The 72089-nt window shown below is 38.7% G+C and overlaps 1 pseudogene; it reads left to right on the top strand.

Moving 5' to 3' along the window:
* Positions 1-55001: 55001 nt before the first annotated feature.
* On the top strand, positions 55002-55110 carry LOC121281709 (annotated as a pseudogene).
* The last annotated feature ends 16979 nt before the right edge of the window (positions 55111-72089 follow it).

Genomic DNA, 72089 nt, shown 5'->3' with positions numbered 1-72089 from the left:
AGAGTTCAAATCTCACAATGGCAAACTATGAAGCAATGTAACTTCATCTGAAACAGATGGAAACGGGTTTGTACTCGAAAGAGTAACAATACATGAAGGCTTGGCCTAAATAGCCAAGTGGTTATGGTACTGGGTTTGTAACCCTAAGATCAAGAGTGCAAATCTCACAATGGCAAAACTATGAAACAATGTAACTTCATCTGAAACAGATGGAAGTGGATTTTGCTTGGCCTAAGTAGCCAAGTGGTTATGGTACTGGGTTTGTAACCCCAAGATCAAGAGTTCAAATCTCACAATGGCAAACTATGAAACAATGTAACTTCATCTGAAACAGATGGAAACGGGTTTGTACTCGAAAGAGCTACAATACATGAAGGCTTGGCCTAAACAGCCAAGTGGTTATGGTACTGGGTTTGTAACCCCAAGATCAAGAGTTCAAATCTCACAATGGCAAACTATGAAGCAATGTAACTTCATCTGAAACAGATGGAAACGGGTTTGTACTCGAAAGAGTTACAATACATGAAGGCTTGGCCTAAGTAGCCAAGTGGTTATGGTACTGGCTTTATAACCCCAAGATCAAGAGTTCAAATCTCACACTGGTAAACTATGAAACAATGTAACTTCATGTGAAACAGATGGAAACAGCTTTGTACTCGAAAGAGTTACAATACATGAAGCAGGCTTGGCCTAAGTAGCCAAGTGGTTATGGTACTGGGTTTATAACCCCAAGATCAAGAGTTCAAATCTCACAATGGCAAACTATGAAACAATGTAACTTCATCTGAAACAGATGGAAACAGGTTTACTCAAAAGAGTATCAAGAGTTCAAATCTCACAATGGCAAACTATGAAAAACTATGAACATAAATTTACTCAGCATCCAGTCACAAATTGCAATTCCTTTATCGCCAGTTTCGCTTGGCCTAAATAGCTAAGTGGGTATGGTACTGGGTTTGTAACCCCAGGATCAAGAGTTCAAATCTCACAATGGCAAACTATGAAACAATGTAACTTCGCCTGAAACAGATGGAAACGTGTTTGTACTCGAAAGAGTTACACCTGTGGCTTGGCCTAAATAGCCAAGTGGTTATGGTACTGGGTTTGTAACCCCAAGATCAAGAGTTCAAATCTCACAATGGGAAACAATGTGACTTCATCTGAAACAGATGGGAACGGGTTTGTACTCGAAAGAGTTACAATACATGAAGGCTTGGCGTAAGTAGCCAAGTGGTTATGGTACTGGGTTTATAACCCCAAGATCAAGAGTTCAAATCTCACACTGGTAAACTATGAAACAATGTAACTTCATCTGAAACAGATGGAAACAGGTTTGTACTCGAAAGAGTTACAATACATGAAGCAGGCTTGGCCTAAGTAGCCAAGTGGTTATGGTACTGGGTTTATAACCCCAAGATCAAGAGTTCAAATCTCACAATAGCAAACTATGAAACAATGTAACTTCATCTGAAACAGATGGAAACAGGTTTACTCAAAAGAGTATCAAGTGTTCAAGTCTCACAATGGCAAACTATGAATCAAGAGTTCAAATCTCACAATGGCAAACTATGAAACAATGTAACTTCATCTGAAACAGATGGAAACAGGTTTACTCAAAAGAGTATCAAGAGTTCAAATCTCACAAAGGCAAACTATGAAAAACTATGAACATAAATTTACTCAGCATCCAGTCACAAATTGCAATTCCTTTATCGCCAGTTTCGCTTGGCCTAAATAGCTAAGTGGTTATGGTACTGGGTTTGTAACCCCAAGATCAAGAGTTCAAATCTCACAATGGCAAACTATGAAACAATGTAACTTCATCTGAAACAGATGGAAACGTGTTTGTACTCGAAAGAGTTACACCTGTGGCTTGGCCTAAATAGCCAAGTGGTTATGGTACTGGGTTTGTAACCCCAAGATCAAGAGTTCAAATCTCACAATGGCAAACTATGAAACAATGTAATTTTGCTTGGCCTAAATAGCCAAGTGGTTATGGTACTGGGTTTGTAACCCCAAGATCAAGAGTTCAAATCTCACAATGGGAAACAATGTGACTTCATCTGAAACAGATGGGAACGGGTTTGTACTCGAAAGAGTTACAATACATGAAGGCTTGGCCTAAGTAGCCAAGTGGTTATGGTACTGGGTTTATAACCCCAAGATCAAGAGTTCAAATCTCACACTGGTAAACTATGAAACAATGTAACTTCATCTGAAACAGATGGAAACAGGTTTGTACTCGAAAGAGTTACAATACATGAAGCAGGCTTGGCCTAAGTAGCCAAGTGGTTATGGTACTGGGTTTATAACCCCAAGATCAAGAGTTCAAATCTCACAATAGCAAACTATGAAACAATGTAACTTCATCTGAAACAGATGGAAACAGGTTTACTCAAAAGAGTATCAAGAGTTCAAGTCTCACAATGGCAAACTATGAATCAAGAGTTCAAATCTCACAATGGCAAACTATGAAACAATGTAACTTCATCTGAAACAGATGGAAACAGGTTTACTCAAAAGAGTATCAAGAGTTCAAATCTCACAATGGCAAACTATGAAAAACTATGAACATAAATTTACTCAGCATCCAGTCACAAATTGCAATTCCTTTATCGCCAGTTTCGCTTGGCCTAAATAGCTAAGTGGTTATGGTACTGGGTTTGTAACCCCAAGATCAAGAGTTCAAATCTCACAATGGCAAACTATGAAACAATGTAACTTCATCTGAAACAGATGGAAACGTGTTTGTACTCGAAAGAGTTACACCTGTGGCTTGGCCTAAATAGCCAAGTGGTTATGGTACTGGGTTTGTAACCCCAAGATCAAGAGTTCAAATCTCACAATGGCAAACTATGAAACAATGTAATTTTGCTTGGCCTAAATAGCCAAGTGGTTATGGTACTGGGTTTGTAACCCCAAGATCAAGAGTTCAAATCTCACAATGGGAAACAATGTGACTTCATCTGAAACAGATGGGAACGGGTTTGTACTCGAAAGAGTTACAATACATGAAGGCTTGGCCTAAGTAGCCAAGTGGTTATGGTACTGGGTTTATAACCCCAAGATCAAGAGTTCAAATCTCACACTGGTAAACTATGAAACAATGTAACTTCATCTGAAACAGATGGAAACAGGTTTGTACTCGAAAGAGTTACAATACATAAAGCAGGCTTGGCCTAAGTAGCCAAGTGGTTATGGTACTGGGTTTATAACCCCAAGATCAAGAGTTCAAATCTCACAATGGCAAACTATGAAACAATGTAACTTCATCTGAAACAGATGGAAACAGGTTTACTCAAAAGAGTATCAAGAGTTCAAGTCTCACAATGGCAAACTATGAATCAAGAGTTCAAATCTCACATTGGCAAACTATGAAACAATGTAACTTCATCTGAAACAGATGGAAACAGGTTTACTCAAAAGAGTATCAAGAGTTCAAATCTCACAATGGCAAACTATGAAAAACTATGAACATAAATTTACTCAGCATCCAGTCACAAATTGCAATTCCTTTATCGCCAGTTTCGCTTGGCCTAAATAGCTAAGTGGTTATGGTACTGGGTTTGTAACCTCAAGATCAAGAGTTCAAATCTCACAATGGCAAACTATGAAACAATGTAACTTCATCTGAAACAGATGGAAACGTGTTTGTACTCGAAAGAGTTACACTTGTGGCTTGGCCTAAATAGCCACGTGGTTATGGTACTGGGTTTGTAACCCCAAGATCAAGAGTTCAAATCTCACAATGGCAAACTATGAAACAATGTAACTTCATCTGAATAGGAACAGATGGAAACGGGTTTGTACTCGAAAGAGTTACAATACATGAAGGCTTGGCCTAAGTAGCCAAGTGGTTATGGTACTGGGTTTATAACCCCAAGATCAAGAGTTCAAATATCACACTGGTAAACTATGAAACAATGTAACTTCATCTGAAACAGATGGAAACAGGTTTGTACTCGAAAGAGTTACAATACATGAAGCAGGCTTGGCCTAAGTAGCCAAGTGGTTATGGTACTGGGTTTATAACCCCAAGATCAAGAGTTCAAATCTCACAATGGCAAACTATGAAACAATGTAACTTCATCTGAAACAGATGGAAACAGGTTTACTCAAAAGAGTATCAAGAGTTCAAGTCTCACAATGGCAAACTATGAATCAAGAGTTCAAATCTCACAATGGCAAACTATGAAACAATGTAACTTCATCTGAAACAGATGGAAACAGGTTTACTCAAAAGAGTATCAAGAGTTCAAATCTGACAATGGCAAACTATGAAAAACTATGAACATAAATTTACTCAGCATCCAGTCACAAATTGCAATTCCTTTATCGCCAGTTTCGCTTGGCCTAAGTAGCTAAGTGGTTATGGTACTGGGTTTGTAACCCCAAGATCAAGAGTTCAAATCTCACAATGGCAAACTATGAAACAATGTAACTTCATCTGAAACAGATGGAAACGTGTTTGTACTCGAAAGAGTTACACCTGTGGCTTGGCCTAAATAGCCAAGTGGTTATGGTACTGGGTTTGTAACCCCAAGATCAAGAGTTCAAATCTCACAATGGCAAACTATGAAACAATGTAACTTCATCTGAAACAGATGGAAACGGGTTTGTACTCGAAAGAGTTACAATACATGAAGGCTTGGCCTAAGTAGCCAAGTGGTTATGGTACTGGGTTTATAACCCCAAGATCAAGAGTTCAAATCTCACACTGGTAAACTATGAAACAATGTAACTTCATCTGAAACAGATAGAAACAGGTTTGTACTCAAAAGAGTTACAATACATGAAGGCTTGGCCTAAGTAGCCAAGTGGTTATGGTACTGGGTTTATAACCCCAAGATCAAGAGTTCAAATCTCACAATGGCAAACTATGAAACAATGTAACTTCATCTGAAACAGATGGAAATGGGTTTGTACTCGAAAGAGGTACAATACATGAAGGCTTGGCCTAAATAGCCAAGTGGTTATGGTACTGGGTTTGCAACCCCAAGAAGCTTGGCCTAAATGGCCAAGTGGTTATGGTACTGGGTTTGTAACCCCAAGATCAAAAGTTCAAATCTCACAATGGCAAAACTATGAAACAATGTAACTTCATCTGAAACAGATGGAAACGGGTTTGTACTCGAAAGAGCTACAATACATGAAAGCTTGGCCTAAATAGCCAAGTGGTTATGGTACTGGGTTTATAACCCCAAGATCAAGAGTTCAAATCTCACAATGGCAAACTATGAAAAACTATGAACATAAATTTACTCAGCATCCAGTCACAAATTGCAATTCCTTTATGGCTTGGCCTAAATAGCCAAGTGGTTATGGTACTGGGTTTATAACCCCAAGATCAAGAGTTCAAATCTCACAATGGCAAACTATGAAAAACTATGAACATAAATTTACTCAGCATCCAGTCACAAATTGCAATTCCTTTATGGCTTGGCCTAAATAGCCAAGTGGTTATGGTACTGGGTTTGTAACCCCAAGATCAAGAGTTCAAGTCTCACAATGGCAAACTATGTAACTTCATCTGAAACAGATGGAAACGGGTTTGTACTCGAAAGAGTTACAATACATGAAAGCTTGGCCTAAGTAGCCAAGTGGTTATGGTACTGGGTTTGTAACCCCAAGATCAAGAGTTCAAATCTCACAATGGCAAACTATGAAAAACTATGAACATAAATTTACACAGCATCCAGTCACAAATTGCAATTCCTTTATGGCTTGGCCTAAATAGCCAAGTGGTTATGGTACTGGGTTTGTAACCCCAAGATCAAGAGTTCAAATCTCACAATGGCAAACTATGTAACTTCATCTGAAACAGATGGAAACGGGTTTGTACTCGAAAGAGTAACAATACATGAAAGCTTGGCCTAAGTAGCCAAGTGGTTATGGTACTGGGTTTGTAACCCCAAGATCAAGAGTTCAAATCTCACAATGGCAAACTATGAAACAATGTAACTTCATCTGAAACAGATGGAAATGGGTTTGTACTCGAAAGAGGTACAATACATGAAGGCTTGGCCTAAATAGCCAAGTGGTTATGGTACTGGGTTTGCAACCCCAAGATCAAGAGTTCAAATCTCACAATGGCAAACTATGAAAAACTATGAACATAAATTTACTCAGCATCCAGTCACAAATTGCAATTCCTTTATGGCTTGGCCTAAATAGCCAAGTGGTTATGGTACTGGGTTTATAACCCCAAGATCAAGAGTTCAAATCTCACAATGGCAAACTATGAAAAACTATGAACATAAATTTACTCAGCATCCAGTCACAAATTGCAATTCCTTTATGGCTTGGCCTAAATAGCCAAGTGGTTATGGTACTGGGTTTGTAACCCCAAGATCAAGAGTTCAAATCTCACAATGGCAAACTATGAAACAATGTAATTTTAGCTTGGCCTAAATAGCCAAGTGGTTATGGCATTGGGTTTGTAACCCCCAGATCAAGTGTTCAAATCTCACAATGGCAAACTATGGAACAAAGTGACTTCATCTGAAACAGATGGAAACAGGTTTGTACTCGAAAGAGTATCAAGAGTTCAAATCTCACAATGGCAAACTATGAAACAATGTAACTTCATCTGAAACAGATGGAAACGGGTTTGTACTCGAAAGAGTTACGAAAAAAAGAAAGAGATGCTGTTTGCTTGGCCTAAATAGCCAAGTGGTTATGGTACTGGGTTTGTAACCCCAAAATCAAGAGTTCAAATCTCACAATGGCAAAACAATGAAATGGAAGAGACATTGAAAAAATTTAGCTTGGCCTAAATAGCCAAGTGGTTATGGTACTGGCTTTGTAACCCCAAGATTAAGAGTTCAAATCTCACAATGGCAAACTATGAAACAATATAACTTCATCTGAAACAGATGGAAAACGTGTTTGTACTCGAAAGAGTTACAATACATGAAGGCTTGGCCTAAGTAGCCAAGTGGTTATGGTACTGGGTTTATAACCCCAAGATCAAGAGTTCAAATCTCACAATGGCAAACTATGAAACAATGTAACTTCATCTGAAACAGATGGAAACAGGTTTACTCAAAAGAGTATCAAGAGTTCAAGTCTCACAATGGCAAACTATGAATCAAGAGTTCAAATCTCACAATGGCAAACTATGAAACAATGTAACTTCATCTGAAACAGATGGAAACAGGTTTACTCAAAAGAGTATCAAGAGTTCAAATCTCACAATGGCAAACTATGAAAAACTATGAACATAAATTTACTCAGCATCCAGTCACAAATTGCAATTCCTTTATGGCTTGGCCTAAATAGCCAAGTGGTTATGGTACTGGGTTTATAACCCCAAGATCAAGAGTTCAAATCTCACAATGGCAAACTATGAAAAACTATGAACATAAATTTACTCAGCATCCAGTCACAAATTGCAATTCCTTTATGGCTTGGCCTAAATAGCCAAGTGGTTATGGTACTGGGTTTGTAACCCCAAGATCAAGAGTTCAAATCTCACAATGGCAAACTATGTAACTTCATCTGAAACAGATGGAAACGGGTTTGTACTCGAAAGAGTTACAATACATGAAAGCTTGGCCTAAGTAGCCAAGTGGTTATGGTACTGGGTTTGTAACCCCAAGATCAAGAGTTCAAATCTCACAATGGCAAACTATGAAAAACTATGAACATAAATTTACTCAGCATCCAGTCACAAATTGCAATTCCTTTATGGCTTGGCCTAAATAGCCAAGTGGTTATGGTACTGGGTTTGTAACCCCAAGATCAAGAGTTCAAATCTCACAATGGCAAACTATGTAACTTCATCTGAAACAGATGGAAACGGGTTTGTACTCGAAAGAGTTACAATACATGAAAGCTTGGCCTAAGTAGCCAAGTGGTTATGGTACTGGGTTTGTAACCCGAAGATCAAGAGTTCAAATCTCACAATGGCAAACTATGAAACAATGTAACTTCATCTGAAACAGATGGAAATGGGTTTGTACTCGAAAGAGGTACAATACATGAAGGCTTGGCCTAAATAGCCAAGTGGTTATGGTACTGGGTTTGCAACCCCAAGAAGCTTGGCCTAAATGGCCAAGTGGTTATGGTACTGGGTTTGTAACCCCAAGATCAAAAGTTCAAATCTCACAATGGCAAAACTATGAAACAATGTAACTTCATCTGAAACAGATGGAAACGGGTTTGTACTCGAAAGAGCTACAATACGTGAAAGCTTGGCCTAAATAGCCAAGTGGTTATGGTACTGGGTTTATAACCCCAAGATCAAGAGTTCAAATCTCACAATGGCAAACTATGAAACAATGTAACTTCATCTGAAACAGATGGAAACGGGTTTGTACTCGAAAGAGTTACAATACATGAAGGCTTGGCCTAAACAGCCAAGTGGTTATGGTACTGGATTTGTAACCCCAAGATCAAGAGTTCAAATCTCACAATGGCAAACTATGAAGCAATGTAACTTCATCTGAAACAGATGGAAACGTGTTTGTACTCGAAAGAGTTACAATACATGAAGGCTTGGCCTAAATAGCCAAGTGGTTATGGTACTGGGTTTGTAACCCTAAGATCAAGAGTTCAAATCTCACAATGGCAAAACTATGAAACAATGTAACTTCATCTGAAACAGATGGAAGTGGATTTTGCTTGGCCTAAGTAGCCAAGTGGTTATGGTAATGGGTTTGTAACCCCAAGATCAAGAATTCAAATCTCACAATGGCAAACTATGAAACAATGTAACTTCATCTGAAACAGATGGAAACGGGTTTGTACTCGAAAGAGCTACAATACATGAAGGCTTGGCCTAAACAGCCAAGTGGTTATGGTACTGGGTTTGTAACCCCAAGATCAAGAGTTCAAATCTCACACTGGTAAACTATGAAACAATGTAACTTCATGTGAAACAGATGGAAACAGGTTTGTACTCGAAAGAGTTACAATACATGAAGCAGGCTTGGCCTAAGTAGCCAAGTGGTTATGGTACTGGGTTTATAACCCCAAGATCAAGAGTTCAAATCTCACAATGGCAAACTATGAAACAATGTAACTTCATCTGAAACAGATGGAAACAGGTTTACTCAAAAGAGTATCAAGAGTTCAAATCTCACAATGGCAAACTATGAAAAACTATGAACATAAATTTACTTAGCATCCAGTCACAAATTGCAATTCCTTTATCGCCAGTTTCGCTTGGCCTAAATAGCCAAGTGGTTATGGTACTGGGTTTGTAACCCCCAGATCAAGAGTTCAAATCTCACAATGGCGTTAAAAATATTCATACCGTGAATGAATTTAGCTTGGCCTAAATAGCCAAGTGGTTATGGTACTGGGTTTGTAACCCCAAGATCAAGAGTTCAAATCTCACAATGGCAAACTATGAAACAATGTAACTTCATCTGAAACAGATGGAAACGGGTTTGTACTCGAAAGAGTTACAATACATGAAGGCTTGGCCTAAACAGCCAAGTGGTTATGGTACTGGGTTTGTAACCCCAACATCAGGAGTTCAAATCTCACAATGGCAAACTATGAAACAAAGTAACTTCATCTGAAACAGATGGAAATGTGTTTGTACTCGAAAGAGTTACAATGATTTGGCTTGGCCTAAATAGCCAAGTGGTTATGGTACTGGGTTTGTAACCCCAAGCTCACGAGTTCAAATCTCACAATGGCAAACTATGAAACAATGTAATTTCATTTGAAACAGATGGAAATGTGTTTGTACTCAAAAGAGTTACACAACATGAAGCAGTCTTGGCCTTAATAGCCAAGTGGTTATGGTACAGGGTTTGTAACCCCAAGATCAAGAATTCAAATCTCACAACGGCAAACTATGGAACAATGTAACTTCATCTGAAACAGATGGAAACGTGTTTTCCTTGGCCTAAATAGCCAAGTGGTTATGGTACTGGGTTTTTAACCCCAACATCAAGAGTTCAAATCTCACAATGGCAAACTATGAAACAATGTAACTTCATCTGAAACAGATGGAAACGGGTTTGTACTCGAAAGAGTTACGTCTTCTTAAAAAAAAACTTAGGCCTAAAAAGCCAAGTGGTTATGGTACTGGGTTTGTAACCCCAAGATCAAGAGTTGAAATCTCACAATGGCAAACTTTGAAACAATGTAATTTCATCTGAATAAGAACAGATGGAAACATGTTTGTACTCAAAAGAGTTACAACCCTCTGGGGTCGACAGTTCTAACTCGAAAGAGATACAATACATGAAGCAGGCTTAAAAAACAAAAATAAAAAAAAAAATAAAAAAAAAAATATATGGCTTGGCCTAAATAGCCAAGTGGTTATGGTACTGGGTTTGTAACCCCAAGATCAAGAGTTCAAATCTCACAATGGCAAACTATGTAACTTCATCTGAAACAGATGGAAACGGGTTTGTACTCGAAAGAGTTACAATACATGAAAGCTTGGCCTAAGTAGCCAAGTGGTTGTGGTACTGGGTTTGTAACCCCAAGATCAAGAGTTCAAATCTCACAAAGCTTGGCCTAAATAGCCAAGTGGTTATGGTGCTGGGTTTGTAACCCCAAGATCAAGAGTTCAAATCTCACAATGGCTTTATCCCAATTTTGGGCTTGGCCTAAATAGCCAAGTGGTTATGGTACTGGGCTTGTAACCCCAAGATCAAGAGTTCAAATCTCACAATGGCAAACTATGAAACAATGTAACTTCATCTGAAACAGATGGAAACGTGTTTGTACTCGAAAGAGTTAAAATACATGAAGGCTTGGCCTAAACAGCCAAGTGGTTATGGTAATGGGTTTGTAACCCCAAGATCAAGAGATCAAATCTCACAATGGCAAAACAATGAAATGGAAGAGACATTGGCTTGGCCTAAATAGCCAAGTGGTTATTGTACTGGGTTTGTAACCCCAAGATCAAGAGTTCAAATCTCACAATGGCAAACTATGAAACAATGTCACTTCATCTGAATAGGAACAGATGGAAACAGGTTTGTACTCGAAAGTGTTACAATACATGAAGGCTTGGCCTAAACAGCCAAGTGGTTATGGTACTGGATTTGTAACCCCAAGATCAAGAGTTCAAATCTCACAATGGCAAAACTATGAAACAATGTAACTTCATCTGAAACAGATGGAAGTGGATTTTGCTTGGCCTAAGTAGCCAAGTGGTTATGGTAATGGGTTTGTAACCCCAAGATCAAGAGTTCAAATCTCACAATGGCAAACTATGAAACAATGTAACTTCATCTGAAACAGATGGAAACGGGTTTGTACTCGAAAGAGTTACAATACATGAAGGCTTGGCCTAAACAGCCAAGTGGTTATGGTACTGGGTTTGTAACCCCAAGATCAAGAGTTCAAATCTCACAATGGCAAACTATGAAGCAATGTAACTTCATCTGAAACAGATGGAAACGTGTTTGTACTCAAAAGAGTTACAATACATGAAGGCTTGGCCTAAATAGCCAAGTGGTTATGGTACTGGGTTGGTAACCCTAAGATCAAGAGTTCAAATCTCACAATGGCAAAACTATGAAACAATGTAACTTCATCTGAAACAGATGGAAGTGGATTTTGCTTGGCCTAAGTAGCCAAGTGGTTATGGTAATGGGTTTGTAACCCCAAGATCAAGAGTTCAAATCTCACAATGGCAAACTATGAAACAATGTAACTTCATCTGAAACAGATGGAAACGGGTTTGTACTCGAAAGAGTTACAATACATGAAGGCTTGGCCTAAACAGCCAAGTGGTGATGGTACTGGATTTGTAACCCCAAGATCAAGAGTTCAAATCTCACAATGGCAAACTATGAAGCAATGTAACTTCATCTGAAACAGATGGAAACGTGTTTGTACTCGAAAGAGTTACAATACATGAAGGCTTGGCCTAAATAGCCAAGTGGTTATGGTACTGGGTTTGTAACCCTAAGATCAAGAGTTCAAATCTCACAATGGCAAAACTATGAAACAATGTAACTTCATCTGAAACAGATGGAAGTGGATTTTGCTTGGCCTAAGTAGCCAAGTGGTTATGGTAATGGGTTTGTAACCCCAAGATCAAGAATTCAAATCTCACAATGGCAAACTATGAAACAATGTAACTTCATCTGAAACAGATGGAAACGGGTTTGTACTCGAAAGAGCTACAATACATGAAGGCTTGGCCTAAACAGCCAAGTGGTTATGGTACTGGGTTTGTAACCCCAAGATCAAGAGTTCAAATCTCACACTGGTAAACTATGAAACAATGTAACTTCATGTGAAACAGATGGAAACAGGTTTGTACTCGAAAGAGTTACAATACATGAAGCAGGCTTGGCCTAAGTAGCCAAGTGGTTATGGTACTGGGTTTATAACCCCAAGATCAAGAGTTCAAATCTCACAATGGCAAACTATGAAACAATGTAACTTCATCTGAAACAGATGGAAACAGGTTTACTCAAAAGAGTATCAAGAGTTCAAATCTCACAATGGCAAACTATGAAAAACTATGAACATAAATTTACTTAGCATCCAGTCACAAATTGCAATTCCTTTATCGCCAGTTTCGCTTGGCCTAAATAGCCAAGTGGTTATGGTACTGGGTTTGTAACCCCCAGATCAAGAGTTCAAATCTCACAATGGCGTTAAAAATATTCATACCGTGAATGAATTTAGCTTGGCCTAAATAGCCAAGTGGTTATGGTACTGGGTTTGTAACCCCAAGATCAAGAGTTCAAATCTCACAATGGCAAACTATGAAACAATGTAACTTCATCTGAAACAGATGGAAACGGGTTTGTACTCGAAAGAGTTACAATACATGAAGGCTTGGCCTAAACAGCCAAGTGGTTATGGTACTGGGTTTGTAACCCCAACATCAGGAGTTCAAATCTCACAATGGCAAACTATGAAACAAAGTAACTTCATCTGAAACAGATGGAAATGTGTTTGTACTCGAAAGAGTTACAATGATTTGGCTTGGCCTAAATAGCCAAGTGGTTATGGTACTGGGTTTGTAACCCCAAGCTCACGAGTTCAAATCTCACAATGGCAAACTATGAAACAATGTAATTTCATTTGAAACAGATGGAAATGTGTTTGTACTCAAAAGAGTTACACAACATGAAGCAGTCTTGGCCTTAATAGCCAAGTGGTTATGGTACAGGGTTTGTAACCCCAAGATCAAGAATTCAAATCTCACAACGGCAAACTATGGAACAATGTAACTTCATCTGAAACAGATGGAAACGTGTTTTCCTTGGCCTAAATAGCCAAGTGGTTATGGTACTGGGTTTTTAACCCCAACATCAAGAGTTCAAATCTCACAATGGCAAACTATGAAACAATGTAACTTCATCTGAAACAGATGGAAACGGGTTTGTACTCGAAAGAGTTACGTCTTCTTAAAAAAAAACTTAGGCCTAAAAAGCCAAGTGGTTATGGTACTGGGTTTGTAACCCCAAGATCAAGAGTTGAAATCTCACAATGGCAAACTTTGAAACAATGTAATTTCATCTGAATAAGAACAGATGGAAACATGTTTGTACTCAAAAGAGTTACAACCCTCTGGGGTCGACAGTTCTAACTCGAAAGAGATACAATACATGAAGCAGGCTTAAAAAACAAAAATAAAAAAAAAAATAAAAAAAAAAATATATGGCTTGGCCTAAATAGCCAAGTGGTTATGGTACTGGGTTTGTAACCCCAAGATCAAGAGTTCAAATCTCACAATGGCAAACTATGTAACTTCATCTGAAACAGATGGAAACGGGTTTGTACTCGAAAGAGTTACAATACATGAAAGCTTGGCCTAAGTAGCCAAGTGGTTGTGGTACTGGGTTTGTAACCCCAAGATCAAGAGTTCAAATCTCACAAAGCTTGGCCTAAATAGCCAAGTGGTTATGGTGCTGGGTTTGTAACCCCAAGATCAAGAGTTCAAATCTCACAATGGCTTTATCCCAATTTTGGGCTTGGCCTAAATAGCCAAGTGGTTATGGTACTGGGCTTGTAACCCCAAGATCAAGAGTTCAAATCTCACAATGGCAAACTATGAAACAATGTAACTTCATCTGAAACAGATGGAAACGTGTTTGTACTCGAAAGAGTTAAAATACATGAAGGCTTGGCCTAAACAGCCAAGTGGTTATGGTAATGGGTTTGTAACCCCAAGATCAAGAGATCAAATCTCACAATGGCAAAACAATGAAATGGAAGAGACATTGGCTTGGCCTAAATAGCCAAGTGGTTATTGTACTGGGTTTGTAACCCCAAGATCAAGAGTTCAAATCTCACAATGGCAAACTATGAAACAATGTCACTTCATCTGAATAGGAACAGATGGAAACAGGTTTGTACTCGAAAGTGTTACAATACATGAAGGCTTGGCCTAAACAGCCAAGTGGTTATGGTACTGGATTTGTAACCCCAAGATCAAGAGTTCAAATCTCACAATGGCAAAACTATGAAACAATGTAACTTCATCTGAAACAGATGGAAGTGGATTTTGCTTGGCCTAAGTAGCCAAGTGGTTATGGTAATGGGTTTGTAACCCCAAGATCAAGAGTTCAAATCTCACAATGGCAAACTATGAAACAATGTAACTTCATCTGAAACAGATGGAAACGGGTTTGTACTCGAAAGAGTTACAATACATGAAGGCTTGGCCTAAACAGCCAAGTGGTTATGGTACTGGGTTTGTAACCCCAAGATCAAGAGTTCAAATCTCACAATGGCAAACTATGAAGCAATGTAACTTCATCTGAAACAGATGGAAACGTGTTTGTACTCAAAAGAGTTACAATACATGAAGGCTTGGCCTAAATAGCCAAGTGGTTATGGTACTGGGTTGGTAACCCTAAGATCAAGAGTTCAAATCTCACAATGGCAAAACTATGAAACAATGTAACTTCATCTGAAACAGATGGAAGTGGATTTTGCTTGGCCTAAGTAGCCAAGTGGTTATGGTAATGGGTTTGTAACCCCAAGATCAAGAGTTCAAATCTCACAATGGCAAACTATGAAACAATGTAACTTCATCTGAAACAGATGGAAACGGGTTTGTACTCGAAAGAGCTACAATACATGAAGGCTTGGCCTAAACAGCCAAGTGGTTATGGTACTGGGTTTGTAACCCCAAGATCAAGAGTTCAAATCTCACAATGGCAAACTATGAAGCAATGTAACTTCATCTGAAACAGATGGAAACGGGTTTGTACTCGAAAGAGTTACAATACATGAAGGCTTGGCCTAAGTAGCCAAGTGGTTATGGTACTGGGTTTATAACCCCAAGATCAAGAGTTCAAATCTCACACTGGTAAACTATGAAACAATGTAACTTCATGTGAAACAGATGGAAACAGGTTTGTACTCGAAAGAGTTACAATACATGAAGCAGGCTTGGCCTAAGTAGCCAAGTGGTTATGGTACTGGGTTTATAACCCCAAGATCAAGAGTTCAAATCTCACAATGGCAAACTATGAAACAATGTAACTTCATCTGAAACAGATGGAAACAGGTTTACTCAAAAGAGTATCAAGAGTTCAAATCTCACAATGGCAAACTATGAAAAACTATGAACATAAATTTACTCAGCATCCAGTCACAAATTGCAATTCCTTTATCGCCAGTTTCGCTTGGCCTAAATAGCCAAGTGGTTATGGTACTGGGTTTGTAACCCCCAGATCAAGAGTTCAAATCTCACAATGGCGTTAAAAATATTCATACCGTGAATGAATTTAGCTTGGCCTAAATAGCCAAGTGGTTATGGTACTGGGTTTGTAACCCCAAGATCAAGAGTTCAAATCTCACAATGGCAAACTATGAAACAATGTAACTTCATCTGAAACAGATGGAAACGGGTTTGTACTTGAAAGAGCTACAATACATGAAGGCTTGGTCTAAACAGCCAAGTGGTTATGGTACTGGGTTTGTAACCCCAAGATCAAGAGTTCAAATCTCACAATGGCAAACTATGAAGCAATGTAACTTCATCTGAAACAGATGGAAACGGGTTTGTACTCGAAAGAGTTACAATACATGAAGGCTTGGCCTAAATAGCCAAGTGGTTATGGTACTGGGTTTGTAACCCCAAGATCAAGAGTTCAAATCTCACAATGGCAAAACTATGAAACAATGTAACTTCATCTGAAACAGATGGAAGTGGATTTTGCTTGGCCTAAGTAGCCAAGTGGTTATGGTACTGGGTTTGTAACCCCAAGTTCAAGAGTTCAAATCTCACAATGGCAAACTATGAAACAATGTAACTTCATCTGAAACAGATGGAAACGGGTTTGTACTCGAAAGAGCTACAATACATGAAGGCTTGGCCTAAACAGCCAAGTGGTTATGGTACTGGGTTTGTAACCCCAAGATCAAGAGTTCAAATCTCACAATGGCAAACTATGAAACAATGTAACTTCATCTGAAACAGATGGAAACGGGTTTGTACTCGAAAGAGTTACAATACATGAAGGCTTGGCCTAAGTAGCCAAGTGGTTATGGTACTGGGTTTATAACCCCAAGATCAAGAGTTCAAATCTCACAATGGCAAACTATGAAACAATGTAACTTCATCTGAAACAGATGGAAACAGGTTTACTCAAAAGAGTATCAAGAGTTCAAATCTCACAATGGCAAACTATGAAAAACTATGAACATAAATTTACTCAGCATCCAGTCACAAATTGCAATTCCTTTATCGCCAGTTTCGCTTGGCCTAAATAGCTAAGTGGTTATGGTACTGGGTTTGTAACCCCAGGATCAAGAGTTCAAATCTCACAATGGCAAACTATGAAACAATGTAACTTCATCTGAAACAGATGGAAACGTGTTTGTACTCGAAAGAGTTACACCTGTGGCTTGGCCTAAATAGCCAAGTGGTTATGGTACTGGGTTTGTAACCCCCAGATCAAGAGTTCAAATCTCACAATGGCGTTAAAAATATTCATACCGTGAATGAATTTAGCTTGGCCTAAATAGCCAAGTGGTTATGGTACTGGGTTTGTAACCCCAAGATCAAGAGTTCAAATCTCACAATGGCAAACTATGAAACAATGTAACTTCATCTGAAACAGATGGAAACGGGTTTGTACTCGAAAGAGTTACAATACATGAAGGCTTGGCCTAAACAGCCAAGTGGTTATGGTACTGGGTTTGTAACCCCAAGATCAGGAGTTCAAATCTCACAATGGCAAACTATGAAACAAAGTAACTTCATCTGAAACAGATGGAAATGTGTTTGTACTCGAAAGAGTTACAATGATTTGGCTTGGCCTAAATAGCCAAGTGGTTATGGTACTGGGTTTGTAACCCCAAGCTCACGAGTTCAAATCTCACAATGGCAAACTATGAAACAATGTAATTTCATTTGAAACAGATGGAAATGTGTTTGTACTCAAAAGAGTTACACAACATGAAGCAGTCTTGGCCTTAATAGCCAAGTGGTTATGGTACAGGGTTTGTAACCCCAAGATCAAGAATTCAAATCTCACAATGGCAAACTATGGAACAATGTAACTTCATCTGAAACAGATGGAAACGTGTTTTCCTTGGCCTAAATAGCCAAGTGGTTATGGTACTGGGTTTTTAACCCCAACATCAAGAGTTCAAATCTCACAATGGCAAACTATGAAACAATGTAACTTCATCTGAAACAGATGGAAACGGGTTTGTACTCGAAAGAGTTACGTCTTCTTAAAAAAAAACTTAGGCCTAAAAAGCCAAGTGGTTATGGTACTGGGTTTGTAACCCCAAGATCAAGAGTTCAAATCTAACAATGGCAAACTATGTAACTTCATCTGAAACAGATGGAAACGGGTTTGTACTCGAAAGAGTTACAATACATGAAGGCTTGGCCTAAATAGCCAAGTGGTTATGGTACTGGGTTTGTAACCCCAAGATCAAGAGTTCAAATCTCACAATGGCAAACTATGTAACTTCATTTGAAACAGATGGAAACGGGTTTGTACTCGAAAGAGTAACAATACATGAAAGCTTGGCCTAAGTAGCCAAGTGGTTATGGTACTGGGTTTGTAACCCCAAGATCAAGAGTTCAAATCTCACAATGGCAAACTATGAAACAATGTAACTTCATCTGAAACAGATGGAAATGGGTTTGTACTCGAAAGAGTTACAATACATGAAGCAGGCTTGGCCTAAGTAGCCAAGTGGTTATGGTACTGGGTTTATAACCCCAAGATCAAGAGTTCAAATCTCACAATGGCAAACTATGAAACAATGTAACTTCATCTGAAACAGATGGAAACAGGTTTACTCAAAAGAGTATCAAGAGTTCAAATCTCACAATGGCAAACTATGAAAAACTATGAACATAAATTTACTCAGCATCCAGTCACAAATTGCAATTCCTTTATCGCCAGTTTCGCTTGGCCTAAATAGCCAAGTGGTTATGGTACTGGGTTTGTAACCCCCAGATCAAGAGTTCAAATCTCACAATGGCGTTAAAAATATTCATACCGTGAATGAATTTAGCTTGGCCTAAATAGCCAAGTGGTTATGGTACTGGGTTTGTAACCCCAAGATCAAGAGTTCAAATCTCACAATGGCAAACTATGAAACAATGTAACTTCATCTGAAACAGATGGAAACGGGTTTGTACTCGAAAGAGTTACAATACATGAAGGCTTGGCCTAAACAGCCAAGTGGTTATGGTACTGGGTTTGTAACCCCAAGATCAGGAGTTCAAATCTCACAATGGCAAACTATGAAACAAAGTAACTTCATCTGAAACAGATGGAAATGTGTTTGTACTCGAAAGAGTTACAATGATTTGGCTTGGCCTAAATAGCCAAGTGGTTATGGTACTGGGTTTGTAACCCCAAGCTCACGAGTTCAAATCTCACAATGGCAAACTATGAAACAATGTAATTTCATTTGAAACAGATGGAAATGTGTTTGTACTCAAAAGAGTTACACAACATGAAGCAGTCTTGGCCTTAATAGCCAAGTGGTTATGGTACAGGGTTTGTAACCCCAAGATCAAGAATTCAAATCTCACAACGGCAAACTATGGAACAATGTAACTTCATCTGAAACAGATGGAAACGTGTTTTCCTTGGCCTAAATAGCCAAGTGGTTATGGTACTGGGTTTTTAACCCCAACATCAAGAGTTCAAATCTCACAATGGCAAACTATGAAACAATGTAACTTCATCTGAAACAGATGGAAACGGGTTTGTACTCGAAAGAGTTACGTCTTCTTAAAAAAAAACTTAGGCCTAAAAAGCCAAGTGGTTATGGTACTGGGTTTGTAACCCCAATATCAAGAGTTGAAATCTCACAATGGCAAACTTTGAAACAATGTAATTTCATCTGAATAAGAACAGATGGAAACATGTTTGTACTCAAAAGAGTTACAACCCTCTGGGGTCGACAGTTCTAACTCGAAAGAGATACAATACATGAAGCAGGCTTAAAAAACAAAAATAAAAAAAAAAATATATGGCTTGGCCTAAATAGCCAAGTGGTTATGGTACTGGGTTTGTAACCCCAAGATCAAGAGTTCAAATCTCACAATGGCAAACTATGTAACTTCATCTGAAACAGATGGAAACGGGTTTGTACTCGAAAGAGTTACAATACATGAAAGCTTGGCCTAAGTAGCCAAGTGGTTGTGGTACTGGGTTTGTAACCCCAAGATCAAGAGTTCAAATCTCACAAAGCTTGGCCTAAATAGCCAAGTGGTTATGGTGCTGGGTTTGTAACCCCAAGATCAAGAGTTCAAATCTCACAATGGCTTTATCCCAATTTTGGGCTTGGCCTAAATAGCCAAGTGGTTATGGTACTGGGCTTGTAACCCCAAGATCAAGAGTTCAAATCTCACAATGGCAAACTATGAAACAATGTAACTTCATCTGAAACAGATGGAAACGTGTTTGTACTCGAAAGAGTTAAAATACATGAAGGCTTGGCCTAAACAGCCAAGTGGTTATGGTAATGGGTTTGTAACCCCAAGATCAAGAGATCAAATCTCACAATGGCAAAACAATGAAATGGAAGAGACATTGGCTTGGCCTAAATAGCCAAGTGGTTATTGTACTGGGTTTGTAACCCCAAGATCAAGAGTTCAAATCTCACAATGGCAAACTATGAAACAATGTCACTTCATCTGAATAGGAACAGATGGAAACAGGTTTGTACTCGAAAGTGTTACAATACATGAAGGCTTGGCCTAAACAGCCAAGTGGTTATGGTACTGGATTTGTAACCCCAAGATCAAGAGTTCAAATCTCACAATGGCAAAACTATGAAACAATGTAACTTCATCTGAAACAGATGGAAGTGGATTTTGCTTGGCCTAAGTAGCCAAGTGGTTATGGTAATGGGTTTGTAACCCCAAGATCAAGAGTTCAAATCTCACAATGGCAAACTATGAAACAATGTAACTTCATCTGAAACAGATGGAAACGGGTTTGTACTCGAAAGAGTTACAATACATGAAGGCTTGGCCTAAACAGCCAAGTGGTTATGGTACTGGGTTTGTAACCCCAAGATCAAGAGTTCAAATCTCACAATGGCAAACTATGAAGCAATGTAACTTCATCTGAAACAGATGGAAACGTGTTTGTACTCAAAAGAGTTACAATACATGAAGGCTTGGCCTAAATAGCCAAGTGGTTATGGTACTGGGTTGGTAACCCTAAGATCAAGAGTTCAAATCTCACAATGGCAAAACTATGAAACAATGTAACTTCATCTGAAACAGATGGAAGTGGATTTTGCTTGGCCTAAGTAGCCAAGTGGTTATGGTAATGGGTTTGTAACCCCAAGATCAAGAGTTCAAATCTCACAATGGCAAACTATGAAACAATGTAACTTCATCTGAAACAGATGGAAACGGGTTTGTACTCGAAAGAGCTACAATACATGAAGGCTTGGCCTAAACAGCCAAGTGGTTATGGTACTGGGTTTGTAACCCCAAGATCAAGAGTTCAAATCTCACAATGGCAAACTATGAAGCAATGTAACTTCATCTGAAACAGATGGAAACGGGTTTGTACTCGAAAGAGTTACAATACATGAAGGCTTGGCCTAAGTAGCCAAGTGGTTATGGTACTGGGTTTATAACCCCAAGATCAAGAGTTCAAATCTCACACTGGTAAACTATGAAACAATGTAACTTCATGTGAAACAGATGGAAACAGGTTTGTACTCGAAAGAGTTACAATACATGAAGCAGGCTTGGCCTAAGTAGCCAAGTGGTTATGGTACTGGGTTTATAACCCCAAGATCAAGAGTTCAAATCTCACAATGGCAAACTATGAAACAATGTAACTTCATCTGAAACAGATGGAAACAGGTTTACTCAAAAGAGTATCAAGAGTTCAAATCTCACAATGGCAAACTATGAAAAACTATGAACATAAATTTACTCAGCATCCAGTCACAAATTGCAATTCCTTTATCGCCAGTTTCGCTTGGCCTAAATAGCCAAGTGGTTATGGTACTGGGTTTGTAACCCCCAGATCAAGAGTTCAAATCTCACAATGGCGTTAAAAATATTCATACCGTGAATGAATTTAGCTTGGCCTAAATAGCCAAGTGGTTATGGTACTGGGTTTGTAACCCCAAGATCAAGAGTTCAAATCTCACAATGGCAAACTATGAAACAATGTAACTTCATCTGAAACAGATGGAAACGGGTTTGTACTTGAAAGAGCTACAATACATGAAGGCTTGGTCTAAACAGCCAAGTGGTTATGGTACTGGGTTTGTAACCCCAAGATCAAGAGTTCAAATCTCACAATGGCAAACTATGAAGCAATGTAACTTCATCTGAAACAGATGGAAACGGGTTTGTACTCGAAAGAGTTACAATACATGAAGGCTTGGCCTAAATAGCCAAGTGGTTATGGTACTGGGTTTGTAACCCCAAGATCAAGAGTTCAAATCTCACAATGGCAAAACTATGAAACAATGTAACTTCATCTGAAACAGATGGAAGTGGATTTTGCTTGGCCTAAGTAGCCAAGTGGTTATGGTACTGGGTTTGTAACCCCAAGTTCAAGAGTTCAAATCTCACAATGGCAAACTATGAAACAATGTAACTTCATCTGAAACAGATGGAAACGGGTTTGTACTCGAAAGAGCTACAATACATGAAGGCTTGGCCTAAACAGCCAAGTGGTTATGGTACTGGGTTTGTAACCCCAAGATCAAGAGTTCAAATCTCACAATGGCAAACTATGAAACAATGTAACTTCATCTGAAACAGATGGAAACGGGTTTGTACTCGAAAGAGTTACAATACATGAAGGCTTGGCCTAAGTAGCCAAGTGGTTATGGTACTGGGTTTATAACCCCAAGATCAAGAGTTCAAATCTCACAATGGCAAACTATGAAACAATGTAACTTCATCTGAAACAGATGGAAACAGGTTTACTCAAAAGAGTATCAAGAGTTCAAATCTCACAATGGCAAACTATGAAAAACTATGAACATAAATTTACTCAGCATCCAGTCACAAATTGCAATTCCTTTATCGCCAGTTTCGCTTGGCCTAAATAGCTAAGTGGTTATGGTACTGGGTTTGTAACCCCAGGATCAAGAGTTCAAATCTCACAATGGCAAACTATGAAACAATGTAACTTCATCTGAAACAGATGGAAACGTGTTTATACTCGAAAGAGTTACACCTGTGGCTTGGCCTAAATAGCCAAGTGGTTATGGTACTGGGTTTGTAACCCCCAGATCAAGAGTTCAAATCTCACAATGGCGTTAAAAATATTCATACCGTGAATGAATTTAGCTTGGCCTAAATAGCCAAGTGGTTATGGTAATGGGTTTGTAACCCCAAGATCAAGAGTTCAAATCTCACAATGGCAAACTATGAAACAATGTAACTTCATCTGAAACAGATGGAAACGGGTTTGTACTCGAAAGAGTTACAATACATGAAGGCTTGGCCTAAACAGCCAAGTGGTTATGGTACTGGGTTTGTAACCCCAAGATCAGGAGTTCAAATCTCACAATGGCAAACTATGAAACAAAGTAACTTCATCTGAAACAGATGGAAATGTGTTTGTACTCGAAAGAGTTACAATGATTTGGCTTGGCCTAAATAGCCAAGTGGTTATGGTACTGGGTTTGTAACCCCAAGCTCACGAGTTCAAATCTCACAATGGCAAACTATGAAACAATGTAATTTCATTTGAAACAGATGGAAATGTGTTTGTACTCAAAAGAGTTACACAACATGAAGCAGTCTTGGCCTTAATAGCCAAGTGGTTATGGTACAGGGTTTGTAACCCCAAGATCAAGAATTCAAATCTCACAACGGCAAACTATGGAACAATGTAACTTCATCTGAAACAGATGGAAACGTGTTTTCCTTGGCCTAAATAGCCAAGTGGTTATGGTACTGGGTTTTTAACCCCAACATCAAGAGTTCAAATCTCACAATGGCAAACTATGAAACAATGTAACTTCATCTGAAACAGATGGAAACGGGTTTGTACTCGAAAGAGTTACGTCTTCTTAAAAAAAAACTTAGGCCTAAAAAGCCAAGTGGTTATGGTACTGGGTTTGTAACCCCAAGATCAAGAGTTGAAATCTCACAATGGCAAACTTTGAAACAATGTAATTTCATCTGAATAAGAACAGATGGAAACATGTTTGTACTCAAAAGAGTTACAACCCTCTGGGGTCGACAGTTCTAACTCGAAAGAGATACAATACATGAAGCAGGCTTAAAAAACAAAAATAAAAAAAAAAATAAAAAAAAAAATATATGGCTTGGCCTAAATAGCCAAGTGGTTATGGTACTGGGTTTGTAACCCCAAGATCAAGAGTTCAAATCTCACAATGGCAAACTATGTAACTTCATCTGAAACAGATGGAAACGGGTTTGTACTCGAAAGAGTTACAATACATGAAAGCTTGGCCTAAGTAGCCAAGTGGTTGTGGTACTGGGTTTGTAACCCCAAGATCAAGAGTTCAAATCTCACAAAGCTTGGCCTAAATAGCCAAGTGGTTATGGTGCTGGGTTTGTAACCCCAAGATCAAGAGTTCAAATCTCACAATGGCTTTATCCCAATTTTGGGCTTGGCCTAAATAGCCAAGTGGTTATGGTACTGGGCTTGTAACCCCAAGATCAAGAGTTCAAATCTCACAATGGCAAACTATGAAACAATGTAACTTCATCTGAAACAGATGGAAACGTGTTTGTACTCGAAAGAGTTAAAATACATGAAGGCTTGGCCTAAACAGCCAAGTGGTTATGGTAATGGGTTTGTAACCCCAAGATCAAGAGATCAAATCTCACAATGGCAAAACAATGAAATGGAAGAGACATTGGCTTGGCCTAAATAGCCAAGTGGTTATTGTACTGGGTTTGTAACCCCAAGATCAAGAGTTCAAATCTCACAATGGCAAACTATGAAACAATGTCACTTCATCTGAATAGGAACAGATGGAAACAGGTTTGTACTCGAAAGTGTTACAATACATGAAGGCTTGGCCTAAACAGCCAAGTGGTTATGGTACTGGATTTGTAACCCCAAGATCAAGAGTTCAAATCTCACAATGGCAAAACTATGAAACAATGTAACTTCATCTGAAACAGATGGAAGTGGATTTTGCTTGGCCTAAGTAGCCAAGTGGTTATGGTAATGGGTTTGTAACCCCAAGATCAAGAGTTCAAATCTCACAATGGCAAACTATGAAACAATGTAACTTCATCTGAAACAGATGGAAACGGGTTTGTACTCGAAAGAGTTACAATACATGAAGGCTTGGCCTAAACAGCCAAGTGGTTATGGTACTGGGTTTGTAACCCCAAGATCAAGAGTTCAAATCTCACAATGGCAAACTATGAAGCAATGTAACTTCATCTGAAACAGATGGAAACGTGTTTGTACTCAAAAGAGTTACAATACATGAAGGCTTGGCCTAAATAGCCAAGTGGTTATGGTACTGGGTTGGTAACCCTAAGATCAAGAGTTCAAATCTCACAATGGCAAAACTATGAAACAATGTAACTTCATCTGAAACAGATGGAAGTGGATTTTGCTTGGCCTAAGTAGCCAAGTGGTTATGGTAATGGGTTTGTAACCCCAAGATCAAGAGTTCAAATCTCACAATGGCAAACTATGAAACAATGTAACTTCATCTGAAACAGATGGAAACGGGTTTGTACTCGAAAGAGCTACAATACATGAAGGCTTGGCCTAAACAGCCAAGTGGTTATGGTACTGGGTTTGTAACCCCAAGATCAAGAGTTCAAATCTCACAATGGCAAACTATGAAGCAATGTAACTTCATCTGAAACAGATGGAAACGGGTTTGTACTCGAAAGAGTTACAATACATGAAGGCTTGGCCTAAGTAGCCAAGTGGTTATGGTACTGGGTTTATAACCCCAAGATCAAGAGTTCAAATCTCACACTGGTAAACTATGAAACAATGTAACTTCATGTGAAACAGATGGAAACAGGTTTGTACTCGAAAGAGTTACAATACATGAAGCAGGCTTGGCCTAAGTAGCCAAGTGGTTATGGTACTGGGTTTATAACCCCAAGATCAAGAGTTCAAATCTCACAATGGCAAACTATGAAACAATGTAACTTCATCTGAAACAGATGGAAACAGGTTTACTCAAAAGAGTATCAAGAGTTCAAATCTCACAATGGCAAACTATGAAAAACTATGAACATAAATTTACTCAGCATCCAGTCACAAATTGCAATTCCTTTATCGCCAGTTTCGCTTGGCCTAAATAGCCAAGTGGTTATGGTACTGGGTTTGTAACCCCCAGATCAAGAGTTCAAATCTCACAATGGCGTTAAAAATATTCATACCGTGAATGAATTTAGCTTGGCCTAAATAGCCAAGTGGTTATGGTACTGGGTTTGTAACCCCAAGATCAAGAGTTCAAATCTCACAATGGCAAACTATGAAACAATGTAACTTCATCTGAAACAGATGGAAACGGGTTTGTACTTGAAAGAGCTACAATACATGAAGGCTTGGTCTAAACAGCCAAGTGGTTATGGTACTGGGTTTGTAACCCCAAGATCAAGAGTTCAAATCTCACAATGGCAAACTATGAAGCAATGTAACTTCATCTGAAACAGATGGAAACGGGTTTGTACTCGAAAGAGTTACAATACATGAAGGCTTGGCCTAAATAGCCAAGTGGTTATGGTACTGGGTTTGTAACCCCAAGATCAAGAGTTCAAATCTCACAATGGCAAAACTATGAAACAATGTAACTTCAGCTGAAACAGATGGAAGTGGATTTTGCTTGGCCTAAGTAGCCAAGTGGTTATGGTACTGGGTTTGTAACCCCAAGTTCAAGAGTTCAAATCTCACAATGGCAAACTATGAAACAATGTAACTTCATCTGAAACAGATGGAAACAGGTTTACTCAAAAGAGTATCAAGAGTTCAAATCTCACAATGGCAAACTATGAAACAATGTAACTTCATCTGAAACAGATGGAAACGGGTTTGTACTCGAAAGAGTTACGAAAAAAAGAAAGAGATGCTGTTTGCTTGGCCTAAATAGCCAAGTGGTTATGGTACTGGGTTTGTAACCCCAAAATCAAGAGTTCAAATCTCACAATGGCAAAACAATGAAATGGAAGAGACATTGAAAAAATTTAGCTTGGCCTAAATAGCCAAGTGGTTATGGTACTGGCTTTGTAACCCCAAGATTAAGAGTTCAAATCTCACAATGGCAAACTATGAAACAATATAACTTCATCTGAAACAGATGGAAAACGTGTTTGTACTCGAAAGAGTTACAATACATGAAGGCTTGGCCTAAGTAGCCAAGTGGTTATGGTACTGGGTTTATAACCCCAAGATCAAGAGTTCAAATCTCACAATGGCAAACTATGAAACAATGTAACTTCATCTGAAACAGATGGAAACAGGTTTACTCAAAAGAGTATCAAGAGTTCAAGTCTCACAATGGCAAACTATGAATCAAGAGTTCAAATCTCACAATGGCAAACTATGAAACAATGTAACTTCATCTGAAACAGATGGAAACAGGTTTACTCAAAAGAGTATCAAGAGTTCAAATCTCACAATGGCAAACTATGAAAAACTATGAACATAAATTTACTCAGCATCCAGTCACAAATTGCAATTCCTTTATGGCTTGGCCTAAATAGCCAAGTGGTTATGGTACTGGGTTTATAACCCCAAGATCAAGAGTTCAAATCTCACAATGGCAAACTATGAAAAACTATGAACATAAATTTACTCAGCATCCAGTCACAAATTGCAATTCCTTTATGGCTTGGCCTAAATAGCCAAGTGGTTATGGTACTGGGTTTGTAACCCCAAGGTCAAGAGTTCAAATCTCACAATGGCAAACTATGTAACTTCATCTGAAACAGATGGAAACGGGTTTGTACTCGAAAGAGTTACAATACATGAAAGCTTGGCCTAAGTAGCCAAGTGGTTATGGTACTGGGTTTGTAACCCCAAGATCAAGAGTTCAAATCTCACAATGGCAAACTATGAAAAACTATGAACATAAATTTACTCAGCATCCAGTCACAAATTGCAATTCCTTTATGGCTTGGCCTAAATAGCCAAGTGGTTATGGTACTGGGTTTGTAACCCCAAGATCAAGAGTTCAAATCTCACAATGGCAAACTATGTAACTTCATCTGAAACAGATGGAAACGGGTTTGTACTCGAAAGAGTTACAATACATGAAAGCTTGGCCTAAGTAGCCAAGTGGTTATGGTACTGGGTTTGTAACCCGAAGATCAAGAGTTCAAATCTCACAATGGCAAACTATGAAACAATGTAACTTCATCTGAAACAGATGGAAATGGGTTTGTACTCGAAAGAGGTACAATACATGAAGGCTTGGCCTAAATAGCCAAGTGGTTATGGTACTGGGTTTGCAACCCCAAGAAGCTTGGCCTAAATGGCCAAGTGGTTATGGTACTGGGTTTGTAACCCCAAGATCAAAAGTTCAAATCTCACAATGGCAAAACTATGAAACAATGTAACTTCATCTGAAACAGATGGAAACGGGTTTGTACTCGAAAGAGCTACAATACGTGAAAGCTTGGCCTAAATAGCCAAGTGGTTATGGTACTGGGTTTATAACCCCAAGATCAAGAGTTCAAATCTCACAATGGCAAACTATGAAACAATGTAACTTCATCTGAAACAGATGGAAACGGGTTTGTACTCGAAAGAGTTACAATACATGAAGGCTTGGCCTAAACAGCCAAGTGGTTATGGTACTGGATTTGTAACCCCAAGATCAAGAGTTCAAATCTCACAATGGCAAACTATGAAGCAATGTAACTTCATCTGAAACAGATGGAAACGTGTTTGTACTCGAAAGAGTTACAATACATGAAGGCTTGGCCTAAATAGCCAAGTGGTTATGGTACTGGGTTTGTAACCCTAAGATCAAGAGTTCAAATCTCACAATGGCAAAACTATGAAACAATGTAACTTCATCTGAAACAGATGGAAGTGGATTTTGCTTGGCCTAAGTAGCCAAGTGGTTATGGTAATGGGTTTGTAACCCCAAGATCAAGAATTCAAATCTCACAATGGCAAACTATGAAACAATGTAACTTCATCTGAAACAGATGGAAACGGGTTTGTACTCGAAAGAGCTACAATACATGAAGGCTTGGCCTAAACAGCCAAGTGGTTATGGTACTGGGTTTGTAACCCCAAGATCAAGAGTTCAAATCTCACACTGGTAAACTATGAAACAATGTAACTTCATGTGAAACAGATGGAAACAGGTTTGTACTCGAAAGAGTTACAATACATGAAGCAGGCTTGGCCTAAGTAGCCAAGTGGTTATGGTACTGGGTTTATAACCCCAAGATCAAGAGTTCAAATCTCACAATGGCAAACTATGAAACAATGTAACTTCATCTGAAACAGATGGAAACAGGTTTACTCAAAAGAGTATCAAGAGTTCAAATCTCACAATGGCAAACTATGAAAAACTATGAACATAAATTTACTTAGCATCCAGTCACAAATTGCAATTCCTTTATCGCCAGTTTCGCTTGGCCTAAATAGCCAAGTGGTTATGGTACTGGGTTTGTAACCCCCAGATCAAGAGTTCAAATCTCACAATGGCGTTAAAAATATTCATACTGTGAATGAATTTAGCTTGGCCTAAATAGCCAAGTGGTTATGGTACTGGGTTTGTAACCCCAAGATCAAGAGTTCAAATCTCACAATGGCAAACTATGAAACAATGTAACTTCATCTGAAACAGATGGAAACGGGTTTGTACTCGAAAGAGTTACAATACATGAAGGCTTGGCCTAAACAGCCAAGTGGTTATGGTACTGGGTTTGTAACCCCAAGATCAGGAGTTCAAATCTCACAATGGCAAACTATGAAACAAAGTAACTTCATCTGAAACAGATGGAAATGTGTTTGTACTCGAAAGAGTTACAATGATTTGGCTTGGCCTAAATAGCCAAGTGGTTATGGTACTGGGTTTGTAACCCCAAGCTCACGAGTTCAAATCTCACAATGGCAAACTATGAAACAATGTAATTTCATTTGAAACAGATGGAAATGTGTTTGTACTCAAAAGAGTTACACAACATGAAGCAGTCTTGGCCTTAATAGCCAAGTGGTTATGGTACAGGGTTTGTAACCCCAAGATCAAGAATTCAAATCTCACAACGGCAAACTATGGAACAATGTAACTTCATCTGAAACAGATGGAAACGTGTTTTCCTTGGCCTAAATAGCCAAGTGGTTATGGTACTGGGTTTTTAACCCCAACATCAAGAGTTCAAATCTCACAATGGCAAACTATGAAACAATGTAACTTCATCTGAAACAGATGGAAACGGGTTTGTACTCGAAAGAGTTACGTCTTCTTAAAAAAAAACTTAGGCCTAAAAAGCCAAGTGGTTATGGTACTGGGTTTGTAACCCCAAGATCAAGAGTTGAAATCTCACAATGGCAAACTTTGAAACAATGTAATTTCATCTGAATAAGAACAGATGGAAACATGTTTGTACTCAAAAGAGTTACAACCCTCTGGGGTCGACAGTTCTAACTCGAAAGAGATACAATACATGAAGCAGGCTTAAAAAACAAAAATAAAAAAAAAAATAAAAAAAAAAATATATGGCTTGGCCTAAATAGCCAAGTGGTTATGGTACTGGGTTTGTAACCCCAAGATCAAGAGTTCAAATCTCACAATGGCAAACTATGTAACTTCATCTGAAACAGATGGAAACGGGTTTGTACTCGAAAGAGTTACAATACATGAAAGCTTGGCCTAAGTAGCCAAGTGGTTGTGGTACTGGGTTTGTAACCCCAAGATCAAGAGTTCAAATCTCACAAAGCTTGGCCTAAATAGCCAAGTGGTTATGGTGCTGGGTTTGTAACCCCAAGATCAAGAGTTCAAATCTCACAATGGCTTTATCCCAATTTTGGGCTTGGCCTAAATAGCCAAGTGGTTATGGTACTGGGCTTGTAACCCCAAGATCAAGAGTTCAAATCTCACAATGGCAAACTATGAAACAATGTAACTTCATCTGAAACAGATGGAAACGTGTTTGTACTCGAAAGAGTTAAAATACATGAAGGCTTGGCCTAAACAGCCAAGTGGTTATGGTAATGGGTTTGTAACCCCAAGATCAAGAGATCAAATCTCACAATGGCAAAACAATGAAATGGAAGAGACATTGGCTTGGCCTAAATAGCCAAGTGGTTATTGTACTGGGTTTGTAACCCCAAGATCAAGAGTTCAAATCTCACAATGGCAAACTATGAAACAATGTCACTTCATCTGAATAGGAACAGATGGAAACAGGTTTGTACTCGAAAGTGTTACAATACATGAAGGCTTGGCCTAAACAGCCAAGTGGTTATGGTACTGGATTTGTAACCCCAAGATCAAGAGTTCAAATCTCACAATGGCAAAACTATGAAACAATGTAACTTCATCTGAAACAGATGGAAGTGGATTTTGCTTGGCCTAAGTAGCCAAGTGGTTATGGTAATGGGTTTGTAACCCCAAGATCAAGAGTTCAAATCTCACAATGGCAAACTATGAAACAATGTAACTTCATCTGAAACAGATGGAAACGGGTTTGTACTCGAAAGAGTTACAATACATGAAGGCTTGGCCTAAACAGCCAAGTGGTTATGGTACTGGGTTTGTAACCCCAAGATCAAGAGTTCAAATCTCACAATGGCAAACTATGAAGCAATGTAACTTCATCTGAAACAGATGGAAACGTGTTTGTACTCAAAAGAGTTACAATACATGAAGGCTTGGCCTAAATAGCCAAGTGGTTATGGTACTGGGTTGGTAACCCTAAGATCAAGAGTTCAAATCTCACAATGGCAAAACTATGAAACAATGTAACTTCATCTGAAACAGATGGAAGTGGATTTTGCTTGGCCTAAGTAGCCAAGTGGTTATGGTAATGGGTTTGTAACCCCAAGATCAAGAGTTCAAATCTCACAATGGCAAACTATGAAACAATGTAACTTCATCTGAAACAGATGGAAACGGGTTTGTACTCGAAAGAGCTACAATACATGAAGGCTTGGCCTAAACAGCCAAGTGGTTATGGTACTGGGTTTGTAACCCCAAGATCAAGAGTTCAAATCTCACAATGGCAAACTATGAAGCAATGTAACTTCATCTGAAACAGATGGAAACGGGTTTGTACTCGAAAGAGTTACAATACATGAAGGCTTGGCCTAAGTAGCCAAGTGGTTATGGTACTGGGTTTATAACCCCAAGATCAAGAGTTCAAATCTCACACTGGTAAACTATGAAACAATGTAACTTCATGTGAAACAGATGGAAACAGGTTTGTACTCGAAAGAGTTACAATACATGAAGCAGGCTTGGCCTAAGTAGCCAAGTGGTTATGGTACTGGGTTTATAACCCCAAGATCAAGAGTTCAAATCTCACAATGGCAAACTATGAAACAATGTAACTTCATCTGAAACAGATGGAAACAGGTTTACTCAAAAGAGTATCAAGAGTTCAAATCTCACAATGGCAAACTATGAAAAACTATGAACATAAATTTACTCAGCATCCAGTCACAAATTGCAATTCCTTTATCGCCAGTTTCGCTTGGCCTAAATAGCCAAGTGGTTATGGTACTGGGTTTGTAACCCCCAGATCAAGAGTTCAAATCTCACAATGGCGTTAAAAATATTCATACCGTGAATGAATTTAGCTTGGCCTAAATAGCCAAGTGGTTATGGTACTGGGTTTGTAACCCCAAGATCAAGAGTTCAAATCTCACAATGGCAAACTATGAAACAATGTAACTTCATCTGAAACAGATGGAAACGGGTTTGTACTTGAAAGAGCTACAATACATGAAGGCTTGGTCTAAACAGCCAAGTGGTTATGGTACTGGGTTTGTAACCCCAAGATCAAGAGTTCAAATCTCACAATGGCAAACTATGAAGCAATGTAACTTCATCTGAAACAGATGGAAACGGGTTTGTACTCGAAAGAGTTACAATACATGAAGGCTTGGCCTAAATAGCCAAGTGGTTATGGTACTGGGTTTGTAACCCCAAGATCAAGAGTTCAAATCTCACAATGGCAAAACTATGAAACAATGTAACTTCATCTGAAACAGATGGAAGTGGATTTTGCTTGGCCTAAGTAGCCAAGTGGTTATGGTACTGGGTTTGTAACCCCAAGTTCAAGAGTTCAAATCTCACAATGGCAAACTATGAAACAATGTAACTTCATCTGAAACAGATGGAAACGGGTTTGTACTCGAAAGAGCTACAATACATGAAGGCTTGGCCTAAACAGCCAAGTGGTTATGGTACTGGGTTTGTAACCCCAAGATCAAGAGTTCAAATCTCACAATGGCAAACTATGAAACAATGTAACTTCATCTGAAACAGATGGAAACGGGTTTGTACTCGAAAGAGTTACAATACATGAAGGCTTGGCCTAAGTAGCCAAGTGGTTATGGTACTGGGTTTATAACCCCAAGATCAAGAGTTCAAATCTCACAATGGCAAACTATGAAACAATGTAACTTCATCTGAAACAGATGGAAACAGGTTTACTCAAAAGAGTATCAAGAGTTCAAATCTCACAATGGCAAACTATGAAAAACTATGAACATAAATTTACTCAGCATCCAGTCACAAATTGCAATTCCTTTATCGCCAGTTTCGCTTGGCCTAAATAGCTAAGTGGTTATGGTACTGGGTTTGTAACCCCAGGATCAAGAGTTCAAATCTCACAATGGCAAACTATGAAACAATGTAACTTCATCTGAAACAGATGGAAACGTGTTTGTACTCGAAAGAGTTACACCTGTGGCTTGGCCTAAATAGAAAAGTGGTTATGGTACTGGGTTTGTAACCCCCAGATCAAGAGTTCAAATCTCACAATGGCGTTAAAAATATTCATACCGTGAATGAATTTAGCTTGGCCTAAATAGCCAAGTGGTTATGGTACTGGGTTTGTAACCCCAAGATCAAGAGTTCAAATCTCACAATGGCAAACTATGAAACAATGTAACTTCATCTGAAACAGATGGAAACGGGTTTGTACTCGAAAGAGTTACAATACATGAAGGCTTGGCCTAAACAGCCAAGTGGTTATGGTACTGGGTTTGTAACCCCAAGATCAGGAGTTCAAATCTCACAATGGCAAACTATGAAACAAAGTAACTTCATCTGAAACAGATGGAAATGTGTTTGTACTCGAAAGAGTTACAATGATTTGGCTTGGCCTAAATAGCCAAGTGGTTATGGTACTGGGTTTGTAACCCCAAGCTCACGAGTTCAAATCTCACAATGGCAAACTATGAAACAATGTAATTTCATTTGAAACAGATGGAAATGTGTTTGTACTCAAAAGAGTTACACAACATGAAGCAGTCTTGGCCTTAATAGCCAAGTGGTTATGGTACAGGGTTTGTAACCCCAAGATCAAGAATTCAAATCTCACAATGGCAAACTATGGAACAATGTAACTTCATCTGAAACAGATGGAAACGTGTTTTCCTTGGCCTAAATAGCCAAGTGGTTATGGTACTGGGTTTTTAACCCCAACATCAAGAGTTCAAATCTCACAATGGCAAACTATGAAACAATGTAACTTCATCTGAAACAGATGGAAACGGGTTTGTACTCGAAAGAGTTACGTCTTCTTAAAAAAAAACTTAGGCCTAAAAAGCCAAGTGGTTATGGTACTGGGTTTGTAACCCCAAGATCAAGAGTTCAAATCTAACAATGGCAAACTATGTAACTTCATCTGAAACAGATGGAAACGGGTTTGTACTCGAAAGAGTTACAATACATGAAGGCTTGGCCTAAATAGCCAAGTGGTTATGGTACTGGGTTTGTAACCCCAAGATCAAGAGTTCAAATCTCACAATGGCAAACTATGTAACTTCATCTGAAACAGATGGAAACGGGTTTGTACTCGAAAGAGTAACAATACATGAAAGCTTGGCCTAAGTAGCCAAGTGGTTATGGTACTGGGTTTGTAACCCCAAGATCAAGAGTTCAAATCTCACAATGGCAAACTATGAAACAATGTAACTTCATCTGAAACAGATGGAAATGGGTTTGTACTCGAAAGAGTTACAATACATGAAGCAGGCTTGGCCTTAGTAGCCAAGTGGTTATGGTACTGGGTTTATAACCCCAAGATCAAGAGTTCAAATCTCACAATGGCAAACTATGAAACAATGTAACTTCATCTGAAACAGATGGAAACAGGTTTACTCAAAAGAGTATCAAGAGTTCAAATCTCACAATGGCAAACTATGAAAAACTATGAACATAAATTTACTCAGCATCCAGTCACAAATTGCAATTCCTTTATCGCCAGTTTCGCTTGGCCTAAATAGCCAAGTGGTTATGGTACTGGGTTTGTAACCCCCAGATCAAGAGTTCAAATCTCACAATGGCGTTAAAAATATTCATACCGTGAATGAATTTAGCTTGGCCTAAATAGCCAAGTGGTTATGGTACTGGGTTTGTAACCCCAAGATCAAGAGTTCAAATCTCACAATGGCAAACTATGAAACAATGTAACTTCATCTGAAACAGATGGAAACGGGTTTGTACTCGAAAGAGTTACAATACATGAAGGCTTGGCCTAAACAGCCAAGTGGTTATGGTACTGGGTTTGTAACCCCAAGATCAGGAGTTCAAATCTCACAATGGCAAACTATGAAACAAAGTAACTTCATCTGAAACAGATGGAAATGTGTTTGTACTCGAAAGAGTTACAATGATTTGGCTTGGCCTAAATAGCCAAGTGGTTATGGTACTGGGTTTGTAACCCCAAGCTCACGAGTTCAAATCTCACAATGGCAAACTATGAAACAATGTAATTTCATTTGAAACAGATGGAAATGTGTTTGTACTCAAAAGAGTTACACAACATGAAGCAGTCTTGGCCTTAATAGCCAAGTGGTTATGGTACAGGGTTTGTAACCCCAAGATCAAGAATTCAAATCTCACAACGGCAAACTATGGAACAATGTAACTTCATCTGAAACAGATGGAAACGTGTTTTCCTTGGCCTAAATAGCCAAGTGGTTATGGTACTGGGTTTTTAACCCCAACATCAAGAGTTCAAATCTCACAATGGCAAACTATGAAACAATGTAACTTCATCTGAAACAGATGGAAACGGGTTTGTACTCGAAAGAGTTACGTCTTCTTAAAAAAAAACTTAGGCCTAAAAAGCCAAGTGGTTATGGTACTGGGTTTGTAACCCCAAGATCAAGAGTTGAAATCTCACAATGGCAAACTTTGAAACAATGTAATTTCATCTGAATAAGAACAGATGGAAACATGTTTGTACTCAAAAGAGTTACAACCCTCTGGGGTCGACAGTTCTAACTCGAAAGAGATACAATACATGAAGCAGGCTTAAAAAACAAAAATAAAAAAAAAAATAAAAAAAAAAATATATGGCTTGGCCTAAATAGCCAAGTGGTTATGGTACTGGGTTTGTAACCCCAAGATCAAGAGTTCAAATCTCACAATGGCAAACTATGTAACTTCATCTGAAACAGATGGAAACGGGTTTGTACTCGAAAGAGTTACAATACATGAAAGCTTGGCCTAAGTAGCCAAGTGGTTGTGGTACTGGGTTTGTAACCCCAAGATCAAGAGTTCAAATCTCACAAAGCTTGGCCTAAATAGCCAAGTGGTTATGGTGCTGGGTTTGTAACCCCAAGATCAAGAGTTCAAATCTCACAATGGCTTTATCCCAATTTTGGGCTTGGCCTAAATAGCCAAGTGGTTATGGTACTGGGCTTGTAACCCCAAGATCAAGAGTTCAAATCTCACAATGGCAAACTATGAAACAATGTAACTTCATCTGAAACAGATGGAAACGTGTTTGTACTCGAAAGAGTTAAAATACATGAAGGCTTGGCCTAAACAGCCAAGTGGTTATGGTAATGGGTTTGTAACCCCAAGATCAAGAGATCAAATCTCACAATGGCAAAACAATGAAATGGAAGAGACATTGGCTTGGCCTAAATAGCCAAGTGGTTATTGTACTGGGTTTGTAACCCCAAGATCAAGAGTTCAAATCTCACAATGGCAAACTATGAAACAATGTCACTTCATCTGAATAGGAACAGATGGAAACAGGTTTGTACTCGAAAGTGTTACAATACATGAAGGCTTGGCCTAAACAGCCAAGTGGTTATGGTACTGGATTTGTAACCCCAAGATCAAGAGTTCAAATCTCACAATGGCAAAACTATGAAACAATGTAACTTCATCTGAAACAGATGGAAGTGGATTTTGCTTGGCCTAAGTAGCCAAGTGGTTATGGTAATGGGTTTGTAACCCCAAGATCAAGAGTTCAAATCTCACAATGGCAAACTATGAAACAATGTAACTTCATCTGAAACAGATGGAAACGGGTTTGTACTCGAAAGAGTTACAATACATGAAGGCTTGGCCTAAACAGCCAAGTGGTTATGGTACTGGGTTTGTAACCCCAAGATCAAGAGTTCAAATCTCACAATGGCAAACTATGAAGCAATGTAACTTCATCTGAAACAGATGGAAACGTGTTTGTACTCAAAAGAGTTACAATACATGAAGGCTTGGCCTAAATAGCCAAGTGGTTATGGTACTGGGTTGGTAACCCTAAGATCAAGAGTTCAAATCTCACAATGGCAAAACTATGAAACAATGTAACTTCATCTGAAACAGATGGAAGTGGATTTTGCTTGGCCTAAGTAGCCAAGTGGTTATGGTAATGGGTTTGTAACCCCAAGATCAAGAGTTCAAATCTCACAATGGCAAACTATGAAACAATGTAACTTCATCTGAAACAGATGGAAACGGGTTTGTACTCGAAAGAGCTACAATACATGAAGGCTTGGCCTAAACAGCCAAGTGGTTATGGTACTGGGTTTGTAACCCCAAGATCAAGAGTTCAAATCTCACAATGGCAAACTATGAAGCAATGTAACTTCATCTGAAACAGATGGAAACGGGTTTGTACTCGAAAGAGTTACAATACATGAAGGCTTGGCCTAAGTAGCCAAGTGGTTATGGTACTGGGTTTATAACCCCAAGATCAAGAGTTCAAATCTCACACTGGTAAACTATGAAACAATGTAACTTCATGTGAAACAGATGGAAACAGGTTTGTACTCGAAAGAGTTACAATACATGAAGCAGGCTTGGCCTAAGTAGCCAAGTGGTTATGGTACTGGGTTTATAACCCCAAGATCAAGAGTTCAAATCTCACAATGGCAAACTATGAAACAATGTAACTTCATCTGAAACAGATGGAAACAGGTTTACTCAAAAGAGTATCAAGAGTTCAAATCTCACAATGGCAAACTATGAAAAACTATGAACATAAATTTACTCAGCATCCAGTCACAAATTGCAATTCCTTTATCGCCAGTTTCGCTTGGCCTAAATAGCCAAGTGGTTATGGTACTGGGTTTGTAACCCCCAGATCAAGAGTTCAAATCTCACAATGGCGTTAAAAATATTCATACCGTGAATGAATTTAGCTTGGCCTAAATAGCCAAGTGGTTATGGTACTGGGTTTGTAACCCCAAGATCAAGAGTTCAAATCTCACAATGGCAAACTATGAAACAATGTAACTTCATCTGAAACAGATGGAAACGGGTTTGTACTTGAAAGAGCTACAATACATGAAGGCTTGGTCTAAACAGCCAAGTGGTTATGGTACTGGGTTTGTAACCCCAAGATCAAGAGTTCAAATCTCACAATGGCAAACTATGAAGCAATGTAACTTCATCTGAAACAGATGGAAACGGGTTTGTACTCGAAAGAGTTACAATACATGAAGGCTTGGCCTAAATAGCCAAGTGGTTATGGTACTGGGTTTGTAACCCCAAGATCAAGAGTTCAAATCTCACAATGGCAAAACTATGAAACAATGTAACTTCATCTGAAACAGATGGAAGTGGATTTTGCTTGGCCTAAGTAGCCAAGTGGTTATGGTACTGGGTTTGTAACCCCAAGTTCAAGAGTTCAAATCTCACAATGGCAAACTATGAAACAATGTAACTTCATCTGAAACAGATGGAAACGGGTTTGTACTCGAAAGAGCTACAATACATGAAGGCTTGGCCTAAACAGCCAAGTGGTTATGGTACTGGGTTTGTAACCCCAAGATCAAGAGTTCAAATCTCACAATGGCAAACTATGAAACAATGTAACTTCATCTGAAACAGATGGAAACGGGTTTGTACTCGAAAGAGTTACAATACATGAAGGCTTGGCCTAAGTAGCCAAGTGGTTATGGTACTGGGTTTATAACCCCAAGATCAAGAGTTCAAATCTCACAATGGCAAACTATGAAACAATGTAACTTCATCTGAAACAGATGGAAACAGGTTTACTCAAAAGAGTATCAAGAGTTCAAATCTCACAATGGCAAACTATGAAAAACTATGAACATAAATTTACTCAGCATCCAGTCACAAATTGCAATTCCTTTATCGCCAGTTTCGCTTGGCCTAAATAGCTAAGTGGTTATGGTACTGGGTTTGTAACCCCAGGATCAAGAGTTCAAATCTCACAATGGCAAACTATGAAACAATGTAACTTCATCTGAAACAGATGGAAACGTGTTTGTACTCGAAAGAGTTACACCTGTGGCTTGGCCTAAATAGCCAAGTGGTTATGGTACTGGGTTTGTAACCCCCAGATCAAGAGTTCAAATCTCACAATGGCGTTAAAAATATTCATACCGTGAATGAATTTAGCTTGGCCTAAATAGCCAAGTGGTTATGGTAATGGGTTTGTAACCCCAAGATCAAGAGTTCAAATCTCACAATGGCAAACTATGAAACAATGTAACTTCATCTGAAACAGATGGAAACGGGTTTGTACTCGAAAGAGTTACAATACATGAAGGCTTGGCCTAAACAGCCAAGTGGTTATGGTACTGGGTTTGTAACCCCAAGATCAGGAGTTCAAATCTCACAATGGCAAACTATGAAACAAAGTAACTTCATCTGAAACAGATGGAAATGTGTTTGTACTCGAAAGAGTTACAATGATTTGGCTTGGCCTAAATAGCCAAGTGGTTATGGTACTGGGTTTGTAACCCCAAGCTCACGAGTTCAAATCTCACAATGGCAAACTATGAAACAATGTAATTTCATTTGAAACAGATGGAAATGTGTTTGTACTCAAAAGAGTTACACAACATGAAGCAGTCTTGGCCTTAATAGCCAAGTGGTTATGGTACAGGGTTTGTAACCCCAAGATCAAGAATTCAAATCTCACAATGGCAAACTATGGAACAATGTAACTTCATCTGAAACAGATGGAAACGTGTTTTCCTTGGCCTAAATAGCCAAGTGGTTATGGTACTGGGTTTTTAACCCCAACATCAAGAGTTCAAATCTCACAATGGCAAACTATGAAACAATGTAACTTCATCTGAAACAGATGGAAACGGGTTTGTACTCGAAAGAGTTACGTCTTCTTAAAAAAAAACTTAGGCCTAAAAAGCCAAGTGGTTATGGTACTGGGTTTGTAACCCCAAGATCAAGAGTTGAAATCTCACAATGGCAAACTTTGAAACAATGTAATTTCATCTGAATAAGAACAGATGGAAACATGTTTGTACTCAAAAGAGTTACAACCCTCTGGGGTCGACAGTTCTAACTCGAAAGAGATACAATACATGAAGCAGGCTTAAAAAACAAAAATAAAAAAAAAAATAAAAAAAAAAATATATGGCTTGGCCTAAATAGCCAAGTGGTTATGGTACTGGGTTTGTAACCCCAAGATCAAGAGTTCAAATCTCACAATGGCAAACTATGTAACTTCATCTGAAACAGATGGAAACGGGTTTGTACTCGAAAGAGTTACAATACATGAAAGCTTGGCCTAAGTAGCCAAGTGGTTGTGGTACTGGGTTTGTAACCCCAAGATCAAGAGTTCAAATCTCACAAAGCTTGGCCTAAATAGCCAAGTGGTTATGGTGCTGGGTTTGTAACCCCAAGATCAAGAGTTCAAATCTCACAATGGCTTTATCCCAATTTTGGGCTTGGCCTAAATAGCCAAGTGGTTATGGTACTGGGCTTGTAACCCCAAGATCAAGAGTTCAAATCTCACAATGGCAAACTATGAAACAATGTAACTTCATCTGAAACAGATGGAAACGTGTTTGTACTCGAAAGAGTTAAAATACATGAAGGCTTGGCCTAAACAGCCAAGTGGTTATGGTAATGGGTTTGTAACCCCAAGATCAAGAGATCAAATCTCACAATGGCAAAACAATGAAATGGAAGAGACATTGGCTTGGCCTAAATAGCCAAGTGGTTATTGTACTGGGTTTGTAACCCCAAGATCAAGAGTTCAAATCTCACAATGGCAAACTATGAAACAATGTCACTTCATCTGAATAGGAACAGATGGAAACAGGTTTGTACTCGAAAGTGTTACAATACATGAAGGCTTGGCCTAAACAGCCAAGTGGTTATGGTACTGGATTTGTAACCCCAAGATCAAGAGTTCAAATCTCACAATGGCAAAACTATGAAACAATGTAACTTCATCTGAAACAGATGGAAGTGGATTTTGCTTGGCCTAAGTAGCCAAGTGGTTATGGTAATGGGTTTGTAACCCCAAGATCAAGAGTTCAAATCTCACAATGGCAAACTATGAAACAATGTAACTTCATCTGAAACAGATGGAAACGGGTTTGTACTCGAAAGAGTTACAATACATGAAGGCTTGGCCTAAACAGCCAAGTGGTTATGGTACTGGGTTTGTAACCCCAAGATCAAGAGTTCAAATCTCACAATGGCAAACTATGAAGCAATGTAACTTCATCTGAAACAGATGGAAACGTGTTTGTACTCAAAAGAGTTACAATACATGAAGGCTTGGCCTAAATAGCCAAGTGGTTATGGTACTGGGTTGGTAACCCTAAGATCAAGAGTTCAAATCTCACAATGGCAAAACTATGAAACAATGTAACTTCATCTGAAACAGATGGAAGTGGATTTTGCTTGGCCTAAGTAGCCAAGTGGTTATGGTAATGGGTTTGTAACCCCAAGATCAAGAGTTCAAATCTCACAATGGCAAACTATGAAACAATGTAACTTCATCTGAAACAGATGGAAACGGGTTTGTACTCGAAAGAGCTACAATACATGAAGGCTTGGCCTAAACAGCCAAGTGGTTATGGTACTGGGTTTGTAACCCCAAGATCAAGAGTTCAAATCTCACAATGGCAAACTATGAAGCAATGTAACTTCATCTGAAACAGATGGAAACGGGTTTGTACTCGAAAGAGTTACAATACATGAAGGCTTGGCCTAAGTAGCCAAGTGGTTATGGTACTGGGTTTATAACCCCAAGATCAAGAGTTCAAATCTCACACTGGTAAACTATGAAACAATGTAACTTCATGTGAAACAGATGGAAACAGGTTTGTACTCGAAAGAGTTACAATACATGAAGCAGGCTTGGCCTAAGTAGCCAAGTGGTTATGGTACTGGGTTTATAACCCCAAGATCAAGAGTTCAAATCTCACAATGGCAAACTATGAAACAATGTAACTTCATCTGAAACAGATGGAAACAGGTTTACTCAAAAGAGTATCAAGAGTTCAAATCTCACAATGGCAAACTATGAAAAACTATGAACATAAATTTACTCAGCATCCAGTCACAAATTGCAATTCCTTTATCGCCAGTTTCGCTTGGCCTAAATAGCCAAGTGGTTATGGTACTGGGTTTGTAACCCCCAGATCAAGAGTTCAAATCTCACAATGGTGTTAAAAATATTCATACCGTGAATGAATTTAGCTTGGCCTAAATAGCCAAGCGGTTATGGTACTGGGTTTGTAACCCCAAGATCAAGAGTTCAAATCTCACAATGGCAAACTATGAAACAATGTAACTTCATCTGAAACAGATGGAAACGGGTTTGTACTTGAAAGAGCTACAATACATGAAGGCTTGGTCTAAACAGCCAAGTGGTTATGGTACTGGGTTTGTAACCCCAAGATCAAGAGTTCAAATCTCACAATGGCAAACTATGAAGCAATGTAACTTCATCTGAAACAGATGGAAACGGGTTTGTACTCGAAAGAGTTACAATACATGAAGGCTTGGCCTAAATAGCCAAGTGGTTATGGTACTGGGTTTGTAACCCCAAGATCAAGAGTTCAAATCTCACAATGGCAAAACTATGAAACAATGTAACTTCATCTGAAACAGATGGAAGTGGATTTTGCTTGGCCTAAGTAGCCAAGTGGTTATGGTACTGGGTTTGTAACCCCAAGATCAAGAGTTCAAATCTCACAATGGCAAACTATGAAACAATGTAACTTCATCTGAAACAGATGGAAACGGGTTTGTACTCGAAAGAGTTACAATACATGAAGGCTTGGCCTAAGTAGCCAAGTGGTTATGGTACTGGGTTTATAACCCCAAGATCAAGAGTTCAAATCTCACAATGGCAAACTATGAAACAATGTAACTTCATCTGAAACAGATGGAAACAGGTTTACTCAAAAGAGTATCAAGAGTTCAAATCTCACAGTGGCAAACTATGAAAAACTATGAACATAAATTTACTCAGCATCCAGTCACAAATTGCAATTCCTTTATCGCCAGTTTCGCTTGGCCTAAATAGCTAAGTGGTTATGGTACTGGGTTTGTAACCCCAGGATCAAGAGTTCAAATCTCACAATGGCAAACTATGAAACAATGTAACTTCATCTGAAACAGATGGAAACGTGTTTGTACTCGAAAGAGTTACACCTGTGGCTTGGCCTAAATAGCCAAGTGGTTATGGTACTGGGTTTGTAACCCCAAGATCAAGAGTTCAAATCTCACAATGGGAAACAATGTGACTTCATCTGAAACAGATGGGAACGGGTTTGAACTCGAAAGAGTTACAATACATGGAAGGCTTGGCCTAAGTAGCCAAGTGGTTATGGTACTGGGTTTATAACCCCAAGATCAAGAGTTCAAATCTCACACTGGTAAACTATGAAACAATGTAACTTCATCTGAAACAGATGGAAACAGGTTTACTCAAAAGATTATCAAGAGTTCAAGTCTCACAATGGCAAACTATGAATCAAGAGTTCAAATCTCACAATGGCAAACTATGAAACAATGTAACTTCATCTGAAACAGATGGAAACAGGTTTACTCAAAAGAGTATCAAGAGTTCAAATCTCACAATGGCAAACTATGAAAAACTATGAACATAAATTTACTCAGCATCCAGTCACAAATTGCAATTCCTTTATCGCCAGTTTCGCTTGGCCTAAATAGCTAAGTGGTTATGGTACTGGGTTTGTAACCCCAAGATCAAGAGTTCAAATCTCACAATGGCAAACTATGAAACAATGTAACTTCATCTGAAACAGATGGAAACGTGTTTGTACTCGAAAGAGTTACACCTGTGGCTTGGCCTAAATAGCCAAGTGGTTATGGTACTGGGTTTGTAACCCCAAGATCAAGAGTTCAAATCTCACAATGGCAAACTATGAAACTATGTAATTTTGCTTGGCCTAAATAGCCAAGTGGTTATGGTACTGGGTTTATAACCCCAAGATCAAGAGTTCAAATCTCACAATGGGAAACAATGTGACTTCATCTGAAACAGATGGGAACGGGTTTGTACTCGAAAGAGTTACAATACATGAAGGCTTGGCCTAAGTAGCCAAGTGGTTATGGTACTGGGTTTATAACCCCAAGATCAAGAGTTCAAATCTCACACTGGTAAACTATGAAACAATGTAACTTCATGTGTAACAGATGGAAACAGGTTTGTACTCGAAAGAGTTACAATACATGTAGCAGGCTTGGCCTAAGTAGCCAAGTGGTTATGGTACTGGGTTTATAACCCCAAGATCAAGAGTTTAAATCTCACAATGGCAAACTATGAAACAATGTAACTTCATCTGAAACAGATGGAAACAGGTTTACTCAAAAGAGTATCAAGAGTTCAAGTCTCACAATGGCAAACTATGAATCAAGAGTTCAAATCTCACAATGGCAAACTATGAAACAATGTAACTTCATCTGAAACAGATGGAAACAGGTTTACTCAAAAGAGTATCAAGAGTTCAAATCTCACAATGGCAAACTATGAAAAACTATGAACATAAATTTACTCAGCATCCAGTCACAAATTGCAATTCCTTTATCGCCAGTTTCGCTGGGCCTAAATAGCTAAGTGGTTATGGTACTGGGTTTGTAACCCCAAGATCAAGAGTTCAAATCTCACAATGGCAAACTATGAAACAATGTAACTTCATCTGAAACAGATGGAAACGTGTTTGTACTCGAAAGAGTTACACCTGTGGCTTGGCCTAAATAGCCAAGTGGTTATGGTACTGGGTTTGTAACCCCAAGATCAAGAGTTCAAATCTCGCAATGGCAAACTATGAAACAATGTAACTTCATCTGAATAGGAACAGATGGAAACGGGTTTGTACTCGAAAGAGTTACAATACATGAAGGCTTGGCCAAAGTAGCCAAGTGGTTATGGTACTGGGTTTATAACCCCAAGATCAAGAGTTCAAATCTCACACTGGTAAACTATGAAACAATGTAACTTCATCTGAAACAGATGGAAACAGGTTTGTACTCGAAAGAGTTACAATACATGAAGCAGGCTTGGCCTAAGTAGCCAAGTGGTTATGGTACTGTGTTTATAACCCCAAGATCAAGAGTTCAAATCTCACAATGGCAAACTATGAAACAATGTAACTTCATCTGAAACAGATGGAAACAGGTTTACTCAAAAGAGTATCAAGAGTTCAAATCTCACAATGGCAAACTATGAAAAACTATGAACATAAATTTACTCAGCATCCAGTCACAAATTGCAATTCCTTTATCGCCAGTTTCGCTGGGCCTAAATAGCTAAGTGGTTATGGTACTGGGTTTGTAACCCCAAGATCAAGAGTTCAAATCTCACAATGGCAAACTATGAAACAATGTAACTTCATCTGAAACAGATGGAAACGTGTTTGTACTCGAAAGAGTTACACCTGTGGCTTGGCCTAAATAGCCAAGTGGTTATGGTACTGGGTTTGTAACCCCAAGATCAAGAGTTCAAATCTCACAATGGCAAACTATGAAACAATGTAACTTCATCTGAATAGGAACAGATGGAAACGGGTTTGTACTCGAAAGAGTTACAATACATGAAGGCTTGGCCTAAGTAGCCAAGTGGTTATGGTACTGGGTTTATAACCCCAAGGTCAAGAGTTCAAATCTCACACTGGTAAACTATGAAACAATGTAACTTCATCTGAAACAGATGGAAACAGGTTTGTACTCGAAAGAGTTACAATACATGAAGCAGGCTTGGCCTAAGTAGCCAAGTGGTTATGGTACTGGGTTTATAACCCCAAGATCAAGAGTTCAAATCTCACAATGGCAAACTATGAAACAATGTAACTTCATCTGAAACAGATGGAAACAGGTTTACTCAAAAGAGTATCAAGAGTTCAAGTCTCACAATGGCAAACTATGAATCAAGAGTTCAAATCTCACAATGGCAAACTATGAAACAATGTAACTTCATCTGAAACAGATGGAAACAGGTTTACTCAAAAGAGTATCAAGAGTTCAAATCTCACAATGGCAAACTATGAAAAACTATGAACATAAATTTACTCAGCATCCAGTCACAAATTGCAATTCCTTTATCGCCAGTTTCGCTGGGCCTAAATAGCTAAGTGGTTATGGTACTGGGTTTGTAACCCCAAGATCAAGAGTTCAAATCTCACAATGGCAAACTATGAAACAATGTAACTTCATCTGAAACAGATGGAAACGTGTTTGTACTCGAAAGAGTTACACCTGTGGCTTGGCCTAAATAGCCAAGTGGTTATGGTACTGGGTTTGTAACCCCAAGATCAAGAGTTCAAATCTCACAATGGCAAACTATGAAACAATGTAACTTCATCTGAATAGGAACAGATGGAAACGGGTTTGTACTCGAAAGAGTTACAATACATGAAGGCTTGGCCTAAGTAGCCAAGTGGTTATGGTACTGGGTTTAAAACCCCAAGATCAAGAGTTCAAATCTCACACTGGTAAACTATGAAACAATGTAACTTCATCTGAAACAGATGGAAACAGGTTTGTACTCGAAAGAGTTACAATACATGAAGCACGCTTGGCCTAAGTAGCCAAGTGGTTATGGTACTGGGTTTATAACCCCAAGATCAAGAGTTCAAATCTCACAATGGCAAACTATGAAACAATGTAACTTCATCTGAAACAGATGGAAACAGGTTTACTCAAAAGAGTATCAAGAGTTCAAGTCTCACAATGGCAAACTATGAATCAAGAGTTCAAATCTCACAATGGCAAACTATGAAACAATGTAACTTCATCTGAAACAGATGGAAACAGGTTTACTCAAAAGAGTATCAAGAGTTCAAATCTCACAATGGCAAACTATGAAAAACTATGAACATAAATTTACTCAGCATCCAGTCACAAATTGCAATTCCTTTATCGCCAGTTTCGCTTGGCCTAAATAGCTAAGTGGTTATGGTACTGGGTTTGTAACCCCAAGATCAAGAGTTCAAATCTCACAATGGCAAACTATTAAACAATGTAACTTCATCTGAAACAGATGGAAACGTGTTTGTACTCGAAAGAGTTACACCTGTGGCTTGGCCTAAATAGCCAAGTGGTTATGGTACTGGGTTTGTAACCCCAAGATCAAGAGTTCAAATCTCACAATGACAAACTATGAAACAATATAACTTCATCTGAAACAGATGGAAAACGTGTTTGTACTCGAAAGAGTTACAATACATGAAGGCTTGGCCTAAGTAGCCAAGTGGTTATGGTACTGGGTTTATAACCCCAAGATCAAGAGTTCAAATCTCACAATGGCAAACTATGAAACAATGTAACTTCATCTGAAACAGATGGAAACAGGTTTACTCAAAAGAGTATCAAGAGTTCAAGTCTCACAATGGCAAACTATGAATCAAGAGTTCAAATCTCACAATGGCAAACTATGAAACAATGTAACTTCATCTGTATAAACAGATGGAAACGGGTTTGTACTCGAAAAAGCTTGGCCTAAACAGCCAAGTGGTTATGGTTAAACTCGAAAGAGTTACAATACATGAAGGCTTGGCCTAAGTAGCCAAGTGGTTATGGTACTGGGTTTATAACCCCAAGATCAAGAGTTCAAATCTCACACTGGTAAACTATGAAACAATGTAACTTCATCTGAAACAGATGGAAACGGGTTTGTACTCGAAAAAGCTTGGCCTAAACAGCCAAGTGGTTATGGTTAAACTCGAAAGAGTTACAATACATGAAGGCTTGGCCTAAGTAGCCAAGTGGTTATGGTACTGGGTTTATAACCCCAAGATCAAGAGTTCAAATCTCACAATGGCAAACTATGAAACAATGTAACTTCATCTGAAACAGATGGAAACAGGTTTACTCAAAAGAGTATCAAGAGTTCAAGTCTCACAATGGCAAACTATGAATCAAGAGTTCAAATCTCACAATGGCAAACTATGAAACAATGTAACTTCATCTGAAACAGATGGAAACAGGTTTACTCAAAAGAGTATCAAGAGTTCAAATCTCACAATGGCAAACTATGAAAAACTATGAACATAAATTTACTCAGCATCCAGTCACAAATTGCAATTCCTTTATCGCCAGTTTCGCTTGGCCTAAATAGCTAAGTGGTTATGGTACTGGGTTTGTAACCCCAAGATCAAGAGTTCAAATCTCACAATGGCAAACTATGAAACAATGTAACTTCATCTGAAACAGATGGAAACGTGTTTGTACTCGAAAGAGTTACACCTGTGGCTTGGCCTAAATAGCCAAGTGGTTATGGTACTGGGTTTGTAACCCCAAGATCAAGAGTTCAAATCTCACAATGGCAAACTATGAAACAATGTAACTTCATCTGAAACAGATGGAAACGGGTTTGTACTCGAAAGAGTTACAATACATGAAGGCTTGGCCTAAGTAGCCAAGTGGTTATGGTACTGGGTTTATAACCCCAAGATCAAGAGTTCAAATCTCACACTGGTAAACTATGAAACAATGTAACTTCATCTGAAACAGATAGAAACAGGTTTGTACTCAAAAGAGTTACAATACATGAAGGCTTGGCCTAAGTAGCCAAGTGGTTATGGTACTGGGTTTATAACCCCAAGATCAAGAGTTCAAATCTCACAATGGCAAACTATGAAACAATGTAACTTCATCTGAAACAGATGGAAACAGGTTTACTCAAAAGAGTATCAAGAGTTCAAGTCTCACAATGGCAAACTATGAATCAAGAGTTCAAATCTCACAATGGCAAACTATGAAACAATGTAACTTCATCTGAAACAGATGGAAACAGGTTTACTCAAAAGAGTATCAAGAGTTCAAATCTCACAATGGCAAACTATGAAAAACTATGAACATAAATTTACTCAGCATCCAGTCACAAATTGCAATTCCTTTATGGCTTGGCCTAAATAGCCAAGTGGTTATGGTACTGGGTTTGTAACCCCAAGATCAAGAGTTCAAATCTCACAATGGCAAACTATGTAACTTCATCTGAAACAGATGGAAACGGGTTTGTACTCGAAAGAGTTACAATACATGAAAGCTTGGCCTAAGTAGCCAAGTGGTTATGGTACTGGGTTTGTAACCCCAAGATCAAGAGTTCAAATCTCACAATGGCAAACTATGAAAAACTATGAACATAAATTTACTCAGCATCCAGTCACAAATTGCAATTCCTTTATGGATTTGCCTAAATAGCCAAGTGGTTATGATACTGGGTTTGTAACCCCAAGATCAAGAGTTCAAATCTCACAATGGCAAACTATGTAACTTCATCTGAAACAGATGGAAACGGGTTTGTACTCGAACGAGTTACAATACATGAAAGCTTGGCCTAAGTAGCCAAGTGGTTATGGTACTGGGTTTGTAACCCCAAGATCAAGAGTTCAAATCTCACAATGGCAAACTATGAAACAATGTAACTTCATCTGAAACAGATGGAAATGGGTTTGTACTCGAAAGAGGTACAATACATGAAGGCTTGGCCTAAATAGCCAAGTGGTTATGGTACTGGGTTTGCAACCCCAAGAAGCTTGGCCTAAATGGCCAAGTGGTTATGGTACTGGGTTTGTAACCCCAAGATCAAAAGTTCAAATCTCACAATGGCAAAACTATGAAACAATGTAACTTCATCTGAAACAGATGGAAACGGGTTTGTACTCGAAAGAGCTACAATACATGAAAGCTTGGCCTAAATAGCCAAGTGGTTATGGTACTGGGTTTATAACCCCAAGATCAAGAGTTCAAATCTCACAATGGCAAACTATGAAAAACTATGAACATAAATTTACTCAGCATCCAGTCACAAATTGCAATTCCTTTATGGCTTGGCCTAAATAGCCAAGTGGTTATGGTACTGGGTTTATAACCCCAAGATCAAGAGTTCAAATCTCACAATGGCAAACTATGAAAAACTATGAACATAAATTTACTCAGCATCCAGTCACAAATTGCAATTCCTTTATGGCTTGGCCTAAATAGCCAAGTGGTTATGGTACTGGGTTTGTAACCCCAAGATCAAGAGTTCAAATCTCACAATGGCAAACTATGAAACAATGTAATTTTAGCTTGGCCTAAATAGCCAAGTGGTTATGGCATTGGGTTTGTAACCCCCAGATCAAGTGTTCAAATCTCACAATGGCAAACTATGGAACAAAGTGACTTCATCTGAAACAGATGGAAACAGGTTTGTACTCTAAAGAGTATCAAGAGTTCAAATCTCACAATGGCAAACTATGAAACAATGTAACTTCATCTGAAACAGATGGAAACGGGTTTGTACTCGAAAGAGTTACAAAAAAAAGGAAGAGATGCTGTTTGCTTGGCCTAAATAGCCAAGTGGTTATGTTACTGGGTTTGTAACCCCAAAATCAAGAGTTCAAATCTCACAATGGCAAAACAATGAAATGGAAGAGACATTGAAAAAATTTAGCTTGGCATAAATAGCCAAGTGGTTATGGTACTGGGTTTGTAACCCCAAGATCAAGAGTTCAAATCTCACAATGGCAAACTATGAAACAATATAACTTCATCTGAAACAGATGGAAAACGTGTTTGTACTCGAAAGAGTTACAATACATGAAGGCTTGGCCTAAGTAGCCAAGTGGTTATGGTACTGGGTTTATAACCCCAAGATCAAGAGTTCAAATCTCACAATGGCAAACTATGAAACAATGTAACTTCATCTGAAACAGATGGAAACAGGTTTACTCAAAAGAGTATCAAGAGTTCAAGTCTCACAATGGCAAACTATGAATCAAGAGTTCAAATCTCACAATGGCAAACTATGAAACAATGTAACTTCATCTGTATAAACAGATGGAAACGGGTTTGTACTCGAAAAAGCTTGGCCTAAACAGCCAAGTGGTTATGGTTAAACTCGAAAGAGTTACAATACATGAAGGCTTGGCCTAAGTAGCCAAGTGGTTATGGTACTGGGTTTATAACCCCAAGATCAAGAGTTCAAATCTCACACTGGTAAACTATGAAACAATGTAACTTCATCTGAAGCAGATGGAAACAGGTTTACTCAAAAGAGTATCAAGAGTTCAAGTCTCACAATGGCAAACTATGAATCAAGAGTTCAAATCTCACAATGGCAAACTATGAAACAATGTAACTTCATCTGAAACAGATGGAAACAGGTTTACTCAAAAGAGTATCAAGAGTTCAAATCTCACAATGGCAAACTACGAAAAACTATGAACATAAATTTACTCAGCATCCAGTCACAAATTGCAATTCCTTTATCGCCAGTTTCGCTTGGCCTAAATAGCTAAGTGGTTATGGTACTGGGTTTGTAACCCCAAGATCAAGAGTTCAAATCTCACAATGGCAAACTATGAAACAATGTAACTTCATCTGAAACAGATGGAAACGTGTTTGTACTCGAAAGAGTTACACCGGTGGCTTGGCCTAAATAGCCAAGTGGTTGTGGTACTGGGTTTGTAACCCAAAGATCAAGAGTTCAAATCTCACAATGGCAAACTATGAAACAATGTAACTTCATCTGAAACAGATGGAAACGGGTTTGTACTCGAAAGAGTTACAATACATGAAGGCTTGGCCTAAGTAGCCAAGTGGTTATGGTACTGGGTTTATAACCCCAAGATCAAGAGTTCTAATCTCACACTGGTAAACTATGAAACAATGTAACTTCATCTGAAACAGATAGAAACAGGTTTGTACTCAAAAGAGTTACAATACATGAAGGCTTGGCCTAAGTAGCCAAGTGGTTATGGTACTGGGTTTATAACCCCAAGATCAAGAGTTCAAATCTCACAATGGCAAACTATGAAACAATGTAACTTCATCTGAAACAGATGGAAACAGGTTTACTCAAAAGAGTATCAAGAGTTCAAGTCTCACAATGGCAAACTATGAATCAAGAGTTCAAATCTCACAATGGCAAACTATGAAACAATGTAACTTCATCTGAAACAGATGGAAACAGGTTTACTCAAAAGAGTATCAAGAGTTCAAATCTCACAATGGCAAACTATGAAAAACTATGAACATAAATTTACTCAGCATCCAGTCACAAATTGCAATTCCTTTATGGCTTGGCCTAAATAGCCAAGTGGTTATGGTACTGGGTTTGTAACCCCAAGATCAAGAGTTCAAATCTCACAATGGCAAACTATGTAACTTCATCTGAAACAGATGGAAACGGGTTTGTACTCGAAAGAGTTACAATACATGAAAGCTTGGCCTAAGTAGCCAAGTGGTTATGGTACTGGGTTTATAACCCCAAGATCAAGAGTTCAAATCTCACACTGGTAAACTATGAAACAATGTAACTTCATCTGAAACAGATGGAAACGGGTTTGTACTCGAAAAAGCTTTGCCTAAACAGCCAAGTGGTTATGGTTAAACTCGAAAGAGTTACAATACATGAAGGCTTGGCCTAAGTAGCCAAGTGGTTATGGTACTGGGTTTATAACCCCAAGATCAAGAGTTCAAATCTCACAATGGCAAACTATGAAACAATGTAACTTCATCTGAAACAGATGGAAACAGGTTTACTCAAAAGAGTATCAAGAGTTCAAGTCTCACAATGGCAAACTATGAATCAAGAGTTCAAATCTCACAATGGCAAACTATGAAACAATGTAACTTCATCTGAAACAGATGGAAACAGGTTTACTCAAAAGAGTATCAAGAGTTCAAATCTCACAATGGCAAACTATGAAAAACTATGAACATAAATTTACTCAGCATCCAGTCACAAATTGCATTTCCTTTATGGCTTGGCCTAAATAGCCAAGTGGTTATGGTACTGGGTTTGTAACCCCAAGATCAAGAGTTCAAATCTAACAATGGCAAACTATGTAACTTCATCTGAAACAGATGGAAACGGGTTTGTACTCGAAAGAGTTACAATACATGAAAGCTTGGCCTAAGTAGCCAAGTGGTTATGGTACTGGGTTTATAACCCCAAGATCAAGAGTTCAAATCTCACACTGGTAAACTATGAAACAATGTAACTTCATCTGAAACAGATGGAAACGGGTTTGTACTCGAAAAAGCTTTGCCTAAACAGCCAAGTGGTTATGGTTAAACTCGAAAGAGTTACAATACATGAAGGCTTGGCCTAAGTAGCCAAGTGGTTATGGTACTGGGTTTATAACCCCAAGATCAAGAGTTCAAATCTCACAATGGCAAACTATGAAACAATTTAACTTCATCTGAAACAGATGGAAACAGGTTTACTCAAAAGAGTATCAAGAGTTCAAGTCTCACAATGGCAAAATATGAATCAAGAGTTCAAATCTCACAATGGCAAACTATGAAACAATGTAACTTCATCTGAAACAGATGGAAACAGGTTTACTCAAAAGAGTATCAAGAGTTCAAGTCTCACAATGGCAAAATATGAATCAAGAGTTCAAATCTCACAATGGCAAACTATGAAACAATGTAACTTCATCTGAAACAGATGGAAACAGGTTTACTCAAAAGAGTATCAAGAGTTCAAATCTCACAATGGCAAACTATGAAAAACTATGAACATAAATTTACTCAGCATCCAGTCACAAATTGCAATTCCTTTATCGCCAGTTTCGCTTGGCCTAAATAGCTAAGTGGTTATGGTACTGGGTTTGTAACCCCAAGATCAAGAGTTCAAATCTCACAATGGCAAACTATGAAACAATGTAACTTCATCTGAAACAGATGGAAACGTGTTTGTACTCGAAAGAGTTACACCTGTGGCTTGGCCTAAATAGCCAAGTGGTTATGGTACTGGGTTTGTAACCCCAAGATCAAGAGTTCAAATCTCACAATGGCAAACTATGAAACAATGTAACTTCATCTGAATAGGAACAGATGGAAACGGGTTTGTACTCGAAAGAGTTACAATACATGAAGGCTTGGCCTAAGTAGCCAAGTGGTTATGGTACTGGGTTTATAACCCCAAGATCAAGAGTTCAAATCTCACACTGGTAAACTATGAAACAATGTAACTTCATCTGAAACAGATAGAAACAGGTTTGTACTCGAAAGAGTTACAATACATGAAGCAGGCTTGGCCTAAGTAGCCAAGTGGTTATGGTACTGGATTTATAACCCCAAGATCAAGAGTTCAAATCTCACAATGGCAAACTATGAAACAATGTAACTTCATCTGAAACAGATGGAAACGGGTTTGTACTCGAAAGAGTTACAAAAAACAGAAAGAGATGCTGTTTGCTTGGCCTAAATAGCCAAGTGGTTATGGTACTGGGTTTGTAACCCCAAGATCAAGAGTTCAAATCTCACAATGGCAAACTATGTAACTTCATCTGAAACAGATGGAAACGGGTTTGTACTCGAAAGAGTTACAAGACATGAAAGCTTGGCCTAAATAGCCAAGTGGTTATGGTACTGGGTTTATAACCCCAAGATCAAGAGTTCAAATCTCACAATGGCAAACTATGAAAAACTATGAACATAAATTTACTCAGCATCCAGTCACAAATTGCAATTCCTTTATGGCTTGGCCTAAATAGCCAAGTGGTTACGGTACTGGGTTTGTAACCCCAAGATCAAGAGTTCAAGTCTCACAATGGCAAACTATGAAACAATGTAATTTTAGCTTGGCCTAAATAGCCAAGTGGTTATGGTATTGGGTTTGTAACCCTAAGATCAAGAGTTCAAATCTCACAATGGGAAACGATGAAGAATTTTGGGCTTGGCCTAAATAGCCAAGTGGTTATGGTACTGGGCTTGCAACCCCAAGCTCAAGAGTTCAAATCTCACAATGGCAAACTATGAAATAATGTAACTTCATCTGAAACAGATGGAAATGAGTTTGTACTCGAAAGAGCTACAATACATGAAGGCTTGGCCTAAGTAGCCAAGTGGTTATGGTGCTTGGCCTAAATAGCCAAGTGGTTATGGTACTGGGTTTGTAACCTCCAAGATCAAGAGTTCAAATCTCACAATGGCAAAACTATGAAACAATGTAACTTCATCTGAAACAGATGGAAACGTTTGTAAGGCAGGCAGCAATTGCCTACGGCCATACTAGTCTGAAAACGCCTGATCTCGGAAGCTAAGTAGACTCAGGCCTGGTTAGTACTTGGATGGGAGACTGCCTGGGAATACCAGGTGCAGTAGGCTTTGCTTGGCCTAAATAGCCAAGTGGTTATGGTACTGGGTTTGTAACCCAAAGATCAAGAGTTCAAATCTCACAATGGCAAACTATGAAACAACGTAACTTCATCAGAAACAGATGGAAACGGGTTTGTACTCGAAAGAGTTACAATACATGAAAGCTTGGCCTAAATAGCCAAGTGGATATGGTACTGGGTTTATAACCCCAAGATCAAGAGTTCAAATCTCACAATGGAAAACTATGAAAAACTATGAACATAAATTTACTCAGCATCCAGTCACAAATTGCAATTCCTTTATGGCTTGGCCTAAATAGCCAAGTGGTTATGGTACTGGGTTTGTAATCCCAAGATCAAGAGTTCAAATCTCACAATGGCAAACTACGAATCAAGAGTTCAAATCTCACAATGGCAAACTATGAAACAATGTAACTTCATCTGAAACAGATGGAAACGTGTTTGTACTCGAAAGAGTTACAATTCATGAAGGCTTGGCCTAAGTAGCCAAGTGGTTATGGTACTGGGTTTATAACCCCAAGATCAAGAGTTCAAATCTCACAATGGCAAACTATGAAACAATGTAACTTCATCTGAAACAGATGGAAACAGGTTTACTCAAAAGAGTATCAAGAGTTCAAGTCTCACAATGGCAAACTATGAATCAAGAGTTCAAATCTCACAATGGCAAACTATGAAACAATGTAACTTCATCTGAAACAGATGGAAACAGGTTTACTCAAAAGAGTATCAAGAGTTCAAATCTCACAATGGCAAACTATGAAAAACTATGAACATAAATTTACTCAGCATCCAGTCACAAATTGCAATTCCTTTATCGCCAGTTTCGCTTGGCCTAAATAGCTAAGTGGTTATGGTACTGGGTTTGTAACCCCAAGATCAAGAGTTCAAATCTCACAATGGCAAACTATGAAACAATGTAACTTCATCTGAAACAGATGGAAACGTGTTTGTACTCGAAAGAGTTACACCTGTGGCTTGGCCTAAATAGCAAAGTGGTTATGGTACTGGGTTTGTAACCCCAAGATCAAGAGTTCAAATCTCACAATGGCAAACTATGAAACAATGTAATTTTGCTTGGCCTAAATAGCCAAGTGGTTATGGTCCTGGGTTTGTAACCCCAAGATCAATAGTTCAAATCTCACAATGGGAAACAATGTGACTTCATCTGAAACAGATGGGAACGGGTTTGTACTCGAAAGAGTTACAATACATGAAGGCTTGGCCTAAGTAGCCAAGTGGTTATGGTACTGGGTTTATAACCCCAAGATCAAGAGTTCAAATCTCACACTGGTAAACTATGAAACAATGTAACTTCATCTGAAACAGATGGAAACAGGTTTGTACTCGAAAGAGTTACAATACAGGAAGCAGGCTTGGCCTAAGTAGCCGAGTGGTTATGGTACTGGGTTTATAACCCCAAGATCAAGAGTTCAAATCTCACAATGGCAAACTATGAAACAATGTAACTTCATCTGAAACAGATGGAAACAGGTTTACTCAAAAGAGTATCAAGAGTTCAAATCTCACAATGGCAAACTATGAAAAACTATGAACATAAATTTACTCAGCATCCAGTCACAAATTGCAATTCCTTTATCGCCAGTTTCGCTTGGCCCAAATAGCTAAGTGGTTATGGTACTGGGTTTGTAACCCCAAGATCAAGAGTTCAAATCTCACAATGGCAAACTATGAAACAATGTAACTTCATCTGAAACAGATGGAAACGTGTTTGTACTCGAAAGAGTTACACCTGTGGCTTGGCCTAAATAGCCAAGTGGTTATGGTACTGGGTTTGTAACCCCAAGATCAAGAGTTCAAATCTCACAATGGCAAACTATGAAACAATGTAATTTTGCTTGGCCTAAATAGCCAAGTGGTTATGGTACTGGGTTTGTAACCCCAAGATCAAGAGTTCAAATCTCACAATGGGAAACAATGTGACTTCATCTGAAACAGATGGGAACGGGTTTGTACTCGAAAGAGTTACAATACATGCAGGCTTGGCCTAAGTAGCCAAGTGGTTATGGTACTGGGTTTATAACCCCTAGATCAAGAGTAAAATCTCACACTGGTAAACTATGAAACAATGTAACTTCATCCAAAACAGATGGAAACAGGTTTGTACTCGAAAGAGTTACAATACATGAAGCAGGCTTGGCCTAAGTAGCCAAGTGGTTATGGTACTGGGTTTATAACCCCAAGATCAAGAGTTCAAATCTCACAATTGCAAACTATGAAACAATGTAACTTCATCTGAAACAGATGGAAACAGGTTTACTCAAACGAGTATCAAGAGTTCAAGTCTCACAATGGCAAACTATGAATCAAGAGTTCAAATCTCACAATGGCAAACTATGAAACAATGTAACTTCATCTGAAACAGATGGAAACAGGTTTACTCAAAAGAGTATCAAGAGTTCAAATCTCACAATGGCAAACTATGAAAAACTATGAACATAAATTTACTCAGCATCCAGTCACAAATTGCAATTCCTTTATCACCAGTTTCGCTTGGCCTAAATAGCTAAGTTGTTATGGTACTGGGTTTGTAACCCCAAGATCAAGAGTTCAAATCTCACAATGGCAAACTATGAAACAATGTAACTTCATCTGAAACAGATGGAAACGTGTTTGTACTCGAAAGAGTTACACCTGTGGCTTGGCCTAAATAGCCAAGTGATTATGGTACTGGGTTTGTAACCCCAAGATCAAGAGTTCAAATCTCACAATGGCAAACTATGAAACAATGTAACTTCATCTGAATAGGAACAGATGGAAACGGGTTTGTACTCGAAAGAGTTACAATACATGAAGGCTTGGCCTAAGTAGCCAAGTGGTTATGGTACTGGGTTTATAACCCCAAGATCAAGAGTTCAAATCTCACACTGGTAAACTATGAAACAATGTAACTTCATCTGAAACAGATGGAAACAGGTTTGTACTCGAAAGAGTTACAATACATGAAGCAGGCTTGGCCTAAGTAGCCAAGTGGTTATGGTACTGGGTTTATAACCCCAAGATGAAGAGTTCAAATCTCACAATGGCAAACTATGAAACAATGTAACTTCATCTGAAACAGATGGAAACAGGTTTACTCAAAAGAGTATCAAGAGTTCAAGTCTCACAATGGCAAACTATGAATCAAGAGTTCAAATCTCACAATGGCAAACTATGAAACAATGTAACTTCATCTGAAACAGATGGAAACAGGTTTACTCAAAAGAGTATCAAGAGTTCAAATCTCACAATGGCAAACTATGAAAAACTATGAACATAAATTTACTCAGCATCCAGTCACAAATTGCAATTCCTTTATCGCCAGTTTCGCTTGGCCTAAATAGCTAAGTGGTTATGGCACTGGGTTTGTAACCCCAAGATCAAGAGTTCAAATCTCACAATGGCAAACTATGAAACAATGTAACTTCATCTGAAACAGATGGAAACGTGTTTGTACTCGAAAGAGTTACACCTGTGGCTTGGCCTAAATAGCCAAGTGGTTATGGTACTGGGTTTGTAACCCCAAGATCAAGAGTTCAAATCTCACAATGGCAAACTATGAAACAATGTAACTTCATCTGAAACAGATGGAAACGGGTTTGTACTCGAAAGAGTTACAATGCATGAAGGCTTGGCCTAAGTAGCCAACTGGTTATGGTACTGGGTTTATAACCCCAAGATCAAGAGTTCAAATCTCACACTGGTAAACTATGAAACAATGTAACTTCATCTGAAACAGATAGAAACAGGTTTGTACTCAAAAGAGTTACAATACATGAAGCAGGCTTGGCCTAAGTAGCCAAGTGGTTATGGTACTGGGTTTATAACCCCAAGATCAAGAGTTCAAATCTCACAATGGCAAACTATGAAACAATGTAACTTCATCTGAAACAGATGGAAACAGGTTTACTCAAAAGAGTATCAAGAGTTCAAGTCTCACAATGGCAAACTATGAATCAAGAGTTCAAATCTCACAATGGCAAACTATGAAACAATGTAACTTCATCTGAAACAGATGGAAACAGGTTTACTCAAAAGAGTATCAAGAGTTCAAATCTCACAATGGCAAACTATGAAAAACTATGAACATAAATTTACTCAGCATCCAGTCACAAATTGCAATTCCTTTATGGCTTGGCCTAAGTAGCCAAGTGGTTATGGTACTGGGTTTGTAACCCCAAGATCAAGAGTTCAAATCTCACAATGGCAAACTATGTAACTTCATCTGAAACAGATGGAAACGGGTTTGTACTCGAAAGAGTTACAATACATGAAAGCTTGGCCTAAGTAGCCAAGTGGTTATGGTACTGGGTTTGTAACCCCAAGATCAAGAGTTCAAATCTCACAATGGCAAACTATGAAAAACTATGAACATAAATTTACTCAGCATCCAGTCACAAATTGCAATTCCTTTATGGCTTGGCCTAAATAGCCAAGTGGTTATGGTACTGGGTTTGTAACCCCAAGATCAAGAGTTCAAATCTCACAATGGCAAACTATGTAACTTCATCTGAAACAGATGGAAACGGGTTTGTACTCGAAAGAGTTACAATACATGAAAGCTTGGCCTAAGTAGCCAAGTGGTTATGGTACTGGGTTTGTAACCCCAAGATCAAGAGTTCAAATCTCACAATGGCAAACTATGAAACAATGTAACTTCATCTGAAACAGATGGAAATGGGTTTGTACTCGAAAGAGGTACAATACATGAAGGCTTGGCCTAAATAGCCAAGTGGTTATGGTACTGGGTTTGCAACCCCAAGAAGCTTGGCCTAAATGGCCAAGTGGTTATGGTACTGGGTTTGTAACCCCAAGATCAAAAGTTCAAATCTCACAATGGCAAAACTATGAAACAATGTAACTTCATCTGAAACAGATGGAAATGGGTTTGTACTCGAAAGAGCTACAATACATGAAAGCTTGGCCTAAATAGCCAAGTGGTTATGGTACTGGGTTTATAACCCCAAGATCAAGAGTTCAAATCTCACAATGGCAAACTATGAAAAACTATGAACATAAATTTACTCAGCATCCAGTCACAAATTGCAATTCCTTTATGGCTTGGCCTAAATAGCCAAGTGGTTATGGTACTGGGTTTATAACCCCAAGATCAAGAGTTCAAATCTCACAATGGCAAACTATGAAAAACTATGAACATAAATTTACTCACCATAAAGTCACAAATTGCAATTCCTTTATGGCTTGGCCTAAATAGCCAAGTGGTTATGGTACTGGGTTTGTAACCCCAAGATCGAGAGTTCAAATCTCACAATGGCAAACTATGAAACAATGTAATTTTAGCTGGGCCTAAATAGCCAAGTGGTTATGGTATTGGGTTTGTAACCCCCAGATCAAGTGTTCAAATCTCACAATGGCAAACTATGGAACAAAGTGACTTCATCTGAAACAGATGGAAACAGGTTTGTACTCGAAAGAGTATCAAGAGTTCAAATCTCACAATGGCAAACTATGAAACAATGTAACTTCATCTGAAACAGATGGAAACGGGTTTGTACTCGAAAGAGTTACAAAAAAAAGGAAGAGATGCTGTTTGCTTGGCCTAAATAGCCAAGTGGTTATGGTACTGGGTTTGTAACCCCAAAATCAAGAGTTCAAATCTCACAATGGCAAAACAATGAAATGGAAGAGACATTGAAAAAATTTAGCTTGGCCTAAATAGCCAAGTGGTTATGGTACTGGGTTTGTAACCCCAAGATCAAGAGTTCAAATCTCACAATGGCAAACTATGAAACAATATAACTTCATCTGAAACAGATGGAAAACGTGTTTGTACTCGAAAGAGTTACAATACATGAAGGCTTGGCCTAAGTAGCCAAGTGGTTATGGTACTGGGTTTATAACCCCAAGATCAAGAGTTCAAATCTCACAATGGCAAACTATGAAACAATGTAACTTCATCTGAAACAGATGGAAACAGGTTTGTGCTCGAAAGAGTTACAATACATGAAGCAGGCTTGGCCTAAGTAGCCAAGTGGTTATGGTACTGGGTTTATAACCCCAAGATCAAGAGTTCAAATCTCACAATGGCAAACTATGAAACAATGTAACTTCATCTGAAACAGATGGAAACAGGTTTACTCAAAAGAGTATCAAGAGTTCAAGTCTCACAATGGCAAACTATGAATCAAGAGTTCAAATCTCACAATGGCAAACTATGAAACAATGTAATTTCATCTGAATAAGAACAGATGGAAACATGTTTGTACTCAAAAGAGTTACAACCCTCTGGGGTCGACAGTTCTAACTCGAAAGAGATACAATACATGAAGCAGGCTTAAAAAACAAAAATAAAAAAAAAAATAAAAAAAAAAATATATGGCTTGGCCTAAATAGCCAAGTGGTTATGGTACTGGGTTTGTAACCCCAAGATCAAGAGTTCAAATCTCACAATGGCAAACTATGTAACTTCATCTGAAACAGATGGAAACGGATTTGTACTCGAAAGAGTTACAATACATGAAAGCTTGGCCTAAGTAGCCAAGTGGTTATGGTACTGGGTTTGTAACCCCAAGATCAAGAGTTCAAATTTCACAAAGCTTGGCCTAAATAGCCAAGTGGTTATGGTGCTGGGTTTGTAACCCCAAGATCAAGAGTTCAAATCTCACAATGGCTTTATCCCAATTTTGGGCTTGGCCTAAATAGCCAAGTGGTTATGGTACTGGGCTTGTAACCCCAAGATCAAGAGTTCAAATCTCACAATGGCAAACTATGAAACAATGTAACTTCATCTGAAACAGATGGAAACGTGTTTGTACTCGAAAGAGTTACAATACATGAAGGCTTGGCCTAAACAGCCAAGTGGTTATGGTAATGGGTTTGTAACCCCAAGATCAAGAGTTCAAATCTCACAATGGCAAAACAATGAAATGGAAGAGACATTGGCTTGGCCTAAATAGCCAAGTGGTTATTGTACTGGGTTTGTAACCCCAAGATCAAGAGTTCAAATCTCACAATGGCAAACTATGAAACAATGTCACTTCATCTGAATAGGAACAGATGGAAACAGGTTTGTACTCGAAAGAGTTACAATACATGAAGGCTTGGCCTAAACAGCCAAGTGGTTATGGTACTGGATTTGTAACCCCAAGATCAAGAGTTCAAATCTCACAATGGCAAAACTATGAAACAATGTAACTTCATCTGAAACAGATGGAAGTGGATTTTGCTTGGCCTAAGTAGCCAAGTGGTTATGGTAATGGGTTTGTAACCCCAAGATCAAGAGTTCAAATCTCACAATGGCAAACTATGAAACAATGTAACTTCATCTGAAACAGATGGAAACGGGTTTGTACTCGAAAGAGTTACAATACATGAAGGCTTGGCCTAAACAGCCAAGTGGTTATGGTACTGGGTTTGTAACCCCAAGATCAAGAGTTCAAATCTCACAATGGCAAACTATGAAGCAATGTAACTTCATCTGAAACAGATGGAAACGTGTTTGTACTCAAAAGAGTTACAATACATGAAGGCTTGGCCTAAATAGCCAAGTGGTTATGGTACTGGGTTTGTAACCCCAAGATCAAGAGTTCAAATCTCACAATGGCAAACTATGAAGCAATGTAACTTCATCTGAAACAGATGGAAACGGGTTTGTACTCGAAAGAGTTACAATACATGAAGGCTTGGCCTAAATAGCCAAGTGGTTATGGCACTGGGTTTGTAACCCTAAGATCAAGAGTTCAAATCTCACAATGGCAAAACTATGAAACAATGTAACTTCATCTGAAACAGATGGAAGTGGATTTTGCTTGGCCTAAGTAGCCAAGTGGTTATGGTAATGGGTTTGTAACCCCAAGATCAAGAGTTCAAATCTCACAATGGCAAACTATGAAACAATGTAACTTCATCTGAAACAGATGGAAACGGGTTTGTACTCGAAAGAGCTACAATACATGAAGGCTTGGCCTAAACAGCCAAGTGGTTATGGTACTGGGTTTGTAACCCCAAGATCAAGAGTTCAAATTTCACAATGGCAAACTATGAAGCAATGTAACTTCATCTGAAACAGATGGAAACGGGTTTGTACTCGAAAGAGTTACAATACATGAAGGCTTGGCCTAAGTAGCCAAGTGGTTATGGTACTGGGTTTATAACCCCAAGATCAAGAGTTCAAATCTCTCACTGGTAAACTATGAAACAATGTAACTTCATGTGAAACAGATGGAAACAGGTTTGTACTCGAAAGAGTTACAATACATGAAGCAGGCTTGGCCTAAGTAGCCAAGTGGTTATGGTACTGGGTTTATAACCCCAAGATCAAGAGTTCAAATCTCACAATGGCAAACTATGAAACAATGTAACTTCATCTGAAACAGATGGAAACAGGTTTACTCAAAAGAGTATCAAGAGTTCAAATCTCACAATGGCAAACTATGAAAAACTATGAACATAAATTTACTCAGCATCCAGTCACAAATTGCAATTCCTTTATCGCCAGTTTTGCTTGGCCTAAATAGCTAAGTGGGTATGGTACTGGGTTTGTAACCCCAGGATCAAGAGTTCAAATCTCACAATGGCAAACTATGAAACAATGTAACTTCGCCTGAAACAGATGGAAACGTGTTTGTACTCGAAAGAGTTACACCTGTGGCTTGGCCTAAATAGCCAAGTGGTTATGGTACTGGGTTTGTAACCCCAAGATCAAGAGTTCAAATCTCACAATGGGAAACAATGTGACTTCATCTGAAACAGATGGGAACGGGTTTGTACTCGAAAGAGTTACAATACATGAAGGCTTGGCCTAAGTAGCCAAGTGGTTATGGTACTGGGTTTATAACCCCAAGATCAAGAGTTCAAATCTCACACTGGTAAACTATGAAACAATGTAACTTCATCTGAAACAGATGGAAACAGGTTTGTACTCGAAAGAGTTACAATACATGAAGCAGGCTTGGCCTAAGTAGCCAAGTGGTTATGGTACTGGGTTTATAACCCCAAGATCAAGAGTTCAAATCTCACAATAGCAAACTATGAAACAATATAACCTCATCTGTATAAACAGATGAAGAGTGGTAGCTTTAGTGTGTTGATTCTTTATGCACCAGAGTGGCACAGTGGAAGTGTGCTGGGCCTATAACCCAGAGGTGGATGGATCGAAACCACCCTCTGCTATTTATATACCCACTAAAATAAACGTTGGGCTTGGCCTAAATAGCCAAGTGGTTATGGTACTGGGTTTGTAACCCCAAGATCAAGAGTTCAAATCTCACAATGGCAAACTATGAAGCAATGTAACTTCATCTGAAACAGATGGAAACGGGTTTGTACTCGAAAGAGTTACAATACATGAAGGCTTGGCCTAAATAGCCAAGTGGTTATGGTACTGGGTTTGTTAACCCCAAGATCAAGAGTTCAAATCTCACAATGGCAAAACTAGGGGCTTGGCCTAAATAGCCAAGTGGTTATGGTACTGGGTTTGCTATCTCAAGATCAAGAGTTCAAATCTCACAATGGCAAACTATGGAACAAAGTGACTTCATCTGAAACAGATGGAAACAGGTTTGTACTCGAAAGAGTATCAAGAGTTCAAATCTCACAATGGCAAACTATGAAACAATGTAACTTCATCTGAAACAGATGGAAACGGGTTTGTACTCGAAAGAGTTACAAAAAAAAGGAAGAGATGCTGTTTGCTTGGCCTAAATAGCCAAGTGGTTATGGTACTGGGTTTGTAACCCCAAAATCAAGAGTTCAAATCTCACAATGGCAAAACAATGAAATGGAAGAGACATTGAAAAAATTTAGCTTGGCCTAAATAGCCAAGTGGTTATGGTACTGGGTTTGTAACCCCAAGATCAAGAGTTCAAATCTCACAATGGCAAACTATGAAACAATATAACTTCATAAGAAACAGATGGAAAACGTGTTTGTACTCGAAAGAGTTACAATACATGAAGGCTTGGCCTAAGTAGCCAAGTGGTTATGGTACTGGGTTTATAACCCCAAGATCAAGAGTTCAAATCTCACAATGGCAAACTATGAAACAATGTAACTTCATCTGAAACAGATGGAAACAGGTTTGTGCTCGAAAGAGTTACAATACATTAAGCAGGCTTGGCCTAAGTAGCCAAGTGGTTATGGTACTGGGTTTATAACCCCAAGATCAAGAGTTCAAATCTCACAATGGCAAACTATGAAACAATGTAACTTCATCTGAAACAGATGGAAACAGGTTTACTCAAAAGAGTATCAAGAGTTCAAGTCTCACAATGGCAAACTATGAATCAAGAGTTCAAATCTCACAATGGCAAACTATGAAACAATGTAATTTCATCTGAATAAGAACAGATGGAAACATGTTTGTACTCAAAAGAGTTACAACCCTCTGGGGTCGACAGTTCTAACTCGAAAGAGATACAATACATGAAGCAGGCTTAAAAAACAAAAATAAAAAAAAAAATAAAAAAAAAATATATGGCTTGGCCTAAATAGCCAAGTGGTTATGGTACTGGGTTTGTAACCCCAAGATCAAGAGTTCAAATCTCACAATGGCAAACTATGTAACTTCATCTGAAACAGATGGAAACGGGTTTGTACTCGAAAGAGTTACAATACATGAAAGCTTGGCCTAAGTAGCCAAGTGGTTATGGTACTGGGTTTGTAACCCCAAGATCAAGAGTTCAAATTTCACAAAGCTTGGCCTAAATAGCCAAGTGGTTATGGTGCTGGGTTTGTAACCCCAAGATCAAGAGTTCAAATCTCACAATGGCTTTATCCCAATTTTGGGCTTGGCCTAAATAGCCAAGTGGTTATGGTACTGGGCTTGTAACCCCAAGATCAAGAGTTCAAATCTCACAATGGCAAACTATGAAACAATGTAACTTCATCTGAAACAGATGGAAACGTGTTTGTACTCAAAAGAGTTACAATACATGAAGGCTTGGCCTAAACAGCCAAGTGGTTATGGTAATGGGTTTGTAACCCCAAGATCAAGAGTTCAAATCTCACAATGGCAAAACAATGAAATGGAAGAGACATTGGCTTGGCCTAAATAGCCAAGTGGTTATTGTACTGGGTTTGTAACCCCAAGATCAAGAGTTCAAATCTCACAATGGCAAACTATGAAACAATGTCACTTCATCTGAATAGGAACAGATGGAAACAGGTTTGTACTCGAAAGAGTTACAATACATGAAGGCTTGGCCTAAACAGCCAAGTGGTTATGGTACTGGATTTGTAACCCCAAGATCAAGAGTTCAAATCTCACAATGGCAAAACTATGAAACAATGTAACTTCGCCTGAAACAGATGGAAACGTGTTTGTACTCGAAAGAGTTACACCTGTGGCTTGGCCTAAATAGCCAAGTGGTTATGGTACTGGGTTTGTAACCCCAAGATCAAGAGTTCAAATCTCACAATGGGAAACAATGTGACTTCATCTGAAACAGATGGGAACGGGTTTGTACTCGAAAGAGTTACAATACATGAAGGCTTGGCCTAAGTAGCCAAGTGGTTATGGTACTGGGTTTATAACCCCAAGATCAAGAGTTCAAATCTCACACTGGTAAACTATGAAACAATGTAACTTCATCTGAAACAGATGGAAACAGGTTTGTACTCGAAAGAGTTACAATACATGAAGCAGGCTTGGCCTAAGTAGCCAAGTGGTTATGGTACTGGGTTTATAACCCCAAGATCAAGAGTTCAAATCTCACAATAGCAAACTATGAAACAATATAACCTCATCTGTATAAACAGATGAAGAGTGGTAGCTTTAGTGTGTTGATTCTTTATGCACCAGAGTGGCACAGTGGAAGTGTGCTGGGCCTATAACCCAGAGGTGGATGGATCGAAACCACCCTCTGCTATTTATATACCCACTAAAATAAACGTTGGGCTTGGCCTAAATAGCCAAGTGGTTATGGTACTGGGTTTGTAACCCCAAGATCAAGAGTTCAAATCTCACAATGGCAAACTATGAAGCAATGTAACTTCATCTGAAACAGATGGAAACGGGTTTGTACTCGAAAGAGTTACAATACATGAAGGCTTGGCCTAAATAGCCAAGTGGTTATGGTACTGGGTTTGTTAACCCCAAGATCAAGAGTTCAAATCTCACAATGGCAAAACTAGGGGCTTGGCCTAAATAGCCAAGTGGTTATGGTACTGGGTTTGCTATCTCAAGATCAAGAGTTCAAATCTCACAATGGCAAACTATGGAACAAAGTGACTTCATCTGAAACAGATGGAAACAGGTTTGTACTCGAAAGAGTATCAAGAGTTCAAATCTCACAATGGCAAACTATGAAACAATGTAACTTCATATGAAACAGATGGAAACGGGTTTGTACTCGAAAGAGTTACAAAAAAAAGGAAGAGATGCTGTTTGCTTGGCCTAAATAGCCAAGTGGTTATGGTACTGGGTTTGTAACCCCAAAATCAAGAGTTCAAATCTCACAATGGCAAAACAATGAAATGGAAGAGACATTGAAAAAATTTAGCTTGGCCTAAATAGCCAAGTGGTTATGGTACTGGGTTTGTAACCCCAAGATCAAGAGTTCAAATCTCACAATGGCAAACTATGAAACAATATAACTTCATCTGAAACAGATGGAAAACGTGTTTGTACTCGAAAGAGTTACAATACATGAAGGCTTGGCCTAAGTAGCCAAGTGGTTATGGTACTGGGTTTATAACCCCAAGATCAAGAGTTCAAATCTCACAATGGCAAACTATGAAACAATGTAACTTCATCTGAAACAGATGGAAACAGGTTTGTGCTCGAAAGAGTTACAATACATGAAGCAGGCTTGGCCTAAGTAGCCAAGTGGTTATGGTACTGGGTTTATAACCCCAAGATCAAGAGTTCAAATCTCACAATGGCAAACTATGAAACAATGTAACTTCATCTGAAACAGATGGAAACAGGTTTACTCAAAAGAGTATCAAGAGTTCAAGTCTCACAATGGCAAACTATGAATCAAGAGTTCAAATCTCACAATGGCAAACTATGAAACAATGTAATTTCATCTGAATAAGAACAGATGGAAACATGTTTGTACTCAAAAGAGTTACAACCCTCTGGGGTCGACAGTTCTAACTCGAAAGAGATACAATACATGAAGCAGGCTTAAAAAACAAAAATAAAAAAAAAAATAAAAAAAAAAATATATGGCTTGGCCTAAATAGCCAAGTGGTTATGGTACTGGGTTTGTAAACCCAAGATCAAGAGTTCAAATCTCACAATGGCAAACTATGTAACTTCATCTGAAACAGATGGAAACGGGTTTGTACTCGAAAGAGTTACAATACATGAAAGCTTGGCCTAAGTAGCCAAGTGGTTATGGTACTGGGTTTGTAACCCCAAGATCAAGAGTTCAAATTTCACAAAGCTTGGCCTAAATAGCCAAGTGGTTATGGTGCTGGGTTTGTAACCCCAAGGTCAAGAGTTCAAATCTCACAATGGCTTTATCCCAATTTTGGGCTTGGCCTAAATAGCCAAGTGGTTATGGTACTGGGCTTGTAACCCCAAGATCAAGAGTTCAAATCTCACAATGGCAAACTATGAAACAATGTAACTTCATCTGAAACAGATGGAAACGTGTTTGTACTCGAAAGAGTTACAATACATGAAGGCTTGGCCTAAACAGCCAAGTGGTTATGGTAATGGGTTTGTAACCCCAAGATCAAGAGTTCAAATCTCACAATGGCAAAACAATGAAATGGAAGAGACATTGGCTTGGCCTAAATAGCCAAGTGGTTATTGTACTGGGTTTGTAACCCCAAGATCAAGAGTTCAAATCTCACAATGGCAAACTATGAAACAATGTCACTTCATCTGAATAGGAACAGATGGAAACAGGTTTGTACTCGAAAGAGTTACAATACATGAAGGCTTGGCCTAAACAGCCAAGTGGTTATGGTACTGGATTTGTAACCCCAAGATCAAGAGTTCAAATCTCACAATGGCAAAACTATGAAACAATGTAACTTCATCTGAAACAGATGGAAGTGGATTTTGCTTGGCCTAAGTAGCCAAGTGGTTATGGTAATGGGTTTGTAACCCCAAGATCAAGAGTTCAAATCTCACAATGGCAAACTATGAAACAATGTAACTTCATCTGAAACAGATGGAAACGGGTTTGTACTCGAAAGAGTTACAATACATGAAGGCTTGGCCTAAACAGCCAAGTGGTTATGGTACTGGGTTTGTAACCCCAAGATCAAGAGTTCAAATCTCACAATGGCAAACTATGAAGCAATGTAACTTCATCTGAAACAGATGGAAACGTGTTTGTACTCAAAAGAGTTACAATACATGAAGGCTTGGCCTAAATAGCCAAGTGGTTATGGTACTGGGTTTGTAACCCCAAGATCAAGAGTTCAAATCTCACAATGGCAAACTATGAAGCAATGTAACTTCATCTGAAACAGATGGAAACGGGTTTGTACTCGAAAGAGTTACAATACATGAAGGCTTGGCCTAAATAGCCAAGTGGTTATGGCACTGGGTTTGTAACCCTAAGATCAAGAGTTCAAATCTCACAATGGCAAAACTATGAAACAATGTAACTTCATCTGAAACAGATGGAAGTGGATTTTGCTTGGCCTAAGTAGCCAAGTGGTTATGGTAATGGGTTTGTAACCCCAAGATCAAGAGTTCAAATCTCACAATGGCAAACTATGAAACAATGTAACTTCATCTGAAACAGATGGAAACGGGTTTGTACTCGAAAGAGCTACAATACATGAAGGCTTGGCCTAAACAGCCAAGTGGTTATGGTACTGGGTTTGTAACCCCAAGATCAAGAGTTCAAATTTCACAATGGCAAACTATGAAGCAATGTAACTTCATCTGAAACAGATGGAAACGGGTTTGTACTCGAAAGAGTTACAATACATGAAGGCTTGGCCTAAGTAGCCAAGTGGTTATGGTACTGGGTTTATAACCCCAAGATCAAGAGTTCAAATCTCACACTGGTAAACTATGAAACAATGTAACTTCATCTGAAACAGATGGAAACAGGTTTACTCAAAAGAGTACCAAGAGTTCAAATCTCACAATGGCAAACTATGAAAAACTATGAACATAAATTTACTCAGCATCCAATCACAAATTGCAATTCCTTTATCGCCAGTTTCGCTTGGCCTAAATAGCCAAGTGGTTATGGTACTGGGTTTGTAACCCCCAGATCAAGAGTTCAAATCTCACAATGGCGTTAAAAATATTCATACCGTGAATGAATTTAGCTTGGCCTAAATAGCCAAGTGGTTATGGTACTGGGTTTGTAACCCCAAGATCAAGAGTTCAATTCTCACAATGGCAAACTATGAAACAATGTAACTTCATCTGAAACAGATGGAAACGGGTTTGTACTCGAAAGAGCTACAATACATGAAGGCTTGGCCTAAACAGCCAAGTGGTTATGGTACTGGGTTTGTAACCCCAAGATCAAGAGTTCAAATCTCACAATGGCAAACTATGAAGCAATGTAACTTCATCTGAAACAGATGGAAACGGGTTTGTACTCGAAAGAGTTACAATACATGAAGGCTTGGCCTAAATAGCCAAGTGGTTATGGTACTGGGTTTGTAACCCTAAGATCAAGAGTTCAAATCTCACAATGGCAAAACTATGAAACAATGTAACTTCATCTGAAACAGATGGAAGTGGATTTTGCTTGGCCTAAGTAGCCAAGTGGTTATGGTACTGGGTTTGTAACCCCAAGATCAAGAGTTCAAATCTCACAATGGCAAGCTATGAAACAATGTAACTTCATCTGAAACAGATGGAAACGGGTTTGTACTCGAAAGAGCTACAATACATGAAGGCTTGGCCTAAACAGCCAAGTGGTTATGGTACTGGGTTTGTAACCCCAAGATCAAGAGTTCAAATCTCACAATGGCAAACTATGAAGCAATGTAACTTCATCTGAAACAGATGGAAACGGGTTTGTACTCGAAAGAGTTACAATACATGAAGGCTTGGCCTAAGTAGCCAAGTGGTTATGGTACTGGGTTTATAACCCCAAGATCAAGAGTTCAAATCTCACACTGGTAAACTATGAAACAATGTAACTTCATGTGAAACAGATGGAAACAGCTTTGTACTCGAAAGAGTTACAATACATGAAGCAGGCTTGGCCTAAGTAGCCAAGTGGTTATGGTACTGGGTTTATAACCCCAAGATCAAGAGTTCAAATCTCACAATGGCAAACTATGAAACAATGTAACTTCATCTGAAACAGATGGAAACAGGTTTACTCAAAAGAGTATCAAGAGTTCAAATCTCACAATGGCAAACTATGAAAAACTATGAACATAAATTTACTCAGCATCCAGTCACAAATTGCAATTCCTTTATCGCCAGTTTCGCTTGGCCTAAATAGCTAAGTGGGTATGGTACTGGGTTTGTAACCCCAGGATCAAGAGTTCAAATCTCACAATGGCAAACTATGAAACAATGTAACTTCGCCTGAAACAGATGGAAACGTGTTTGTACTCGAAAGAGTTACACCTGTGGCTTGGCCTAAATAGCCAAGTGGTTATGGTACTGGGTTTGTAACCCCAAGATCAAGAGTTCAAATCTCACAATGGGAAACAATGTGACTTCATCTGAAACAGATGGGAACGGGTTTGTACTCGAAAGAGTTACAATACATGAAGGCTTGGCCTAAGTAGCCAAGTGGTTATGGTACTGGGTTTATAACCCCAAGATCAAGAGTTCAAATCTCACACTGGTAAACTATGAAACAATGTAACTTCATCTGAAACAGATGGAAACAGGTTTGTACTCGAAAGAGTTACAATACATGAAGCAGGCTTGGCCTAAGTAGCCAAGTGGTTATGGTACTGGGTTTATAACCCCAAGATCAAGAGTTCAAATCTCACAATAGCAAACTATGAAACAATATAACCTCATCTGTATAAACAGATGAAGAGTGGTAGCTTTAGTGTGTTGATTCTTTATGCACCAGAGTGGCACAGTGGAAGTGTGCTGGGCCTATA

This window comes from Carcharodon carcharias, chromosome 8, assembly GCF_017639515.1.
Source record: "Carcharodon carcharias isolate sCarCar2 chromosome 8, sCarCar2.pri, whole genome shotgun sequence".
In the NCBI taxonomy this organism is placed as follows: Eukaryota; Metazoa; Chordata; class Chondrichthyes; order Lamniformes; family Lamnidae; genus Carcharodon; species Carcharodon carcharias.
This window is presented reverse-complemented; position numbering and strand designations above follow the sequence as displayed.